The sequence below is a fragment of the Camellia sinensis genome, chromosome 9 (assembly GCF_055761805.1).
Source record: "Camellia sinensis isolate YWXY chromosome 9, ASM5576180v1, whole genome shotgun sequence".
Lineage (NCBI taxonomy): Eukaryota > Viridiplantae > Streptophyta > Magnoliopsida > Ericales > Theaceae > Camellia > Camellia sinensis.
The window spans coordinates 188,066,287-188,134,464 of NC_138969.1; the positions used below are offsets into that span (position 1 = coordinate 188,066,287).

General features: G+C 32.4%; 2 protein-coding genes and 1 long non-coding RNA gene across 16 annotated transcripts; 2 read left to right on the top strand and 1 right to left on the bottom strand.

Moving 5' to 3' along the window:
- The first annotated feature begins 10,523 nt into the window (after positions 1 to 10,523).
- LOC114320174 (heat shock protein 70 (Hsp 70) family protein) lies at positions 10,524 to 30,557 on the top strand. Of its 2 annotated transcripts, XM_028267303.2 has the most exons (11): positions 10,524 to 10,739; positions 10,859 to 12,122; positions 23,792 to 24,004; positions 26,969 to 27,064; positions 27,167 to 27,268; positions 28,269 to 28,472; positions 29,161 to 29,307; positions 29,373 to 29,501; positions 29,621 to 29,751; positions 29,936 to 30,054; positions 30,388 to 30,557. In XM_028267303.2, exons 2-10 carry the CDS (start codon positions 10,953 to 10,955, stop codon positions 30,036 to 30,038), a joined length of 2,295 nt encoding a protein of 764 aa, XP_028123104.2. In that variant the 5' UTR covers positions 10,524 to 10,739; positions 10,859 to 10,952; the 3' UTR covers positions 30,039 to 30,054; positions 30,388 to 30,557. The 2 variants fall into 2 exon arrangements, with proteins under 2 accessions (XP_028123104.2, XP_028123099.2); XM_028267298.2 differs by having other exon boundaries at positions 29,936 to 30,557.
- A 1,368-nt stretch (positions 30,558 to 31,925) lies between these two features.
- On the bottom strand, positions 31,926 to 44,297 carry LOC114320154 (protein DETOXIFICATION 40). Of its 2 annotated transcripts, XM_028267280.2 has the most exons (8): positions 43,654 to 44,297; positions 39,570 to 39,945; positions 37,363 to 37,618; positions 34,471 to 34,527; positions 34,132 to 34,370; positions 33,512 to 33,630; positions 32,601 to 32,687; positions 31,926 to 32,493 (listed from the first exon to the last, which is right to left on the bottom strand). In XM_028267280.2, exons 1-8 carry the CDS (start codon positions 44,026 to 44,028, stop codon positions 32,389 to 32,391), a joined length of 1,614 nt encoding a protein of 537 aa, XP_028123081.2. In that variant the 5' UTR covers positions 44,029 to 44,297; the 3' UTR covers positions 31,926 to 32,388. The 2 variants fall into 2 exon arrangements, with proteins under 2 accessions (XP_028123081.2, XP_028123087.2); XM_028267286.2 differs by lacking the exons at positions 31,926 to 32,493; positions 32,601 to 32,687; positions 33,512 to 33,630 and adding an exon at positions 33,718 to 33,789.
- Positions 44,298 to 45,759: 1,462 nt separating this feature from the next.
- Positions 45,760 to 48,992, top strand: LOC145789249 (uncharacterized). Of its 12 annotated transcripts, none has more exons than XR_014340754.1 (6): positions 45,762 to 46,753; positions 47,176 to 47,266; positions 47,508 to 47,607; positions 48,191 to 48,232; positions 48,338 to 48,423; positions 48,822 to 48,992. It is a non-coding gene; the product is annotated as an uncharacterized LOC145789249 (long non-coding RNA). The 12 variants fall into 12 exon arrangements; XR_014340752.1 differs by having other exon boundaries at positions 45,762 to 46,201; positions 46,452 to 46,497; positions 46,686 to 46,753; positions 47,176 to 48,232; XR_014340753.1 differs by having other exon boundaries at positions 45,760 to 46,753; positions 47,176 to 47,607; positions 48,165 to 48,232.
- Positions 48,993 to 68,178: the final 19,186 nt, after the last annotated feature.

The window sequence follows — 68,178 nt, forward strand, 5'->3', positions numbered from 1 at the left end:
TCTAATAAGCGAGACGAACCCATTGTGGTACTAACCACTTCTCGCGTACCCAAAGTATTCGAACCCGGTACGCTCTGATACCAAGTTGTAACGCCCTCAAAGTAAACCCATAATATCATACATTCACGATAAAGAAAAAAGATTTCATATTACAATCATCAGAGTATTCTTACAAAAAGTATTACATGTTGACAACAAAAGTAAATGCCCTAAAGGCTTACAACTTTCCAAGTCAACACTTGGTTACAAAAAGAGAGTACTGGCTCTACACAAAATAAGTCATTGGCTTGATATACATGTAATACAACAAAAATAACAAAAAGAGTCTAACAACCTCAGGCCTCCCAAGCTACGTCCTTGGAGGTGGCTTAACACCTGTACCTGAAAATGATGTCCCATATAGGGTGAGCCAACGCCCAGTAGAGATATGCTAAACATAATATGAGTAATAACTAAAACATTAGCATTTGATAAATGTTTAACTTACATAAATCAATTCACAATTCATTTCAATTACATGACACATATCTCCATGTTTCATTTTTCTTTCCTTTACTTAACCGATTTTCAATTCATAACCGTGGCTCAGAACCTGGCCAAACTATTTAAGTGAGATTACATCTCATAACAACAATACTTTCATACATCACAATAGATACACATATTCGCTGTATTAATATTACACAAAACACTACCATACTTCACAATAGATACACATATTCGCTGTATCAATGGAGTACATCCCCTATCTCCTCCCAAACAATATCTGGTTTAGGAGTCCATCCCCTATCTTCCCCTAAACCGTGAAGTACATCCCCTATCTCCTCCCACACAACACAATGTATATAAGCATCTATCATATATATGTTCAATCAATACACAAATTTGATGTATTATTCCATTCATCATAATCAATGACATACAACCGATTACTTTAATTCGCCTAATCATCATGCAATGTTTACAACAATCAAGACTATCCTCCACCGATAGCCCAAAGCAATTATTTCTAAACAGATAATAATTATATCAACAGATAATTTATCAACGTTTTTAAAGGTGAGTGATTAATGAATCCAACCCCACCATTCTACCTTTATAATGAGCCAATTTCATTATTTCCACTCAATTTCATATTCCGATAATAAATGTTATTAATTACACTAATGACCCAAATATACCCAAACATGGCATTTTCTCCCTTTTCTCAACATTGACCCAAAGGTCTAAATATTATCAACAACATCAATAACCTCCTTTTTAGACCCAAAACACATATGTTTGAATCAAAAGAACAAAACCCCTCTTTCCAATAAAACACATCATAAACCCTAACTTTCCAAATCAAACCATTTATACAAAAAGCTCAACATCTATGTTAAAACTCATAAAAATGAGTACTTATCCTTACTTCAAAGTCGGAGTTCAAAGGAGAAGGTGAAGAAAATCGAAAGTGCTCCAAATCCCTAGCTTTCGGATTGATAGGTAGCCCAAGACAAGCTCCACACTTTTTACAAAGGCCCAAGGGTAAAAGATCACTCCTACTAGATCAAACCCTAGAGAGAGGTTGGAGTTTTAGAGTGGGGTGCTCTCCAATGGAGGTTTTGAAAAGTAAGAGAGAGAAAGAAAGTGCAAAAAGTGATTTAAAATCACCCAGCTGCCATCTGATATACGACTAGTCCGTTCGAGCAGAGAATAGGAAGCTCGAGCGTCAAGCACAAAAACTGGACACGCTCGAGTGCAAGAATACCCGCTTGAGCGCCAAGACACAACTGCAAAACACACTTGCTCGAGCGCAAAGGGAAACCCGCTCGAGCGTAGATTACCCTCTTCCAGTATTTTTACAGACACAGAACACCCGCTCGAGCGTAAGGGTAGCCGCTCGAGTGCGACCCGCTCGAGCGTAAGGAAATCCGCTCGAGTGTGAAAAACACATCTGCAATACTTTTGCAGACGGACAAATTACTGAAGGTGCGCAAACTCTGCTCGAGCGCGAATGGATCCGCTCAAGCGGACCACCAAAAATCTAATCAACAAGAAATGAGACTAAAGCTCAGCCAACCTGTTCGAAACATGCCCAAGACATTTCTAAACTCCAATCCAAAGCATTAAAGGACGAAAATGAAATATAGACAACCACAACTATCAACGGAACCGAGTCCGGAATACAGTAAATAAAGAAGGAAAAACCGGGATCGCTATAGTTTAGTGAAAAGTCATTTTGTTTGTTTTGAAGAATAATTTGTTTCTAATTTTACCTTTTAATTTATTTATTGACTTTTTTTTATCTGTTTATTTTCATTGACTATCTGTTCAATTTTTTTCTTATCTATTTAATTTTTTTCCCTATTTGTTCAAAATTTCGCTATATGTTCAATTTTTTAACCTATCTATTCAATTTTTTCTCTATCTGTTCAATTTTTTTTTTGATTATTTGTTCAAATTTATATCTCTTTGTCGATTTTTTTCTTATCTGTTCAATTTTCTTTATTTTTTCAAATTCTGTAGGTTTCTCTCTCTACCTGTTTAAATTCTGTATGTTTCTCTTGTTTTATCTGTTTAAGTACTATCTGTTAACAATATGTGTCAGAACTTTTTTTTGTTTATTTGTTGCAATCATCTTTATCAACAATAACTATTCTACTATCTATTGAAACAATTATTCAACAGATTGAGATTTAAAAACAAAACAAAAACTACAAAAACTCTAAAATCCTGTTATACAATCTAATACTTTAAAACCCTGGTATACAAATCAGAATTTGTCACAAAAAAAAAGAAATTCATGAGATGAAACAATGATTAAATTAGGTACTCTTCAACAAGCATATGACAGTGATTGCAAAACACATAGAGTTTATTAATCATGAGAGAAAACAAGAAATTATAGACACATACCAGATCTTAACATCGATCTCTATAAAAAAAAAAAAAAGAGTAGCAGATCTATAGATCTGGAGAGTAGATCTGAGTCGATTGTGTGGATTTGAGTCGGTTGTGGTTAGTTGAGACTTATCCGTCGTCGCCGACTGGAGAGTCAAAGCTCAATTGGCTCCGCCAACTATCTCATTCCCTCTGGTTCCCTCTTCTACTACTTCGTCGACGACAATGACTCGTTTCGGAATCAATGGTTAAAAATCATTAATCGGATTGTTCAGGGATTGTAAGGTTGCACGGGTCACCAGGTCATCGCCGCCGTCGCTTTGGCCTCTTTCATTTCTCCTCCGTCAATATCATCAAAGTAACGGTCGTCGGCGCCGGAATGTGAGAGAGAAAGAGAGATCTGAGTACATCGGCAAGATCGTCAGTGCAACAGATGCCGAGGGCCCGACTAGCGGTAGACGGTGGAGAAGTTGCCGCTGTGCTAGGCTTGAGTTAGTATATATTTCACAATGAAAACCCCCGCAGTGCTAGGCTTGAGTTAGTATATATTTCACAATGAAAACCCTACAAATAAACAATGGAGAGAGAGAGAGAGAGAGAGAGAGAGAGAGAGAGAGAGAGAGAGAGCAAGAGAGAGAGAGAGAGATGGGTAGGGTTTGATTTGAGACCCCGTGTGTGAGTGATTTTGAACAGATCAAGGCAACAAATAAAAAGGCATGTCGATTTCTTTACGAGTTGTTTGATCATTTTGTTTAAGGTTGTCCTTTTGATAAAGTATTTTAACGCCTGCATTTTTGATCAAATAAAATTAAAATTTTGACCTTTCACTTGAACACCCTTCATTTTTTATTTTTTTTTCCGTCTTAAAGCAATTAATTATTTCTTTATCTTATTATTGTTATGTTATGAACATTAAAATGTTTGTAGTTATTTTATGAACTTTAAAAAGTCTCATTTGGAACAAATTATTTTAGTAATTTTTTAATTTTTTACGAAAAGATGTACAGAAAAGTAGAAAAAATGATATGACAATTTATAGTAACTTTTTTACGAAAATATATAGTTAACAAACGAGAGCTTATTGTAGTGACAAAAATTATGAACTATTCAAAAGAGTATTAAATTGTTTGTGATTTTGTTACGAATCATTATAGCATATAGTGGCCCTATTTGATGGAGCTTTTTTTAAGTTAAAAGTTGACAATCAAAAAGCAGAAACTAAAAACACCTTTACTCTAACTTTCAAATAATTAGTTTTTTTCTAACTTATTTAAACTATTTCTACCTAATAAGTTATAAGTAGAAACTGCATTAAACAGTTTGACATAGACTTCCAAATCAAAATAAACTATAATCACTCGCAAAAAACGGTAACAAATAGTCTCAGTATGTACCTTTTACATAGTATGAGATAGTGTGATGTGTAAATTTATTACTATTCATGTACCATGTGAATTATGTGATATTATTTTTTGATTATATATTTTTCTAGTGATGCATCATTGAAATTTTAAGTTACTACAACACATTTAGAGTGTTCTAATTATTTATTAATTTATTTTTATTATTGATTTATAAAATAATTATTTAAATTGTTCAAACTTGTCCTGATCTCGCTTCTTGAAGTTTGTCTAATGTCTTAATTTTGGCCCTTGGACAAAGAAATCCCGACTCTACACACCTATAACCCATGAAAGTAAAAGGGTAAGAGAATGAGCCATCGTATTCTATTGATAATTAGGTACAATCGTATTCTATTGATAATTAGGTACAAACTAAAGTGAACTCTAAGGTCTCGTTTGGGATCCATCTTTTTTAGTTAAAAAGTCAAAAAGTTACTAAATTAGTCAAAAAGCCAACAACCCATACCAAAAAGTCAAAGATTCTCTTTTCTCTCTACTTTTTGCACATCTCTTCGTAAAAAGTCAAAAAGTCATCCCAAACATTCTAGTTTTTTTTAACTCATATTTTAGCCAAATAGCCAAAAAGTTACTAAATTAGCCTGTTCCCAAACGAGGCCTAAGCATTGTCTTTATATTTTAGAGTCCATCACTCATTTGGAGAATGAGCCATCGTATTCTATTGAAAGTAAAAGGGTAAGAGAATGAGCCATCGTATTCTATTGATAATTAGGTACAAAATAAAGAAGCATAAACAATGAAAATTTTGAAACACCATCATGTGTGTTTGGTTTGAATTTTTTAGATTAAATTTTTTGAAAATTGAGATTTTTGTTTTTCGTATTTTTTTTATTTTTAGTAAATATTTTTAAAATTTTAAGCATTTTTTTTTTACTTTTTAGATGCACTTTACTTAGATGTATCTAAAAAGTAAAAAAATTGTAAAAAAATATTTTAAAAAATTAATAAATACATAAAAATACAAAAAATATACTGAATTCTCGTTTTTTTTTTAATTTTATATTTTTGGTATTTAGCCTCAGTTTGACATTCCTTTTGGGACTAAATAACTACAAAAAGACAAAATTGACTATAAAAGCTAATAAGACAAAATACTACTTTTTACCCATAATCATTATACTTTTTCTCTCACAAAAGTCAAAAATGTCCCAAAATAAAAACCAAACAAGGCTGAAAAAGCCCAAACACAAAAAAGTTTGCTATATTAGTCAATGTCAAACGACGTCTTAGCGAATTTTTGCAAGATTTTTTTCACAATTTTTTTTTTTTTTGTATTTATGTTAGGTGTGTCTAAAAATTAAAAAAAAATGTTTAAAATATTTAAAAAATTAGTAAAAACAAAAAAACACAAAAAACAAAAAAGTAAAATTTTCTGAAAAGTATTTTTGGAAAACCAAAAACAAGCAAAAGTGCTTCATATAGCTTTTGTTTTTGTGTGATAACAGTTTAAAAAATTAAAAAAAACTTTTTCACATTTTCAAAACAATTTTCATAAATCATTCAACAAAAAATACCGAGAAAAAAATAAAAAATAAAAATGATACCAAGCCGGCCAATGCTGGTGAAAATAAAGCATGCACCTAAATGATATATTGCCTCAAAAGTTAAAAAAATGGAAACAAATAAAAAAGTTAGATGGGTCAAGGAATGATGATTGATTCAAATAAAAAAGGATTTTTTATTTTTTATTTTTTATTTTTTATTTTTAAATTAATGTAAGGATATATAAAAGGGGGATTTTTTTTAAGGTCCCTGATATTAAAATTTTATAGCATAAAGGATATCAAATATTTTCAGTCCCAGAGAAATTCTCTTCAGAGAAATTCTTTGGGTTCAAACCAGAGAAAATTGAAATTTCTTTGAGTACCAAAGAAATCCAGAGAAAATTGTGGAGAGAAAATTTGTGTGGCTATCCAAGAAATTTGTAATGCCCTGAAATTTTCCCACAAGAATATACTTAAACAAATACAATAATATATCCAAAAAGTCCACATTCTCATTAAACTAAGAGATAAGAGGTTACAATTCACCATATACATTCCCATAATGTTTAGAATTCGTATTCCAGTTCAATGAACTAGGTAGCCTTACAAAATATAAGCCTCTAGGGTGTACAATTACAACAAAATAAATTAATAGTCTTATTACAAAAATTTCAATTCAAAATAACAAAATACTCATGGATCAACTTTTCCAAAAGGGAGCTATTGCTTGGTCAACCCTTCAGGGAGATGGAACTCCATCATTTCTTGAAAAAGATAAGATAGGGTTGAGCTATATGCCCAGTAGGAACACATTTAACCAAGTATTTAATCCTTTGAATAAGATTATAGTATCTTTGCGACCAAACATTTCATGAAAATTTATCTTTACATGTAATCCTTAACAAACATACAGATCCATGACAACCAAATAATTACAGTGACTATTCATGTCATCAAGCACAACAATCAAACATTCACAACCATAGAATGCAAACCATGAGTCCACCTATAAGAGTCCAATTAAAAACACCCTTTACTTTTATTTTTAAAACCACCCCTACATTTGTCGGCTATTATACGGCAGGGAGTGGACACTCCAAAGAAAACCATCCATTTTTTCACTTTTCCGGTTATCATACGGCAAGACTGTGTGGATACCCAAAAATATTTTTCCCACATTCGTCTAGCTATAAGCCTAGACAGGGCATTTGGGCACCTTTTTAAACTCCCCGCGCGGGTACCAACACAGCGCCACACTTGGAAAACCGACTCTTACCCGGACTCATGCACGATTAACAATTCATTCATATTTTATTCCATTAACAACCATCCAACATTACTCAAGAGTTGAATACAACACAAGATTTAAGGAAAACAAATAACATCCAAGCCATTATTCTTTTATTATTTCAACATCCACATCCTTCATATATTTATTTTTCACAATATTTCATGAATCAAGGAAATTCCCCATTCAATGTGGTGTTCTTAACTCAAATAGAGAATCTAGGGTTTTTACCAAATTTGGGGGTTTTTCTCCTTTATTATATATATGGCTTGTAATAACATTTATATACGTGTTTTGAAAAGATGGAGTAAAGAAATATCAAGCAAGAGTCAAGTAAAATGGTTTATTTATGTAAAACATGAGATTGATCCAACAATACTCTCCAATTAACTCATAAATCACAATCATACCATGAAATCCCTTCAAAACAAAGAAATACTAAGGTAAAAGTGTCCCTACCTCAAGTTGTGAGGAAGAAAACCCGAAATACTCAAGGTTGACGAAGCCACGAACTTCTCGGACCAATAGAAAGCCCTTGAGAAGATCTTCAAGTTATCTCAAAGGATCAAGGTGAGAAGACACCTCTAAGAGTGTAGATCTAAGGATTGAAGTGAAAAAAGTGGGTTTTTGAGAGAAAGAGAGAGAGACTCTTGGTTTTGAGAGCAAAAAGATGAGAAAAATTATGAGAGATGTGGGGTTTGGGTCTATTTATAGTATTAGATAATAGCCCTAAGGTCAATGACAAAGATAAGTCTAAAAATCCCCAAAAATAGGGCCCATTCGAAGCCCAAAATTCTGAAAAGAACTCCCAAGGGTTGACCCTTCGGGCAAGGGGGTCGACCCTTTAGGTAGAAAGACAATCTAGCAACAAGCAAGGGAGTTGACCCTTAGACAGTAGGGGGTCGACTCTATTTTCCAGCAACTAACAGAGAAATTCTGCAACATAAGAGGGTTGACCATCCCCAGACTGGTGTCTACCCTATTTTCCAGCAACACCTCTAGAAACTTCACTAACAGGTAAGAGTCGACCCTTAGGAAGGCTGGTGTCGACCCCAAGGCAAAATTTCTAAGTTTCCAAGGAACTTTTGACAAGAACAAACACGAACGAACAAACCCAACGAGTTTAAATCGGATTGTACTCCTTCAAAACCAATAGACAACAACTCCAAAGACTCCCAAGATAAAAATAAGGATATTAAACATACATTCCAAAATATTAAAACACCTAAGTGTTACAAAATTTCTTTGGCTTTACAAATTTCTTAGGCTCTATTCACAAAGAATTTCTCCGACTTTGTGTAATATGTAAGCTAACAATACAATCTTTACTAACAAATCCACAAATTTCTCCGGTCCAAAACCAAAGAAATTCTCTCCAAACCAAACAGATCAGAGAAATTCTCAGGATTGAAACCAGAGAAATTCTCTCTATTTGTAGCAGAGTTGTAATTTTATGAACAAACCTTGGTGATTGTACATTGATCTAGGAAATTTCTCTAACTTCACAAATTTCTCTAACTCTATTCACAAAAGATTTCTCCGACTTTGTGTAATATGTAAGCCAACAATATAATCTTTACTAACAAACTCACAAATTTCTCTAGTCCAAAACCAAAGAAATTCTCTCCAAACCAGATAGATCAGAGAAATTCTCTTTATTTGCAGCAGAGTTATATTTTTATGAACAGACCTTGGTGATTGTACATTGATCCAAGACATTTCTCTAACTTCCCAAATTTCTCTGGCTCTATTCACAAAGAATTTCTTTGACTTTGTGTAATATGTAAGCCAACAATATAATTTTTACTAACAAACCCACAAATTTCTCTACTCCAAAACTAGATAAATTATCTCCAAACCAGACAGATCAGAGAAATTCTCTAGATTGAAACAAGAGAAATTCTCTCTATTTGCAACAGAGTTGTATTTTTATGAACAGACCTGGGTGATTATACATTGATCCAGGAAATTTTTTTGACTTCACAAATTTCTCTTGCACTATTCACAAAGAATTTCTCTGACTTTGTGTAATATGTTAGCCAACAATACAATCTTTACTAACAAACTCACAAATTTCTTTACTTACCATGAACATCAATCCAAGCAATATACATATATCTAGACAATTCTCTGGACTTTTTAGAGAATTTCTCTCCATTTGGGAAGGCCAGGAGAAATTCTTTGTATTCCAGTCTAGAGATTTTCTCTAAATTTTCTCTGGATGTCAAGTGAACCATAAAGCATAAAGTTTGTTTGGTTGCCAAGAAAAGTAGATAAAAAATAAGATGTTCAATAAAAAACACATAAAAGTACAACATAAAAATGCAGAGAAATTTGTAATAATTATAATTTTCTTTGAATTGTAATAACAAGCTCTGTTTTTCAACATATATATATATATATATATATGGATCTATAAATTTCACTGATGACCAAGTGCAGGTGTTAAAAAAGCCTTATTTTTCTGTGCAACTGAAATCAATGGAGTTTGTTTGGGCGTAATTATTAATATTATTATTTTTTTTTCTAGTTTCCGTTTTTCTTGAGAGTCGTGACACAAGATTCTCACCACCGACCAACCCACACACTCTCTCTCTCTCGCCTTTCGCTCTAGTGAAGGGATCATCAAACTTAAACTCTCTTGAAAGAGATAGTGTTACGAGTACCGGAATTTTCAATTCCAAATGCAGCAGTAGAGGATACCAGTTGAAAAATCGAGAGATTGGTTCGGTGGAGATGAAGAGAAGAGCAGATAGAGAGAGAGAGAGAGAGAGAGAGAGAGAGAGAGATTTCTTAATATCAATTTTTTTTGTGATTGATGGGTGTGGGTTGAGGGACCTTAGACATCAAAAAGTAATATTGTGGATCTCTTCCATTACTAAAAATGAGAAAAGGGTCTTAGACTAATTTTTCTTATATAAAATGTTTAAAATATTTGTTTCTATTAAATTAATGACAAAAATATATTTTTATAAAAATAAATTAAAAGATTAAGGTTTAAATTGATAAAATAAAAGTTCAGTATTTATTTCGTTATAAGAGTCAAACTCTGTAATTTTTTGTTTTTGTATTTATTCTTCATTATTGTTAAGAAAAAATATATATATAAAAAAATAGGATTTGAGTTTTGTAATAAAATAAATTTTGAAGTTTAAATTTTACTAATTTAAATCCTAATCTATTGATTTGTTTCAATGTAAATCATTTGTTTGTTTATTTATTTATTTTTTTGATTTGTAATTTCCCTTTATTTTTAACTTGTGGAACTTACCAAAAAAAAAAAAAAAAAAAAACCTATTTTTATAGACACTCCAAACATAACCTTGAATTTTTGTTTTTATTTATCAACAACGCTTGATAACCTGGATTTGTGAGACTCGAATTAGCCAAATATTTTAAAACGGCGTCATTTTAAATATAAAACGTATCATTTCAACATATTTACACAAATTCAACCCCAAACATCTTTTTATAATTATTTTGTTGCAAGTATTTTTGTCTACCAAACCGCTATAATAGCCTTTTGTCATTTTTACTCGCACCTTCCGGAGGTTGTCCGTTCTCAAATTTCAATTCGGAGAGACATTCTCTCTCATTCACCCTCTCTCTCTCCCTCCATTTCTAGGGTTTCTCTCTCTCTCTCTCTCTCTCTCTCTCTACCAGGTATGCTTCATTTTCTCTCTTTCTCTCCTCTTGTAATCTCTTGTTGATTTTGCTTTAATTGGTGAAATCTATGCACTTTTTTATTCTATTCTGATTCAATTTTTGATAAAATGTTTTAGGTATCAGCGAAACGGTTCAAATTTAGGTTTTTTCTTTGTTGATTCGCGTAATTTCTTTGATAATCAGAGGTTTAGTTAGAAAATAAAAATAAAAATGAGTGTAGTGGGGTTTGATATTGGGAACGAAAATTGTGTCATTGCGGTGGTAAAGCAACGAGGGATTGATGTTGTGTTGAATGATGAATCGAAGCGTGAAACTCCGTCTGTTGTGTCGTTTGGTGAGAAGCAGAGGTTCCTGGGCGCGGCCGGGGCAGCTTCTGCGACCATGAACCCAAAATCGACAATCTCTCAGGTGAAGAGATTGCTTGGTAGAAAATTTAGGGAACCTTGTGTTCAGGATGACCTTAGGTTGTTTCCCTTTAAGACATCTGAGGCTCCAGATGGTGGAATTTTGATTTATTTGCAGTATTTGGGTCAAACAGACACTTTTACCCCAATTCAGATTTTGGCAATGTTGTTGGCGCATTTAAAGCAGATCACTGAGAAGGATATCGAGGTACCTGTTTCGGATTGTGTGATAGGGATACCGTCTTACTTCACAGATTTGCAAAGGCATGCATATTTGCACGCTGCAGGGATTGCAGGACTGAAGCCATTGAGATTGATGCATGACTGTACTGCTACTGCATTGGGTTATGGTATTTACAAGACTGATTTCCCCAATTCAGGGCCGTGTCATGTTGTGTTTGTCGACATTGGTCATTGTGATACCCAAGTCGCTGTTGCATTGTTTGAACCCGGAAGTATGAAGATACTGTCTCATGCTTTTGATTGTAACTTGGGTGGGAGAGACTTCGATGAGGTTTTGTTCAGATATTTTGCAGCACAGTTCAAGGAACAGTACAATATCGATGTTTATTCTAACACCAGGGCTTCTGTAAGGCTCAGGGCAGCATGTGAGAAATTGAAGAAAGTCTTGAGCGCAAATCCAGAGGCGCCGCTTAACATTGAGTGCTTGATGGATGAGAAAGATGTTAAAGGTTATATTAAGCGGGAGGATTTTGAGAAACTATCATCAGATTTGTTAGAGAGGTTAAGCATTCCTTGTCGTAAGGCTTTGGCCGACTCTGGTCTGACCATGGAGAAGATTCATACTGTTGAGCTAATTGGGTCTGGGTCTCGAATACCTGCTATTACACGGATTTTGGCATCTGTTTTCGGGAAAGAACCTAGACGGACATTAAATGCAAGCGAGTGTGTGGCTCGTGGTTGTGCTCTTCAATGCGCAATGCTTAGCCCAATATTTCGCGTTAGAGAGTATGAGGTTTGTGTCTTTGTACAACTGTTGACTCTTTGGCATTTTCTATTGACAACTGCACATGGTTTTTTGCTGTTATTAGTTTCTATAAGGAATGATGAGTTAAGTGCTGATTCTATATTCCAAAGTATAGTTGCTTTATGTTTCTTCTCTGTGTTCTTTATGCTTCCATTTTAGAAATGGTTCTTGGGGGCACGTTCTTCTTCATACATAATCTAATGTTAATTGGTCATGCCTAATAGATAGAAATTTTGATTTTAGTTTGTCTTCCTTGACTGATTTCTTCCAAATTATTAATTTTGTGGGTCATTGTCAAACATCCCATATCATTAAGTAGCCATTATTAGTGGCTGTTACAATGTCATCCTTGCGTTTGTTTCATGTATTTAAGTTTCTTATTGTATATCTATTATTTTATGGTAGATAATTTTTTGGTATCCATTATTGAATGCATCTCTGAGTTTGATTGATGGGCATGTGCTTCCTAATTAGTGTTTCAATGCAAGCAAGTGAACTAGGTGTATGAGAGGGTTCAAGAATGTGGTCTAAAAATTCGAAGATCTTTGAAGAAAACTCGAATTCTCTAGAAATAATGAGAGGCTTAGATTCTTCAACAGTCGCAACTAGAAATACAATAGCAAAGAGATGATGGAGATAAGAGATTGGGTGAAAGCAAAGTAGTTAGAGAGAGGATAATGCAAGGCTCTCCTATGGATCTCTCACTTTCACTCTTAAGGTAGATAACGGAAAAGAGAAATTAGTTCTTTCCTAAAAAATGTCTCTCTAAAATTCAACCCTTGTAAAGCTATGGGTGGGTGTTATTTATAGGCATCTCATGATGTAGGATGAAGCCCATGTGCAAGGCACATGGGGAATATTCCCTCTAACTACCTTGTCAAAGGAGGTGGCCTCTCTGAGGATGAGAAAAATCCCGAAGAGGAGAACAACCTCTTGGTGAACCCTTCTTCTTAGCTGTACGTAGCTAATGATCCCTAATCATCCCCAAGGGTCAGGAGTAGTCCCAAAGGACGCTTTGCCGCAGAAGGGTTAGGGGTAGTTCAAGAAAACGTCTTGCTATAAATATTGCCGAATCTCAAGGACTCCCTAGATTGTGCCACCTCGACCCGGGAATAGGCTAGTTTAACCAAAGAGTGAATTTATCTCTACTCATTGTCCTCGAGATCGGGTCCTTTGTTCGGACTCCGTTACGTCCATGGTTCTGGTGCATAGATCCCGGAAAGCTCCGAGTCGCAAGTATCCTGGGGACTCATTAACGGAGCGACTTCTACATTGCGTTTGAATTCTTTCAAAGTCAAGTGCTTCGGATCTCTAGGTTCGTGGATTTGAACCCCTTTGAGTCCGAGCTCAAATAGGTTTCTAGGTTTGCGGTTCCAAACCCTTTCAACACTAAGTCAATACCTCGGAGAATAGATCTCCTCCGAGGGTTTCATCTTTTTTGAAAGCAATGGTTAACCTCTTCGAACGCTCGTATGATTTGGGTCTCCTCGGATGGGCTTGTTGGACTCACTTTAGAGATATCTGCTTGATGGGTCTTCCTCGTCCTAATTTGTTGGCTTTCTTATGGGCCTGTTTAATAGAATTCACTTGAGTCCATTTGGCAATAATCTCTCCAAGCTCACCAATTTTTTGGGCTTTTCGATTGGGTTTCGATTGGGCCCAATTAATTTAATGGGTTCAAGTTAATCCCTCTTACATTTTGCTCCTTGCATGTATGGGAAATTTTGAATTTCTCAGACATGCATATTCTCACTTCTTCGACCATGCTTCGCTTTATTCTCTCGGGCATGTCTGGTCTCATTCCTTCGGACATATTTTGTCTCCATGTGACTTGGTTGGTTGCACTTTCGGGGGCCTCACTGAAAATGCTCGGAAAAATTTGGAGCAAAAATGCAATTTTCAGAAAAATCTGGGCCCTCCTACAATTTCCAGAAACATCAGAGAATATTCCATTGCTCCTGGGACTATTCTATTCGCTAACATCACTATTGCATCATGCTGCCATCATCATTGCGTTAGCCTCCACCAAAAAAAAAAAAAAAAATTGCTCAAGGGTTTTGAAGAACCTTATCCACTATGCCAAAATCACACCTTGTGCTACATTTCTCTCAAATAAATATTTAAACACTTTGACTTTAGTGAATGTGTAGGTGCTATGCCGTAGATGCATTAAATGATTCCTTGTGTGGGAAATGTTTTCGTTCTCAGCTACTTCTTTCTTCAAAATAAACAAAAATATCTTTTGCTTTGCTTTCTTTTTATTCTGCAAAAGCCAACCTCAATGACCCACTTATATATATACACATTTCTTTTAGAATATCTGAGGCCCACCAAGCAAACACAAAGATCTCGTCCTTATCCTTTTTTAGTTTTTTATTTTTATAAATATCCACCTCCAAGGATTCACTTTTCATTTTCTCTTTCTAGAACATTTAGAAAACCCATCCTTTTGTTCCAAGACAAAGAAGACCGAGAAACCCATTTTTTTTTAATATATAAACACCAAACTAGGGCTTTGCTTCTGAACTGACATCGTAGGACTCATGCCCTCAGTCCACCGCGCCGCCGACCCACACTTCACTCCGACGTCATTAGCTTCCGATCTCGCTAGAACAGCGCCACTGTCGGCCTATCCCAGCTCACCAATTAGTGTTGTCTTGCCATTGTGTTGTTTCAATGCGCGCTTCTCGTGCCGCCTTCAGGCCGTGGCCTTGCTTGCACCGTTGTCCTAACTTATGGATTTTGCTATTTGCTGCTTCCTGCTCCTTTTAGCTTCACGCCTTATCCATTGTTTGTTACGTCAGATCTGTTGATAAGCTCTTGTGAAACCTCCATATGTGACTATTTCTAATGAATTTTGGCCTTTTTAATTTAATTTTATTTTTAAAGCTTTGACTCCGCTGGTGCTTGCTTTAATGTCCATTCGTGTTGATTTAGCCCATCTCCAAGACAGCTTCAACTTTTCCACTTCTTTAGATCCGTAGGTGAGTGTTTGCCCAAAACCATTTTTGGCCTTCTTATTTGAATATGAAATTAGTTCTTGATGGATCTTGTTTTTATGAAATCCATGCTACAAACTTGTTGATTGTTAATTGACTTGAGATAGATATAATTTCTTTATTGTACAACCCATAAATCTTTGCTGTTGATCACTTTTGTGAAACCAATTTGAATTGCTGATCTCATATAAGCTGAGTCACTGATGCTTGAATGTTGTTTGAACATTATAACCTTGAGGACACTTGTACTTGATTTTTTAGAGAAGATGAGATACTCGTTGAATTTTTCTAATTCCATTGAAGAAACTTGGGTTTTTTTGATCTTGGGACGCTCGGGATATAAATAGTTGATGTCAAAATTTTGTGTGATCATTGTAGCTTTACGTTGGCATGAGAGGAATCGGCCTGGAGAGACCAAACCTCGATTGTTGCATTTTCATAAACTTGCTGAGAGGAGTAGAATTGTTGTAGCTTAAGTAGATCATTATTATTTGTTGATGTTGCCCCATTTCAATAATGCCTGAATCATGATTTGAAATTGATATTGCTCATCTCATTTGTCGGCTTTACTATTTCAGGCAAATGAATTCTTGCGCGAAACCCAAGACCCTGGGGCCTTCAGAACCCACACTAATGAGAGTAAGGGATGTACCTCGAAAGTCTGAACGGAAGCAAGGCTGTCCCTTAGGAGTTCGAAAATAGCACACACCCTACTTCGGCAAGAAAGATCCCTTCTGGCAGGCAATCGAGTCTCAAGGGCTGTTCTTCGAAAGTCTGAGTGGGAGAACACACTTTACTTCAGTAAGAAAGATCCTCGAAACTCTCACTGATGGGAGCGAGGTCTATTCTCCGAAAGTCTGAGTGGGAGCACACACTCTACTTCAACAAGAAAGATCTTCGAAGCTCGCACTGATGGAAACAAGGGTTGTCCCTTGGTAGTCCAAATGGAAGCAAGGGCTGTCCCTTGGAAGTTCGGGTGGAAGCACACTCCTTTCTTTGACAAGAAAGATCTTTTCTGGTTGGCAACCGAGTCTACTACTCCTTCTTCGAGGGGCGACAAAAATTGAAAACTGTCTCAAGCAACATAACACAATGAAGATACACAATATAGAGAAAATAAACTTCTAATGGAGATATACAATATGGAGGAAATAAATTTCTTCATAACATAAGAAAGATAGAACTTCTTGGACAATGCCGTAAATACAAATTGTAAATGTCATAGATAGACTTCTTCTACGGAATGTCGACCTTTGCCCCTAGAGTTGGGAGGTCATTTGAAACTGCTCGAGTTGTGGCCGTCATATGCCATCATAGCCCGACTTCTAAGATATTATAGGGCCCTTGTTCTTTGAATTCTAGCTCATCTGTTTCGACTTTTTTTCTAAAGATCTTAAAAACACAATAATTAAGGCTCTCGCGGTCTTTCTTTAGCAAAAGCTCTTCAATACGAAGCAACTTCAGTTCCCTATCTGCCACCCATTCTTTAACTAAGGCCTTCACCTCCTCGGCACTACATGGAAAAGGAGTGTCATCTTCGTAGTTTTTCCTTTTCAACCCTCTGAATCCCTTTCCTTGCGACTTTCGGGTAGAAGACACGGAAACCGCAGTGATAGAAGGTCCTTGGGATGACTTGAAATTGGTTTTATAACTTGTTTCGAACCTGATTTCTTGACACTTAGGTATGTTGATGTTCCTTGATGCTTCAATTAGTGCTGAGAATGTGGGTAGCTTGTGATTAATAAGAAACATCTTGCACCTGTTCAATGTCCCTTTAACACAGATTTGGACCAAGTAGCTTTCCTCTACAGCCTCGTGATAGTCCACGGTTTTGTCTTAGAACCTCTTCACTTATTCGAGAATGTTTTCATCCTCCTGCTGCTTTTCCTTGCACAGGGTGAGTGTGGTCACTTTCTCGACCACCTGAAGAATTTGGTGTGAAATTTGTTGACTATCTCCTCCCAACTTCGGATAGAGTTTGGGGCCAAGTTAACATACCAATTATATGCTCGGTCGGTGAGGGACTTGGAGAATTCTCTCAATCGGAGGACATGATTTGAACCATGAATCCCCCTCAATGAATCGAACATGTTCTTGAGCATTTCCTCGATTGCCATCGAATTTGATGAACTTTGGCACCTTGTACCCCTCCGGGTATGGATAACTCAACATCTTGATAGGGTATGGTGGCTTGATATCCGGATCGAAGAAGGTAAAGTCTTTTTGCCCCGTTCGAGATCGAACATGGCTTGCACATCGGCAAGAGTGAGAAATTGTTAAGGGAGAGAACTTGATGGTGGTATTCCCGGAATTTGGCTTGTAGACCTGAAGACTGAGTCTAGAGGGACTTGGCTATTTGGGTGTTGAGAATTCACCATCGGTGTAGGAACGTGGTGATATTGACCATTGGCATCTATAGATATGACATTTGGTGATAGAGCGTTGAATTGAGTTCCATAAACTCCGTTACACACCATGGGTATGTCGGGTTGGGCTTGGAAAGCCGTTGTCGGAGCCAAAGGAGACCCGCTCAGTACATGAGTAGAATTTACAATCGGTGGAACAAAATTAGGTATGGATGGAGCACTATTTTGTAGAGAAATTTCTGTGGGGTTTTCTTGAACTTCCACAGCCGCTAAACACCATTCATCACACCGGAAACTCCTCCAACCACTGATGGACCATGGCTCGATCCTCCAGGTGCGTGATTTTGCACACCATTTTGAGCAACTTCAGGGAGAATTGAGGGTGGGTCTTGATGGTTTTGACCATTCTCAACATCACCATGAAGTTGTTGATGCTTGCCGGTGCTGACTTGACCTTCATTTGTTGCTAGTGGTGCGAAATTTGAACCCATCACCAACATGGTGTGGATGAGATTTTGAAGGGTCGTGAGAATCTCTTATTGAGTGTGTTGGAGTCCTTGAATGGCTTCAAGGATAAGAGGTGGGTCTTAAACTTGAGTCCTTTTATCACCATTGGAAGAGCCTTGTTGATAAACTTCTTCTCCCGCCATCTTCACCGAAGTTGTGTAGATTCTAGATCTTGTTGAGACCATTAACCAATCTGCCTCCCTAGCGGAGTCACCAAATGTGTGAGAGGGTTCAAGAATGTGGTCTAAAAATTCGAAGATCTTTGAAGAAAACTTGAATTCTCTGGAAATGATGAGAGGCTTAGATTCTTCAACGGCCGCAACTAGAAACACAATAACAAAGAGATGATGGAGATAAGAGATTGGGTGAAAAAGAAGACAAAGTAGTTAGAAAAAGAATAATGGCTAAGCTCTCCAATAGATCTCCCATTTTCACTCTCAAGGTAGATAATGGAGAAAGAAAATTAGTTCTTTCCCAAAAAATGTTTTTCCAAAATTCAACCCTTGTAAAGCTATGGGTGGGTGCTATTTATAGGCACCTCATTGCACATGGGGAATATTCCCTCTAACTACCTTGTCCAAGGATGAAGATAACCCCGAAAAGGAGATCAACCTCTCGGCGAACCCTTCTTCTTAGCCATACCTAACCAATGATCCCTAATCATGCCAAAGGGTCAGGGGTAGTCCCAGAGGACTATGAAGCATGGACACTCCAAAAATGGTGCCGTGGCAGTGTCCGACACGCGGACATGGGGACATGCCAGGGACACGTACGGGACACGCCAGATGGCGTGTCCCTTTAGTTTAATGATTTTTTTGGAAGGGGACACGGCAGGGACACGGCGGGGACATGTGTGTCCATATCTGGACACGCCATGGGACACGACGGGGCTCTTTTTCGAATTTTTTATATTTATTTGGGGTCAAAGTATAATATTTAAGAAGTTTTAAAAAAAAAAAAAAAAAAACACACCAACGGGCAAAGCCCTAATCGAACAACTAGGGATTAAATGAGTAAAATCAGACCTGCGAAGCCCTCCTCTCTCTCTGTCGAAGCCTTCTGAAGTCGATCGAAGCTCTCTCTCAGTCGCAGCCCTCCATTGTCGATCGAAGCCCTCCGAAGTCGATCGTAGACCTCTGATCTAGTCGTCTCTGTCTCTGTTTCAATCGATCCAGTCGTCTTCGACCCTCGATCCACTCGTCTTCGAAGGTAACCGTCTTTCGCCTCTGCCTCTCTCTTTCGCTCTCTCTCTCTCTCTCTCTCTCTTTGCTCTGCTTTTGTTCGACTGAGACAGACTGATTTATAGTTTTTTTTTTAATTTTTTTTATACGTTTATATTTAATGGTATGTAAGACTTTTTTTTATTTTTATTTTTATTTGTTTATATGTTTATATATATATATATATATAAGACTTTTTTCTTTTCTTTTTTTTTATAATTATATGTTTATATATATGTATATATATAAAACTGTATATAAAAAAAATAATTATAGGTTTATATATATATATAGTATGTAAACTCTGTTTTTTATTTTTTATTTTTTGTAACTAAAACATTTTTATATAACTAAAAAAAACATACATTTAGAATTTAATATAACTAAATGAAAAATCTTACTGATTTTGTATCATTTAGCACTAAGAACTTTCAAATGCTGAATTTTCAAAATTCAAAAGCCAAGGAGAAATTTTTATATATGTTTATATATATGTATATATATAAAACTGTATATAAAAAAAATAATTATAGGTTTATATATATATATATGTAAACTCTATTTTTTATTTTTTATCCTTCTAATGTTAATGTTAATTTATAGGAAAAATGTCTAGTTCAAATTCTGCCAATAACACACAATCTAACTTTGATGTAATACGAATCTACATAACACATAAAAATATATACATATATATAAAAAAATCGCTGTGTCCCCCGCCGTGTCCGTGTCCCCATTTTTTAGAAATTCCCATGTCCTGTATCCGCGTCCGTGTCCGTGTTCGTATCCGTGTCCGTGTCCGTGCTTCATAGCCAGAGGATGCCCTGCTGCAGAAGGGTTAGGGGTAGTTCAAGAAAACGCCCTGCTGCAAATATTGTCGGGTCTCAAGGACCCCCTAGATTGTGCCACCTCGACCCGGTTATAGGCTAGTTTAATCGAAGAGTAAATTTATCTTCACTCACTGTCTTCGGGATCGGGTCTTTTGTTTGAACTCCGTTATGCCCATGGTTCTAGTGCATAGATCCTAGGAAGCTTTGAGCCCCAAGTGTTTTGGAACTTATTAATGGAGCGACTTCTAGATTGCGTTCGAATCCGGTTGAAGTCAAGTGCTTCGGATCTCTAGGTTTGTGGATCCGAACCCTTTTGAGTCCGAGCTCAAATAGGTCTCTAGGTTTGTGGTTCCAAACCCTTTCAAGACTAAGCCAATACCTCAGAGAATGGATCCCCTCCGAGGGTTTCATTTCTTCTGAAAGCAACAGTTAATCTCCTCGAATGCCTGTATGATCTGGGCCTCCTTGGATGGGCTTCTTGGACTCTCTTTAGAGATATCTGCTTGATGGGTCTTCCTTGGCCCAATTTGTTGGCTTGCTTATGGGCCCGTTTAATAGAATTGACTTGGGCCCATTTGGCCATAATCTCTCTAAGCTCACCAATTTTTTGGGCTTTTCGATTGGACTTCGATTGGGGCCCAATTAATTTAATGGGTTCAAGTTAATCCCTCTTACGCTAGGTAAGATGTGTTTTCTTCTTTCCTTTTCAGTAAGGAAAGACAAGACGCAGAGGGATTTTAACATGCCTCACATTATCAAAGAGGGAACCAAACTATAGCAAATGTTTTGACACTTAGAATCAAATTATGACATCATTATTACCTCATAAATATATTAAAAATTGTACAAGAAAATAACTATTAAAAATATTGATTTAAAATATATATACATATTTACAATAATATGTTAACCAAGTATATAAGTTTATACATATATATTATTTGTGGGAAAGTTAATTTAACTTGTATTTGAGACAAAATGAATTTAATGTAATAAATATTTTATGTTTACTATATACAAAGAAAACAGTGTGATGGCCTGGTGGCTGAAGCTGTGGCTTCCATTGATGAGTTTTCATGTTCAAAACCTTGTACCCTACCTTTTTCATTGTTGAGCACTTGGCACAGGTCACAACTACGAGCTGGGAGGGTTCAACCGGTTTTCATTTACTTGCTCCAGTTTGAACGGGTGTCCGGTTTAATCACGGTTCTTACCAGTTTCAAGAAAATAAGCCGGTTTTCAATCAAGAACGAGTTCTAGGAAGTTGAACTTGGACCAGTCAACAGGTCAGCCAGGCAAACTGGCCAGTTTGGTTCAGTTTGACAAACATTGAACAGTAGCCTTCTTTCTAAAGCCACATTGGAAGCCAGTTGGATCATTAATATTTTGAAGAAAAAGAATGGAAGAAAAATTTGAGGATCAAAAAATATTTTGGAAAGATTCCCTTGTAATGTTAATATGTCTTTTTTCAATTATTTGGACAGCTTAATTTAATTCTTTGACAAGATGTTATTATTAGCGTTGCGTAATCTGATTGCTATGATTTATTTTTAACTATTTAACTCTAAAGGGCACTACCAATGCACATGCCAAGTATACAAGACGACCAAGAAAAAGAAAACGAGAAAAACTGTAATCTATACCATAAAAAGAAAGAGAAGAAAAGGAAAGCAATGCAGGAAAAACTATCAAGTTACAGGAACGAAATAAACAAAACCCTTACCTCACTCATATAACTTATGAGCTCAGTTGAATAGTTGACATGAGAAGATTCTACCCTAGAATAATTGAAAGAGGGAAAACAAAATTGTTTGGTTGAGCATGTGAACTGGTGGCTGCTCTCCCTTAATAAACCCCCATATTCTTTTTCCCCAAATGGTTCATGGTACAAACAGCTGTCCAAATGAAAAGTCACCTCTTAGGTTGCTTTTCACTTAATTAAACTTCACCATGTAGAAGTCCCTTGATCAAGGATCCTCCTCCCTACCTCCAATATGGAAGCACCAGACAAAAAATTGTATGAGGCATCAACTCCCAAGTCTCAGTCCGTGAATCCTGTATGTAGCTGGTGTTCGAAACTGCCTCTCTCAAACCAGCTTATGCAGTCTCTTATAGTTGCCCACCATTGGACAGCATTGGGAAACTAGGAATTCTGCAATCAGGGAATGACACGGGGCATCTTCTTAAATATTTATAATAAATTCATCCATAGGACCAGATGTAATAACTAGCCACTAGGAGAAAAAGGTCAGAAGTATTGTTTCCATTGCCATAAAAAGAACCAAAACGATAGGTGTTCAGTTGTGTTCCTTAATGTGAGTGTAGTTTGATAGATATTTACTTGTTTTTCTTTTAACTAAGAATTGGAATTAGACAAATTTGACATGGAGAAACAACCTCACGCCCAAGTCCAGGTAGCGCACAATTGTAGTGGTGCACATGAAGTTGGTACTTCAGGAAAGTGGAATATTTGTCCATAGGATTCATAAAAGGTTTCAGTTAAATAATACTGCTTTTGTCATTTAAATGTGTATCTGCACTCTGAACTACCTTAATTCTTCCTTGTCTTCTTTTGGTGAAAGGCCATGATATGACTGAGTCTCTCCAACCCTTTTGGTGCTCTTAGTGGATTCTTTACTTATCACAAAAGAAAGAGGAGTGTGAGGATTTGTGAGAGGTTATGTGTTCAAGTCTCTAAAATGAAGCTGCGAACCTATTCCGGAATGAAAATGAGTCTATTACCGAGACCTACGTTGCATGAACTCTTTGTTTTGTGAGAGGGACCTGTGTCAACACGACACGACATGACAGGACATGGATACAGGTGTGGAATACGGCCGGGATACGGCTAGATACAAATGGATACGGCTGAAACTCAGAGATGGAGAGAGAGAGAGAGAGAGAGAGAGAGAGAGAGAGAGAGAGAGAGAGTCACCTTTGCGAAGCAAGATCGAAACACGAACCATAGTCACGAGCTCGACTGAATCGAAGGAGATCATCGCGAAGTCGATTCCACCCAGAAAATGATTCTAGGGCTTCGATTCCCCTTTGGTCTCGGTCTCTCTCTCTCTCTCTCTCTCTTCTTTTCGTTTTCTCTTCTCTTTGTTCTCTTTCTCTTCTTTTAAATTAGATTTATATTATATAATATAAATTATATTAATATAATAATATATAATATTATTTATATTACATAATATTATTCAGCGAAAAAAATATTGTATAATATAATATATCATAAATAATATAATTTTTATTCCTAAAATAAAAATAATTTATTTTATTATATGTAATATAATTTATTTTATGCCTAAAATAATTTTTATTTGTTATTTATATTTTATTTGTTATTTTTTTTTAACAAATCTGTTATTCCTTAGCTTTTTTTTTTTTTTAAAACTCATCTTCATATAATAAATATATTTTAAAAATAACTATTTAATGTATCCTCGTATCTGTATCCAAATTTGGATCCATATCAACGTATCCTCAATTTTTAATTTTGAAGTGTCCAACCCTTAGATACGCACCTGCACCCGAGTCTGTGTAACGTAGACCAAGACAACTGAAATTTGAATAGGATTTTGGTGACATGTTTTGAGTTATTTTTTCTTTTCCTTGGCACAGGCTGGTAAACACCATATTTTATTTGCATACATTCTTGCATGCAATTGTAGGCTTGTATCTTCATATTTGTTGCTTTGTCATATTTATGTTTGCATATCTTCTCATTTGCAGGTTCAGGATTCTTTTCCTTTCTCAATAGGATTTTCATCCAATGGAGGTCCGATCTTTACCTCGTCAAATGGCGTGCTGTTTGCAAAAGGACATCCATTTCCAAGTGTTAAGATACTTACATTGCATAGAAGTAACACATTTCATTTGGAAGCCTTTTACGCTGATCCGAATGAATTGCCCCCTGGCACATCACCTAAAATCAGCAAATTTATGGTAACAGTTGTCATTTGTTTGAGCTTCTTATTGCTAAATGTATGTAACCCTATAGATGTGGATCTGGATTATAAGTATATTACTTTAAAAATATGTGAGCTGGGGATATGTTTAATTGATTAGATCATTTTTGGGTGGCTGGTAAATGAGAAAAGTACTCTTTGCATCATGTGTTTCAATGATAGTATAGCCAACTTTTGATGGTAATCTTGTATTACTTAGGCTTTCCAACAACCATTTGTTCTCCTTTAGTACCTGTAGAATTCTATGATTACAATTATGTTGGATGAACCAGGACTATAGATTCTATCGCAGGATTAGGAACTTTGAAGTAGAGATTGCACTTAAGAAGGTGAAATCAAATAAGGCTTAGGACCTGAGGATATCCCTATTGAAGCTTGGAAGTGTTTGGGTAAAAAGGGAGTTGCTTGGTTGACTAGGTTGTTTAGCAAAATTTTGTTGACTAGGAACATGCCAGATGAGTGGAGGAAGAGTATTTTAGTACCAATTTATAAGAATAAAGGTGATGTCCAGAATTGTAACAACTATAGAGGAATTAAGCTAATGTGTCATATAATGAAAGTGTGGGAGAGGGTGATGGAACACCGATTGCGAGACATAACAGAGGTGTCAGAGAATCAATTTGGGTTTATGCTTGGTAGGTCAACAACGGAAGCGATCTATCTGTTGAGGAGAGTTATAGAAAAGTATAAAGAAAAGAAAAGAGACATTCATATGGTGTTTATCGACCTTGAGAAAGCATATGACAGAGTGCCCCGAGATATAATATGGTGGGCGTTAGAGAAGAAAAGGGTGACAAAAGGCTACATTGACGTGATTAGAGACATGTATGAAGGGGTGGTGACCACTATTAGATCGCCAGCTGGAGAAACAAATGAATTTCCTATCACTGTAGGGTTACACCAAGGATCTACCTTAAGTCCTTATCTTTTTGCTTTAGTTATGGACGAGTTGACGATAAATATTCAGGATGACGTGCCATGGTGTATGCTGTTTGCAGACGATATTGTGTTAGTGGATGAGACTAGAGAAGGAGTTAACACAAAGTTGGAGATTTGGAGAAAAACTCTTGAATCTAAAGGATTTCGGATAAGCAGAACTAAGACAGAGTACATGGAGTGTAAATTTAGTAACAGTAACAATGAAAGCAGAGGAGAAGTGAAGATTGAGAACCAAGAACTGCCTAAGAGTGAACATTTTCGTTATTTAGGGTCGATTATCACAACAGCGGGAGAGATTGATGCAGATGTGGCCCATAGGATTAAGGCAGGATGGTGTAAGTGGAGAAGTGTGTCTGGGATATTGTGCGATAAACGAATACCCACTAGACTAAAAGGTAAGTTCTATAGAACGGCTATTAGACCAGCTATGTTGTATGGGACGGAGTGTTGGGCAACCAAGAAACAACATATAGATAAGATGAGTGTGGCTGAGATGAGAATGCTAAGGTGAATGTGCGGTAAGACTAGACATGACAGGATTAGGAATGAGTGTATTCGGGAATGGGTAGGAGTAGCACCGATAGAAGATAAGTTGAGAGAGAATCGTTTGAGATGGTTTGGTCATATTCAACGGAGACCAACAGAGGCAGTAGTGAAGAGATGTGATACTGTAATGATAGATGGAAGTGTTAGGGGACGGGGTAGGCCTAGATTAACGTTGACTAGCGTTATAAATAGAAATATGAATCTACTTAATTTGACTAATGAAATGGCCTTTGATAGGGCCGCGTGGAGAAGAAGGATTCATGTAGCCGACCCCATTTGATGGGACTTAAGGCTTGGTTTGGTTTGGTTTGGTTTTCTGTACTTGGAAGCAATTCAGGGTCTCCTTTGGGCATTATGCATGATAATGAATTGTTGGATCAAACTCGTAACTTGCTTAATGTTTGGTAATTAAGTCAGTGAACTCCAAGAGATGTTAGCAATCAAGGGTCTCCTCGTTGAAAGTGGTTTTCCTTCATCAATATGACAGTTTATGACTCTGATGTTTATTTTATTGGCAGAAAGTGCAAGCCTCAAAGAGATATTGTTAAAATATGTAGTTTAAGAAAGTGCAAACCTTGAAGAGATAATATTAAAATATGTAGTTTAAGTACCTTCTGATGAAATATATTTTAACTGAAGTGTTGTTAAGCTTAGAGATGATATAGATGGTCAACAGTTTTGATCTTAAAATGTGTATAGTTTTGTGAAAAATGTAACTATAGGTCCCACTTTTCCATGGATTTTGTTTAGGGAATACAGGGAAAAATGTGATGCTTAGTTGGATGTCAAATAAGATTTGAACAGTTATCCATTGAACATTTTCAAGTGCAATTAACAAATTGTTTAATGATATGATGTCTTGCTGCAAGCATGACTTAGCTGGTGGTAAATACCTAAGCTTTTGGAGCTAGCAAGTATGAATTTTCTGGATCATTTAAAAGTTTATCCTGGCCCTTTCTGTTTGATTCCTAATTATTAGCCATTAGGAGATTGTCTCCTGGCTCCATCGAAATTAATTAATTTAATACTAAAGAATGTCTACTCTTCATAGTTTTCAAGATATTTGTGGCTGACAATTTCTAAAGATTGGAGTTCTTCAGCCTCATTACATTGTCGGGATAAACATCACTTTGGAAGGGAGTTTGTGCAACTCATTTTTCCTTCTTTTAGTCTTATTTATCTAAATAAATATAAAAAAAACTCATTTTCGTTCTTTCATGCTATTTCCTGTTCATTTTCTAATAATTCTGACGCAATTGACCCAGTGTTTACATGTAAGTTTGTTTGTTTCTCATAATGTGTAATATTTCCAGTTCAGCTTGAGGTTCTTATTTTACAACTTATTTTAGAATGTTCCTTTCTACCGAATATCGTTCAAGTATTTATGGACATTTTCTGCTGGTGTTCTGATTTTTTTCCTAGTAAAACTTGAGGAGATTATTATTTGTTTTTCTAGATTGGTCCATTCCAAGTATCTGACCGAGAAAAAGTGAAGGTTAAAGTTAGAGTTCAGCTAAACCTCCATGGAATTGTTACCGTAGAGTCAGCCTTGGTAAGTATGGTTTCTTATTGTGTGATTCTGTCAACATATTGAGCTTGAGTGCTATTTTGGGGACTGATGCTAATTTGTGATAAATTTCTATAATTGCATCAGTTAATAGAAGATCACAGGGACGATTCAAGGGGTAATGCTCGTGGAACTTCAGAGAATATGGAGACTGACAATGATACGTCTTCTGATGTGGCAGAAGAGACTGTAAGTTCAGTAGGAATTTTCTGTTCGTGTGTGTGCTTCTACATTCTAGTTTGCATTTACATTTGCATTAGTCTGTCTCTCCCACTCTCTCTCTCTCAATCTTTTTTCTTTTCCTTTTTTTTTTAAATTTTTTATTATTAATAAAAAAAAACTGTGGAATTAGAAATGTTTGCTTGTTATGATAATGTACACAGAGACATTACACATGCTAGATGGGCTTGCCTACAAGGCAATTTCCTTATGGCTTGGCCATGACGATGCATGTTATCACCTCTTTGGTTGACTCTTCTTAATTACTTTAGAAAAGACCATACCTGCTACCTGTACAATTTGCAGTTGAAGCCTTATTATTGTTTTTTAAAACCACCTTTGCTCTATGTAATAAAGAAAGCTATCTATTTCATGCTGCTCCTGTGTCAGACAAAAATGGCGGAGTAGTCATCATGCTGGAAGCGCCCTCTCCAATTCTAATTCTTGTTCAATTTTTTTTGACACAACCACCTACATTGAATTAGGTAGATCCTTAGCACTTCATGCTATTGCTAGGTGATTGGTTTTTAGTGAATTGGACAAGAAGTACAAATAAAGAGGAGCCCTACTACAATCATCATTACTGTTGTATTATTATTATTATACATCTGACATGTGTTGATGAATATCCAAGTAGTGGGTAAGTGATTTAGTCGAATGTGTTCTACATGGATGTGGATCCCTTGTAGAAGTTTCCAAATTATGCAGTGAACTAGCTTTTAGCTTTTAATTCAAATATATGATGCCTGGACTTCCATTGATATCTTGTAAAAGCTGGAATTTCTTGGCTGTTGTTCGTACTTAGAGTTATTTCAGTGTGTTATGGGCAGCTACATCATTATCTATTGGTGTTGATGGTGGTGTGAATTTATTCAAATTCAAGCTATATATAGTTCCAGGGTAATAATGTAACGAACATTGTTTGATAGGTGTAATAATGTCAGTAATATGATCCAATTTCAATGTGCAGGCTGCTGATGGAATGAAAAAGGGCAAGGCCATGAGGAGACAGGATCTACCAGTTAGCGAGAATGTGTATGGTGGAATGACCGAGGCTGAGCTCTCACAAGCTCTTGAGAAAGAACTTCAGTTGGCCCAACAAGACATAAAGATTGAACAAACTAAAGATAGGAAAAACATGCTAGAATCTTATGTCTATGAGACACGCAGTAAGGTACAGCTTCAATTTAGATTTGATGGCGCCTATAATGTCAACCAACCACAAAACAAACTTATCGTAAACTTTGAACATGCTTTTACATGGATAATTCTAATGTAACAAACTTCAAAAATAATTTGAAAACTTCTGCCTTTTGAATAGAAGCTGCGCACACTCACACACATGTATGTATATAATTATTTTGGATAAGTAATATGGTTAAAAGGCACATGTTTCTGTGTAATTGTTAAATATGATAAAAAAGTAGCTCAATACATTTCAACTACGTCATGTACATAAGCCCATGCTTTCGTGTTGCATTTGAGAGTAATGGTGTATCATGTTTCGATGGGCATATCTTGTACAGGAACAAGAACATTCCATGCCCAGTTAACATTGGGATGCTGTCTTCTAACATAAATACTCAGAATCCTTTAGTAGTGTGGAAGTACAGTATTTTACTTATTGCCTTTCTTCTATATTTTAATTTCAATTATTTGCTTACTATTTCCTGAATATATGGTTGTTGTGCCATCATTTTGTCTTGTATTTTTGGTGCCTCTGCCCATTTCCATCATCGTGTTTTGCCTGTGTATTCATGCATGAGCAGCTTCATCTCTAATTCACTTGCCTTTTATTCTTTTTCAATCATTTGCTTTGATTTATCTGTTGGATGTGAGAATAATATAAAATATATGAACAGCTTTTGAATACATACCGGAGCTTTGCCACCGAGTTAGAGAAGGAAGGGATTTCTAGGAATCTACAACAGACAGAGGATTGGCTCTATGACGATGGAGTTGATGAATCTGAAAACATATATTCTGAGAAACTTGATGATCTGAAAAAGGTGCTTATTATTTGCTTAGTTTCACCTGTTGATCTTCCCTATGTAATTTCTGCTTTTTTTGTTAGTTGGTGGATCCTGTTGAAAATCGATATAAAGATGAAGATGCCCGAGCACAAGCAACAAGGGGTCTATTAAATTGCATTGTGGATTATCGGATGGCTGTAGGTTCACTTCCACCCAGTGAGAGAGATGCGGTACACTCCTGTAGTGAATGAAACTAATATAGGATTAATGTAATGACACTGATGATATGATGGTGAGTGAGTTTTCAGACCAGCTGACCGGTCAATTATTTTGACTTTTTTATTTGCAGGTTGTTAATGAATGCAACAAAGCAGAACAGTGGTTGCAGGAGAAAACCCAACGGCAGGATTCATTGCCCAAGAATGCTGATCCAATACTGTGGTCAAGTGAAATCAAGAGAAAGGCGGATGCCCTTGATGCGTATGGTTCTTATATTTTCTGTTTTTACAAAATAATTTTAAACTTATATTTTTTAAACCTTTGTAAAGATGTATTGTGTGGTGCTCTTGTCATTACTCATTCAGTTTTCTTATTTTTCCTCTTTCTCCATGAACTCGACAGGCTCTTTTAATTTTAATTTTAATTTATTTACTTAATTTTTCAGGATGTGCAAACATATAATGAGATCCAAGGCTTCAGGCACAAGACTAGAGGACACCATGGAGGCGGAGCAAAGAAACAAACAGGATGACATGCGAGTGGATTGATGTGTATTTAACACAGGTTTGTGATTACCATGGAACCAGATGTGAGAAACAACCAACCAGATCAAATGCAATTAGTTTGATGTGGATTTTGCACAGATTAGTTATTCCTTCAAATTTTGCTTGCATATCGAAATTCTAAAAATCTCACCATTCTTTCCGTGAAATAGCATCCACCAAATTTTGCATGTTACCTTACTATGATGCTTCTATCTGCAGTGTTGTTATTCTCTACAATGCCTGTAATTTTAGCAATGTCCATGCTGTTTTAATTTCTGTAACATCCAAATATAGAGTTGGTTTAGATTATTTTCATTGAACTTTTTTTTTTGGGTCTGTTTATTTTGTTCAGATTCTCTTGTTAGATATAGGAGCAGAGAGCAGAGGAGGAGAAAAAAAGGAAGAAAAAACTCTTTTTAATGTAATTAGTTTATAATTTTCCAAATTTTCAATACATTGGATTGCTTTGTAAAAGTTACACGTGATCTTGTCCTTCCAAATAAAGTCTGTTGTGGTTGAGAATTGTTGGGTTTCCACGTAAATTGTGTGCCTTGCTCTTTTACCTGATTTATGTGGTTGATTGATTGATTGATTGATATATATTTTTCTTCTGCTTTAAATTCTTGATTTGGTCATCGTTGTTGTGTGTTTGACATATTCACCCTCCTAGGTCTGTGTCAATACTTTAGGTTATACTGCTGGGATCTCTCTTCTGAAGTCAGGTCATGAGGTTGGGTGCCCTTTGCTATGGTCAGGTTGGGTGCCCTTTGCTATGGTCAGGTTGGGCTGGCCCAAGCTCAAAACCCTTAGATCCAAGTACTGCCCAATGGCCTTGGCGGGCTTTGCCCCTACCTAAGCCCAACAGGCCAAGATTTGGGCCTACTTTTGAATTTCGTTGATTTTATTTATTTTGTAATTGCTCTAATTTTTTTTTAGTTGTGTTGAGCAAGCGGTCTGGACTAACGAGCTTCCTCTCGGGGCAATGGGCTGGGCTGAGCTTTAACACCTAGGTGCAGTTCCAGTCCAAGCCTCATTTGGGCAAGCCCAGCCTGCTTGGGGTATGGGCTTGCACAGGGTAAGAGCAAGGTTTTGAAAATTGGGCTGGACCGGCAAGTAGAACCGTCGACTGGTTGGGGTTTCGGTCCGGACATACCCTCTGAACCGGCCAAAATTGAAAATCGGGGTATTTAATGAGAACTGGCGAACCGGCTCGCTAGTTCGCCGGGTTGTCCGGCTCGTTTTTTTTTTTGTTTTCAATTTTTTTGTTTCTTTCTTTTCTTTCTTTCTTCCTTATTTTATATATATATAAAATATAAGAATATAAGAAAATTTTAATTTGAAACTCTTTTTCAAGGGTCTCTTCTTGTGAGGAATCCCATTAAGAGCTTGATGAAATTATTGTGAATGTCTTCACTTAATTTATAAGAAAAAAATTCTTTTAAAAAGACTCAATAAATTTTTGTGGGATTTAATCAAATGTATTGGAGGGAATATTAAAATATTTATATCCCTTTAAAATTTTTGCTTTCTTTTCAATCAAATTATTTGAATTAAAATCATATGGAGGGAATATTAAATATTTGATTTCATCTTCCAAAATTGAAATTGATAATATTTTAAAATATATTATTATATTTTTTAGTAAAAAAAATAGTAGGATAAATATTTAAGATAATTTAATATTTTTAATTTATAATTTTATTATTTATATTTTTATTTAAATATAATTTTAATATATTTATTACATTACGGTTTGATTTCGGTTCAATTTGACGGTTGAATCGGTGATCTGTCCACCCAATTCTTTTTCCAGTTTGTTCACCGGTCCGATTTTGAAAACATTGGGTGAAAGCTTGGCATGCCAGGCGAGTTTGGACTTGGTCATGGGCATTTGAGCCGAAAGATGATTCTTATTTTCACATGGTTGAGCCTCGGCAGGCTTGCCTAGTTGAAATACACGCACTATATTCACTTTGATACATCAGTATTCTGACTTGGAAGAAAGTCCTTAAACATCTCTTTTAGTTTTTGAGGTTGATAAATCATAAACCTAAGCTTACAAGAATTGTTTATGAAGTTCGAATTTTCTTTTGAAATTACTACTATCTGTAAGATCTGTCCGAAACATCCTTGTTATGAACCTGTCCCTCCATTGTAGAATGAAATCAAAAACCTTCATGCGAAGCCTTGAAAACATTCTATTCAAAAAATTGAAGAATACATAGGCGAGTGAATGTCAGAATCAGAAAAATAGGTCGGAAACTAGGCTTTGACCCCGTGTTTTTGTGTTCTGTTAATTGGCTGCTTTATAGTTGAATTCTGCTATAGCCTGTTTTAGCAGGAGACATGGTAGCTATTGAGAAGCGTTGTTGAAAGTTTCTTCGGCTGCTATGGAGTCTTTCAGTAGTGGCTGATTTATGTCTTCCCATTTCTCTAGACGGTTTCGAGCTTTCTCCGCCTGAAAAATTCATTGGCCCCAACATTTCATCAACTGTGAATTTCTGCAGATATATGATGATGTTTCACGAGACGTGTGAACTCAAAACTGTGGAATAGAGAAGGTACCTCCTTGTTCCAATCTGTGCGAGAAGTCGTCCAGATTAAGATGATGGTCTGCATCATTGTTCCTCCTATCATTCCAGTCCATATTCCCTAACACACACACACAATTAGTTGCCCGCTTAATATAGCCGTTTGGTAATGTTTTATATTTACAGTTTTTTTGTTTGTTTATATTTAAAATAATTTAAAATTTTGTATAGTAAAAATTTATTTTGTGTTTGTTTTCCTTTTCAAAGCATTGTAAACTGTTTACAGAATTTATTAATTTCCGTAACCAAAAAAAATTGATTTCATTTGTTTTGAAAATAAGTTTTCATTCATTATTCTCTCCCTCTCTCCTCAAGCCACACCACCAACCATCCATCACCATTATGGATCACAGCATGTGGCCACCTCCAGCTCCAGCTACTGCCACCGGTGACGTCATTTGGGCATTGCCACTGCTCACCTCCTATAGTCACCGCTGTTGGTGACCTCCGACCATTGTCATGACCACCTCTAGCCACTGTCATTGGCGACCTCTTTTGACCACTGCTACCGTTAACCTTCTCTAGCCACCTCCTCCCGACAGCGATCACCTCTCGCAACCACCTTCGACATTGTCAACCACTTTGCATTAGGAACCACCTCGAGACTTTTGTAATCATCTCTGGCAACTCCATCTCACTTATTTTCAAAACAAGTTTTGGAAATACTATGTACTAATATGTTTTTTTGTTTTTGTTTTTGTGAATCAAAAACAAAAAACTGTAAAAGTTACTAAATGGTAACATGTTACCATGCTAGGTTTTCTTTTCTTTTCTTTTTTCTTTTATCCGGGTAGCAAAATCTTAGTTGAAAGCTAATAAGCATTTAGAAATGTGATGCTAGAAATAATAATTAGAGAGGAAGAAGTGATGAGATGAGAGATGCACCTTGACACCGAAGTCGAACTTGAAGCCAAGAAGACAACCCAATGGAATTCCTACAAAGTAATAACATCCCACATTCACATATGCTACAAATGCTTGCCATCCACACCCAACTGCCACACCTTCATTTATCAAAAATAGTTTCAATTTTAGTACAATTTTAGGAAGAAAAAAAAAATGAAGTAAATTTAAAACATGAAATACACACCAATCATTGGTTGGGGACAAGTGATTAGGAGTTGAAATTGACAACTAAGATGAATTAGGCCGATGGATGAATACTGCGAATTGTGTTACGAACACAGATTCAATCATTGAACAAACATAAAATGGTTCGTATTTATAGATGTGCATCCATTGTTCAATATATTTTTTTTATTAGGGGCACATATTTTTGCTAAGCCCAAAAGGTGTAGGAGGGGATGATCTGCAGATAGAAACCCTACCTAGTTAAATAAAAATAACCACACCAGCGAGTAGGTCTTGCTCATTATTAAAAGAAATAAACTAAAGTGATAGTTAAATAAAAATGAGAATGACTCACATGTTGATGTGGCTATTTTATTGAATTTCGGAATAACTTTTCATCTAGAAACGATGAAAGTGTACTGAGAATTCCTTACCAGACAAAACCGGTTGGATCCCGTTGAGAATGAGAGTGACTGCCAAGAAAGGGCAGAGATCGGCGACTGCATCGGCAACAGTTTCACCACTAGTGAAGACGTAGCTGATGACGTGGCGGAGCGCCATCACCACGATGGCTTCAACTACAGCGACGCAAAAAGAGACTACATTCACCACCACAACAGCGAAGGCTGCTGATTTGGGATTCCCAGCTCCAAGCTCATTCCCAACCCTAACACTGTTTTCAAATGTTTTGTTACACAACAATATTTTTGCTAGAACACGAAAGTTAGTTTGGTAGGTTGAATCATTGGTTTGAAAATGAAAAAAGAACTGACCTAGCAGCTGCATTGAATCCAACAGAAACCATGAACAAAAGCCCATTTATTGCCATGCTGCATTAGAGACAACAAAACACTATTAAATGGTTTCAACAAGTCATTTATATTTAGCACGGTAAGACAAACTGAGTTAAAACTACTCGACTTGTGTGTTCATATCATTAAAAATCATTCAAGATTGGTTAGTTAGATAAAAAACACCAAACTTAAAAATATTTCAATACTTGTTAGGTTTTTTAGTTAAGTTTGAATAACCTATTACTCTGCTCGATAGACTTATATGTATTATAAAAATTCAAACTATTCAAAAACTTGGTTTACTAGTGTCTAGTGAAAAAAGGTACATAACACATATAAACTCGTTCTCTATCTTCATTCACTTTAGTAGTTTGAGTTGAGCATTATAGATGCTATAACCAACACTGCAGCGTCTAGTCTCATCGCTTTTACAAACAATTTATCTCGCTCACTACCAAGCCAAATAACCGATCCACCAATGCACAAAATAGATCAAAGATAGGAATTTCATTACACACAACATATAATATATAGTATAAAAAGGAAGAATATTGTTTTCTTGTTTGTGGAATGAAGTATATCATCTTAAGACCTTTTAACATGAGATTTGTTTATAATTAAAACATTAGTATTTCATTTTCACATTATTCTTAAACAAAGCATAAGATTCTTAAAGAAAGCATAATAAGGTTAGTTGGCCCAAGTTGTATTAACCACTTAGATTTAAAACACTACGGTTTGTACATTCAATTAGGAAAGGAATGTGTGTTAAACAATCTTCACTGTATTTAAAAAAAAAATTAAATTCTATTGTGTACAAAACAACAACTAGAATATTAAGAAATAAAGAAAATGAGAAAATATGTTTGATTATAAAAATCAAACTCGAAATAAAAATAAATAAATAAAAACAGATTTTATTTTGTTACAAAAAATAAAATTAAAATCTGATTTAAATAAATAATAAAACAGAATAATAAATTAAACAACTTACTTGATTAATTTCTTTGAATAATTATCTGATCAAGTCCAGTGTTTGACACTGTGTCCTTAAGACAGATTCGTCTTCTCCACGGTGCTTTCAGAATTTAGACGTCTATCTCCCAGGATAAAATGATTTACTACAAACAATATCAGCACCACAAATTGTTTGCCTAACGAACACACTAAGTGTTTATACTCTCTCTGACAAGAAAATAATGCAGCAAAATGAAGAGGATGTTTGCAGAATTATGAAGGACGAAAATTAGAGTACCAAAATCCAAATGAGGGTTGCCCTATTTATAGATGTAATGGTGGCTGTAGGTTTTGAATTGAATAGGTATGAAACCTGTTGGTTTTGAATTCAAACAGATTTGAATCTGTTGGATTACAATTCAAATAGATAACAAAAATGAGAAGGGCCTTGTTTGGGTGTACAGTAAACCCGGATCAGATTATTTCTGGTTTAATACGGGAAGGGCCCTGTTTGGATGTACAGAAAAACCAAACCAGTTTAATTTTGAATTTTGAATTTTTATTTTATCAAAAATAAAATTAAATTCAAATATTTTTGGCCCAAAAAGATTAATATTTGTTCGGCCCAACCCAACCCGACCGGACGGGCGGCTGTGCGTGCGCGTGGTGATTTTTGAGTCCAATGGGTCTAGCCCATAACCTCTCCCTCTAAAATACTTGGGTACCCTTTGGGGCACACCCCAAGTACCAAACCCAAGCCTTATAAACCCATTCAAACCTCCCACCAAATCAATGTGGGACAAACCATTTTACAACCATAAGGAATTTTCACCAAAACCCCATTTCCATGGAGCACACTTTGGCTTCAATTTCCCATTCACTCGGTAATGGTTTTGAGCAATCAAATATACCACGTGAATCACAACGCAGCATAGAATGCGTTACCACTTTGACCCGTGAAAACCGACGCACGGGACCCACCTAAAAAATAGACCAAACTTAAGAAAAAATTTTAATTTTATCCAGAATTTTATAACCATTTCTAACAATGTGAACGCTAAACATAGATACGTATAAGATATACCAATATAAAAACATGCATACGAGGCAGTTTGGGTCTGCAATTTAACGAATTATGCTTAATGATGAGAAGGCATCCATCGGTTCAAAAGCTTAATCATCTATTGATTAACAAATTAATATGTGAATTGACATATATAGCTAGCATAGAATAATTAATCATTCTACATTTTGGAAGAAAAGTGTGCTAATGCTAAAGGATTTGTTTAATTGGTGAACTTGATTGAAAGACATGAGAATAAGAAAAAGGTTTGTGGATTAATTTGGATATAAATAGTTTTTTAACATTTGATTTGTTGTCGAATGTTTCCCATTTCTACTATTGATGTTTGTATTAGTTTTGGTGCGCACATTACTTTAAAAGGGAAATATTAAAACGGTACGAATTTGAATTAAAGATGGGACGATATGTTTTTAATCATGTGAAATAATGTTCCTAGAATACGAAATAAATTTTTTAGGGTCATTGTCGGTGGTAAACTACAAATTTTCATTTATTAATATTGAAGTTAAATAGAACCTAAACACAAACTTTATTAGAACAAAAAAAAGTGTGACCATGACTCCGTTGCTTTAAACCTTAAATCCTTTCTAATAATAAACAACAAGGGAAATTACAATATATATATATATATATATAAACTCAACGTCTGACTGTTGTAATAAAATAAATTATTAATTATTATTAATTTAAATTATAATATTTTAATTTATTTTCAATTTAAATGAGTCGACGTGAAATTCACTCATTGTCTTATATCGGGGTCACACTATGTATCTCATTCTGTAAAACTGAAAGCAAAAGCAAAGGAAAATAAAATTGATTTTACATACCAGACAGCAAGAGCATTTAGGGCAAGTTCAGGGTCATCCAACAAGCCAGCAATCAACACCAAAATCTGCATATACCATGTTTCCAAACACAGCATAACAGCTGATCCAGATGACAATTTTAGAAACTCCCAAAGCCCAGAAAAGGCCTCCATTCGAAACCCAGTCCACGTGGCCTTACACTTGTCACTCACTACAATGTACACAAATTGGGCCACCACCATGATCCACCATGATAGGCTCAACACCAGAGATGCACCTATAGTAGTAACGGTTCTAGAAATTTTTATCAGTAATATCGATAAGAAAATTAAACTTTGTAAATTTTATAAAAAAAATTCAAATTTAAAAAGGTCAGCTTGCTTGGTTGTGTTTTTTTAAAAACACTTTTCAGAAAATTCTACTTTCTTGTTTTTCGTGTTTTTTTTTTGTTTTTACTAAATTTTTTTAATATTTTAAGCAATTTTTTTTTTTTTTAACTTTTTTGGTATATTTATGTCTAAAAAGTAAAAAATTTGTGAAAAAAACCTTTTAGAAATTCATTAAATACCAAAAAAATAAAAAAATACGAGAATTCAGTATATTTTTTGTATTTTTATGTATTTATTAAAATTTTAAAATATTTTTTCACAAATTTTTTACTTTTTAGATATATCTAAGTAAGGTGTATCTAAAAAAGTAAAAAAAAATGTTTAAAATTTTAAAAATATTCACTAAAAACAAAAAAATACAAAAATCAAAAAACTGAGTTTTCAAAAAACTTAATTCAAAAAACTTAAACCAAACACACTGATTGGTTTTGTTTTTGATTTTTGTCTTTATTTTTTGGAAACACGAAATAAACTAAACAATTGTTTTGAATTTTTTCAAGACAAATTACACCTGTAGTTCCTGTAATTTGTATTTTATTTTAATTTGATCATTATAGTTCTAATTGCATCAATTTTCTTTAAAGTGACAATTTAATTCAGTTGATAATTTTTTTTTTTAAAAATAAACTAAAATTAAGAGCAAAATAATCCATTTACTCTCCTTGAAGTGATTGAGAGATTGTCGTTCAATTTGAAATGGTTTACTCATTTTGAAATTGATCATTTTTATTTTAATTTCCATCCAATTTCTTAATGAATATTATTAATTGGTCAAAATTAGTAAATTGAAAGTATAAGAACCAAATTGACACAATAATCAAATACTAAATATTTCAACTATAATTTACCCCACCCCCCCTAAAAAAAAAGGAACAATCCACTCTTGAAAAAAAGACAAATGATATTTTCTGATTTTTAGAAACTATTTTTTTAATGAAATTTGAAAAAATATAGTAAATCTCATAGTTGAGCATACTTATGTCAATCTCCTTTTTATAAGGCCAAATAGTCTAAAAATAATACAGATACTATGAAAACACAATGATAAACAAGAATATATATATATATATATATTTCAATATAAAAGTTATGACAAATTCATTTTTCTATTTATATGACAAATAAATTATTGCTAAAAGAGGTCTAATTCTTATGTGAATTAAAAATTTAGAGAAATCTAATATAATTATGTTAAAATTATGATTTACTATAATTTTTCCGAACTTCAAGGGAGGTTGGTGTAATTTACCCAACTATAACGTTCTATGTGTTTCACTAAAAATGAGATATAATAGTCATTTCATTACATTGGTGTATGATGATTATATTCGTAATATATTTTTTATTATTTTTTTTAGCTAACCAAACATATAAATGAATATTTTAATAAAATGATAATTCCATTTCAATGAATCAAACACTATGGGAAAGTTATTAAAAAAAAAAAAATTCAAGATTTGACTATTGTAACAAAATGAATCTTGAATTTTTAATTTTATCAATTTAAATTTCAAACTTTTGATTTGTTTTCAATATAAACCGTTTCCTATTTTTGTTAAGTAAAATTGATAAAAAAAAAAGAAGATATTTTAGTCATTAAACTCAATGAAAAAGAGTATTTTAGACATTTTATTTATATCTACATTGTTTAATAATTAAAATATTCTTTTTCTATTGATTTTACTTAAAAAAAAATAGACTAATAATTTAAATTAGAAACGAATCAAAAAATTAGAATTTAAATTTAAAAAATAAAAAAATTTATTTTATTAGAAGACTAAATTTTATTTTATTTTTATTTTAATTGTTCCTATTCTATAACTTCTCATTGACTTTTACCTATCAAGCCCCAGTCGAACTTGTACACCACGACCCAGGATAATAGCAAGTGGACCACCAACGTGGCAGCTGATATGTACATGCTGGGGGCCACAATACTCTGCGATTGCAAGAATTTTTGGATTGGGAAGTTGATGGCGTAGGCAAAGATCTGTGGAATGAGGCCGTAGACGAACATAGCCGCAGCTGAAGAGAGTGCCGTTGATTCTCCTATCAAGATCAAGATCTGTTTTGATAGGATGTAGATTACTGTTAATGGGAGGCCTGTTAGAGTCAGGACAACCGTTGATCTTTGTAGGTAGACCCCAAGCATTTCGTACCTGTGGGCCCCATAAGCTTGACCACATAAAGTCTCCACTGCACTGCCCATTCCTAGCTGCACATCATCACATTGGAATATCATTTTTGTCATTCGGATCTCCACCACAACTCAATTAAAAAATAAAAATAAAAAAATACAAATTTTTTGATTTTATTTTTGTTTTATAAATTACACTCATCTCTTTTGAAATTTGAGAAAAATTCAATTAATACCACACTTTTAATATAATTACATTAATTTTTCTTGAAATTTTTATTTACATAACAGTTTGGTAAATTTTTATTAATAATTTGTTAATGAGATGAATGAAAAATAAAATTGAAATATCTTTTCTTAAAATATATATTTATCTTTATTTATTTCAATGTCTACTTACCATACGTGTCCTCTAGTTTTATTAAAACAAAAATTAGTATAATTATGTCGAAAATATGTGATTGATTATATTTTCTTTAAACCTTTGCAAAAAAGAGTGTAGTTTGCCCATTTAAAAAAAAAATAAACTTAGAAATTATTGTGGCATACAATAACAAATTATTGTGTGTGTTTGGTTTTAGTTTTTTGGATTAAATTTTTTGAAAACAGAGTTTTTTATTTTTTGTATTTTTTTTGTTTTTAGTGAATATTTTTAAAATTTTAAACATTTTTTTTTTACTTTCTTAGATACACCTTAATTAGATGTATCTAAAAAGTAAAAAAAAATTGTGAAAAAATATTTTTAAAAATAAATAAATATATAAAAATATGAAAAATATACTGAATTCTCATATATATATATTTTTTATTTTTGGTATTTTGTGAATTTTTAAAAGATTTTTTTCACAAAAATTATACTTTTTATGTGTATTTATGTTAGGTGTGTTTAAAAATTAAAAAAAAAATTGCTTAAATATTTAAAAAAAATTCAATAAAAACAAAAAAAAATACGAAAAATAAGAAAGTAGAATTTTCTGAAAAGTGTTTTTGAAAAACCAAAAACAAGCAAGCTTAGAATTTTAAGAATAGAATTTTTTTGTTATCTTTTTCTTTTCGACAACTATTATTTGAAAAGGCTTAATTATCTTTTTTAGTCTTTAAAATATGTAACTTGTACAATTTTAATTCTCAGTATTTAAATTGTAACAATATATAAAAAGTGTTTTAATTTGATTCTCAATCTAATTTTATCAATAGATATCGTCAGAGATAAAATTGAAATTACTTTTAAAAAATTTTATAAAGAGACCAGGATGACCTATCAAAATAAACAAAATTAAATCCATGGTCAATCCTACAAGCTTAATTGTTCCAATCCACTTCCAAACTAGAGGGAGGCCTCTCCTTCATTTTATTTTTTTGTGTGTACATTTTTATGAATTTTAAATAATAGGGAAATCATGAAAATTAGGGACCACTGAGAAATTACTAAATAAGAAGAAGGAAAATGATTGGTGGCCCTAAAAACTTTGCCCCTAATGCCCCTAATTTCTAATTTTGGAAACTGTTTTCTTTTTTTCTTTCTTTTTTCCTTTTTTTTTTTTTTTTTTTTACCTAAAGTGGAATTTCGGGGCATTCGAGCCCCGAAATTTAGGGCCCTCAATCACTTCCGTAAGAAGAATCAATGTGTGTGGACATAAACATTTATGACTCAGACACACACATAAGTGACAGAATTGAGTTTGCGGAGGAGATTAGGTTTTGTCCACCTCTGTAACTGTTTTTCTTCATAGCTTTGTTTATATATACAGATACTAGAAGACGAGTACACCCATACCTACTCTGCAATTATAGGTATCCATAGATATATTTTGAATTGGGATTTGGTTTGTCTTGGAATGTGAGAACACTACGAGTTCTATTTTATTTATTTTGTAAAGCATTACGTATATATTACCTTTAAAGAAAATTATGTTTATTTAATAATAGTAACGTTTTTATTATATAGTGTTTGCCTTTAAAATAATAGATAATTTATTTTCTAAAGAACAATGCTCAACATAATCACATTTCTTATCTCAATTTCTCACTCCTAAATATAAAACAATAGAATCCATATTAATAAATACACATGGAATCCACTTTAGGAGTGGGTATCGATCTGTTGGCCCGCCTAACCTGATCTTATTTTTTTTAGAGTTTGAGAAGGTTATTCTAACTCATAGGGTTGGGTCAAGCCAACATATTCAGTTTGATATATTAATGAACTGGACTTGAGATTTATACTTTCAACCTACCTCGCCCAGCTCGCTATTAAATTAATTAATTAATTATAATATATTAAAATATATATTTTGTGTTGAGATTTAGATTTATGTTTATTGATTTTATTGAAACTTACATTTGTGGTGATATTTGATTGAATTTATTTAACAAATTCTTCAATTTATACACAAAATTGTTTAATTTAAATGATGTCCGTATATTTATTTAAGAAATATAATGTGTGATTTAATTTAATTATAGAATATTTTTTTTAAAAAAATTAACATATAGCTCAATGGGTGTATTTGGAATTTATAATTATTTTTTGGGCTAGCCTTGCTCAGATGTAGAGGCTTGATGTTATGGCCAGGCTAGGCTTAGCCAGACATAAAATCCCTTATTATGTAGTGCTGGCCTAAAGCGACAATGTCCATGCCTAATCCACTCATTTGTATCTAGGAGTAAGAAATGAGATAAGAAATAAAATTATATGTAACATTTTTTTAAAAAATAAACACATTTGTTATTTATTTTTTAAAAAAACAAACGTGATAAAATAGAGATGGTACGACTATCAAACCAATCCAACTTTTGGGTTAGTTATACGTTTTACCTTATAGTTCAACTCAAATTTTATTTTGATCTTTTTGATTTTAAATTGAACAGTTTAGTCCTAACACTTTAAGGCCCCGTTTGTTTGGGGTTATAGGGAGAGGATTGGGTTTGATAGTGAGGAGGGGATTGAGAATGAGGTGTTTGTTTTGAGAGATAGGGAGGGGACTAGTAATTCCTTGGGACTAGTAAGGAGGAGGAAGGGAGATTGGTAAGGAGGAGGTAGAGATGATATTAGAAAAATAGTGAGGGGATTAGAAATTTTTTTATTTTTTTTATTTTTTATATATTGAGAATTTTTTTTAAATATTAATGTTTAATTTTTATATTTTTATTTGTTTTAATATTTTATATAAAAATAATTTAACAATTCTTCACTATTAATCCCCTCACTATCAATCACCTCCCTTCGATCTTCCAAAACAAACGGGTCTAAATGTAGTTTCAGTTTAATTTTTACATTCAAGTTAAAAGTTATAATTAACCATCTTAGAACGCTTGCCAGTTTTAGAAATAGCAAAAGTTAATAAAAATAAAATTCAACTCACCCTGTTTATTTATTTTTACAATAAATAAAAGGGTAAATTACAAATACACTTCTTAAAGTTTGTTTAAAATATAAATTTTTTCTTGTGAGATTTGAAAAATTACAAATACCTCTCTGTTAGAATTTTTTATTTAACAAAATTAATTGAAAAAGTGAAATTTCTAGCTATTTACCTATACAATAATAAAATTATCTAAACTATTAATTGAAATAAAATTTTAACATTATTAAAAACTGTTAATTACTTGATGATTTATTTATAAAATGATCTATTTATTATGAAATTGAAAATTTTAAGGGATATATTATAATTTTTAGAATTATAAGAAATAATTTATAATTTGAGTAAATCTCATAAATGTATTAGTAATTTATTCCAAGTAAAAAGATGAACAGATTAGAGAGCAGAGTAAGATAAGTACCATGAGGCCATAGGCAAAGAGTTGGATGCCACTGTTGCCGAGGGAGGCAGCGGCGAGCTCAAGGTTGCCAAGGTGGCCGGAGAAGATGCGGGTCGACATCGACATGGCGTTGTTGATCAAATACACCATCACCGCCGGTCCGGCGAGTCGAAAAAGGATCTTCAATTCAATCCAACTGGCCAGCCTCATCCTCTTGAAGAATGGTAGTTGGATATCTGACAGTACTTTTTCGAGCTTTAACCTCGATTCATAGGCGGCGGCGGCAGTGGTGGACGGTGGTTCTGGTGGTTCCAGTGGCGGCAGCGGTGGTGGTTGGATGGACTGTGTGATGGGTTGATGGAGTTCAGTGGCTTGGGACTCCACGCTTGTCACCATCTCTATAGAAGTTGAATTGTGAGAGAGGAGAGTGGTTCATGTGTGTATGTGTGTTTTATTTATTTATTTATAGGAAGTGAAAGAGAGATTGTATTGATATAGCTTTTGGTTATGAGTGTTTTGTTAGCAATATAGTTTATGGAAATGGAGATGAATTAAACTTTGCCTTTGATGCAACTGGTGTTTTAGAAAAATTGAAATTTTCTGAAGTTATTATATGAAAAATGTTATAGCATTAGAATTTTTATACATAATTTTTCTTTTAAAATAATGTGACAGTGATATACTGGTAGATTATGTTCAAATGAAAAGAATACAATAAATCATATCTTTAAGTGTAACAACTTTATACAATATTTTTATTTGACAATTTGCTATTTTTATATAAAAAAATATTTTCACCAGAATGATCGAATTTTGTGATTCAAAGTCATCTTGATGAAATTTTTGTAATTTTTATACAATGGTTTAGTATTTTATATTTTAAAAAATGTTCTTGCTTCAATATTAAAAACAAATTCATGTTAAAAAAAATAGAATTTAAATAAATAGTGCAAATTTAAACTTGTGTGAATACTCATGATTGATTTCTTATTTGAAAATAATAATTAAAAAACAATGAAAATAAATAATATATTATTATGTATCTAGTATTATAAAACGATGAAGAAAAATATGTGACATATAACCGTCCTCTGACTAACTAACCTGCTTTTCCACTCTAATTAGCATTTGTGGTCAACAAGGTTTTTTAAAATTTTTTTGGGGGTAATTTCAGATCTTGTCTGAAATATGAAAAAAATAAAAAAAATAATAAAATCCCACCTTACCAAGAGGTCAAATGTTTAAGTTTTCTCATAAAAAGAAAAAATAAAATAAAATAGAACAACAAAAAAAAAATCCCACCGGTAGCATTGTTTGTTAACGTTTTCTGTTTTTAATTTACAAAAGATAGAGAACATGTTTTCGTTTATTTTTGTGAAAAAAAAAAAACCATATTTAGTGTACAAAACTATTTTGAAAATAAATAAAAATAAAAATATATATATATATATATATTTGATGAGTTACTAGAATTAGTGATCAGAGATGGAGGGTGGACGGATGTGGTGACCAATAGTGATAGGTGGCCGGAGGTGTTCGTTGGAGTTAGTAGTCAGATGTTGTTGGAGATTACGAGGTGGTCGGAAGGACGCCAAAAGGTGACCGAAAATCACAAGAGTAATTGTCCACCAAATGGAGAGTCACCAAAGATTGGCCGGAGCTTGCCATCCACTGACAGTGGGTAGTGGTGGTTGCGAAGGCGGTAGATGGTGGCCAAAGGTGATGGATGAGAGGAAAACGTGAAAACTTGTTTTAAAAATAAGTGAAAACGCTTTTTTTGTATTTTAAAAAATTTTAATTTTTTTTATTTTTTTTGAAGATGAAATTAATATACCAAATAAATTTTTGTTTTCAGTTTAGAAAAATGAAAACAACAATGAAAATAAAAATAGAAAACAAGAAACAAAAACATTAACAAATGACCTCACCTCAGGTCAAAGGTTTTTATTTATTTATTTTTATATATCAATAATAAGAGATCAAAGGTTTAAATCTTGCTACACATAAAACATCCTCCACTATTAGAAAATTGATTTTTTGCGACTGCTATTTAACCGTCGCAAAAAAAAAATATTTGCAACCGGAAATAAGTGGACGCAAAAAATAAATGAATGGAAATAGTTCAAAACTACATCATTTTACATTGCTCAATTTATTATTCCTATTTCTTTTATTTATTTTATATGCCAATGCCCTAGTCCCTTTCCCTCTCACGACATTCACAAACTGTCTCTCTCGCTCTCTTGCTCGCCATTGTCGCAGCTCCAGTGGTATGAATCTCTGTCTCTCGGTCTCTCACTTTCTTCATCATGCTCTGTTTCTCTGATCTTCAATTTCATTTTCTGACTCGAAATTCAATTTTCTAAGTTGAATTTTCTTGAGAAAGATGCAGCCTCTACGAGATTTGATCGACGATGAAACATAAATTGTTGAGTGAAATTAGGTTAATTGTTTGATCGAGCAAAGAGAAAAAAACAGAGAGATAAGAAGCACGAACAACAACGCTCTAGATACGATAAGCGCTGCTGCGACTACAATCGAGTCAGCTGGGACTCAAGCTTCGGTTCAGGTAAACAATTTGATTCGAATTTTAACAATAATTTACGTTGCTTGTTGTGTTTGATGATTTGATTATCTCAATTAGATACATGAATCTCTCGAGTTTCGATTTCTAATTCTAACCTCTGTATAATCTGAACATTTAGGTCCAAGTTCTGCTGATTGTATATATGTTACGTTGATCATTTCACTTTTTTTGATGTAGTTTTTGGAAATTATATTTATTTAATGCTTTTTTTATTTTTTTTTGTTGTTGTAAGTCATCCTCATCATCTTGAAATAGAGAAGGCAAAGAAGATGCTGAAAGTAATAACTGAGATGTATCCTACAATATATATATATATATATATATATATCACTTTGTTAAGGTTATTGTTTGGCACTAAGTGTTTGAATGAACAAGCACTAATTAGCAATACAAATGGTAAATTATTATTTACGATAGCCTTTGACAGATTTGGTTATGATAAATTTTATTTTTTTCTGTTTTGGAGGAAATAACCATTGACATTGACAACCTGAAGCTCATCTTGTCATAATAGCTTGTGGCTTTGCTTTGGAGGTAATTTATACTGTTGTTATCTCTTTTGATAATGTTAATGTTGGCCTAAGTTAAAAGTTAATGTATTCTCTGAAGCTCCGTCATCGTTACTCCCAAAACGAAGCACTCCTCGATTGCCAGAGTTTCAAGTGCGTGCTCAAAATATACATGTGAAACAAACTCTCTGTTAGTTTGGATGGAATTTTTTTTTCCCCTTCTTCTTACAATGCTAAATATGTATTATTTGAATTGTTTAAATGGTTAAGCTTCTGTGCCTAGAAATTCTTTGCAGGAAGTTGCTAAACCAATGCACATGTATAACATCTTCACATAATTTTAAAATATATACAGTACTTTTACGTTATTCTACATGCTTGGTTGTAGTCCTTTCACCTAAGAATGCTTGCTGACATGATCTTCTCCTTTATTTTCTATGTATGAAGTTTCTTAGGAAAATTCTCATCTTAGTCGAAATGACAAAATTCAAGCTGTGCTTGAGGCAGGTGTCTGTCCACGGCTTGTGGAGCTTCTGCTGTATGTTCCTATTTGCTTCATACTTCTTCATTATGACATTGATTTTAAATTTGGTATGTCTTTTAGTTTTCTAGAATTAGTTCTTCAGAAAAAATTCTCCTTTTTTGCAAATTAGTGGAATTTTTTTTTTCTCTGGGTTAAATTTCATTATGTGTTATTCTCTTTATTGTGGTCAGATTTGTAAAAGTAGTACTAACTAACTAACTAAATTTTGTTTTCACAAATCATCCATCGCCTACAGTTCTTATACTCGCACTTAGGACAGTGGGAAACATTGGTAATGGTGATGATGCCCAAACTCAATGGGAAACATTGGTAATGGTGATGATGCCCAAACTCAAGTATTAATGCTCTCTACTTCTGTACTATTAGTTCTTACCATAATATTAGTTTGATGCAATATTTTCAATTCTTCATATTCATTCACTGCATTTCTGTACTAATACCAACATCGAAGATGATATTCTTGTAATCAATACAATTACCATATTTGTTAATATATTCTTCTATGGTAATTGATTATATTTCCATCATGAAACTAGCTCAGCTGCACATAAGTTGATAGTTTGCATAATGCTTTCTGGTTGATTATTTAATTCAATCCTCAGTTCCAATTAATTTGATAAAGCTAGGGTTTCTGAGGTTAATTTGATGAAGATAGGGTTGGGTGGATGTTAATAGGGAAGGTGCATTGATATTTACACATATATGGCTTTAGTTTTGGAATTTGAACAAGACTTTTTGACTGGAAAAAAAAAATGAAAAAAAAAAAATGAATCTATGACTTTGTCGTCATTTGGGGGTTGCTCTAACAGTTGAAGCCAGTCTGGATTTGCCAAGATTTATAAAATTTTATATAATCTTTAGTGTTTTGACAACTTTGAAATGGTTGCATCAGATTTGCCTTTCTCTTGCCTCTTTCAGATTCAAATCTGTCTTTCTATTGGAGCTCTCTTGATCTCAAAGGTGCCTTCTTTTCTCTTCTTTTTTCAGTTCTCTTTAATGGGTATTTGATAGTTTTTGTGCTTGTGTTTTGAGTACTTCGAATGTGTTGTTCCCTATATTTTCCAGTTCTTTAGTATTCAAACCCTACATTCTTTTGGCTCTCTCATTTCAAATCTGAGTCTCTCTTTATTGGAACTCCCATGATCTCAAAGGTACACTCTTTTCTCTTATTTCTTCAACTTTGGATATTGTCTCTGTTCTGGTTTTCTACTGGATTTACTCTTGCAGACTAGCATCTTATAGATTGTGGATCACCCTGCAAAAATTATACTTTTAAAGACAAAATGAAGGAATTTAAAAAATATATATTTAATTATGTTATTACATTTTTTTGACAAGTCTATTTGGTTTCAAAAGATTTAGTAACTTTTTATTTTCAGTTGGCCCCCGATAAACTCAACTCATATATTATTTTATTTTCAGCATTTCAATAGTTGGGATTTCACTCTTCGAAGAATGGCTCTGTCTCTCTGAATTTATATTGTATTTAACTACAGAGCATTTTATAGTATGAAGGCTCCTGGTTGAGTTTGATATATGTTTTTTGCAGATTTTGTTGAGGGAATAGTTGATATGATCGAGCGAGTGATGTTGGAAGCCAAAGATTATGTTGTCTTTTTTTTTCTTTTTTCTTTTTTTTTGAAGACTTGAATTTTTTAGTACAGTGTATTTAAGGATGGTTAATGGATAATGTCTATTATAAATTTAATTAATTTGTTAATTTTGTTATTTTAACAAAAAATTGTTTGGTGCTTGTAATTGATTTTTTTGTTGTAGCAAACCCGTATATGATTTTTTTTTTAGAAATAATTATTTGCGACAGTAAAACAATGGTCACTAAAAGTGTTTTTTATTTTTTAATTTTTTTTTTGCGATGGCAAAATAGCTGTCGCAAAAAGTAGTTTAGGTGGTCGCAAATAATTTGCGACTGTTGCTTTGCCGTCGCAAAAAGTATTTGCCACCCCCACATTTGCGTCCCCCATCTGCGGTCGCATAGGCCGTTGCAAAAAGTCTTTTGCGACTGTACTTTTATTATTTGCGACGGCTTGTGGCGGTCGCAAAAAGTGTTTTTTTTAGTAGTGCTCAGATGTACCAAAGAAAACTTAAAAAAAAAAAAAAAAGTATTTTCATAAGAAAATGAAGGAAGAAAAGATATCTTATATTGTGGTTAGATATTAGCGACAATATTACAATGTTTCCAAGCTAATTTTCAGTATTGTTCATGCTTTTCCCAAGGTCATGTTTGGCTTTGCTCACATGAAGTGCAAGGACACTTTTTTCAGACATCACTGAAAGTAGGACAAATCACAAAACAGCATTTCATGCTTTTTCACTACAAATGTTCTTTCTTTATGTGTGTGTTTTTTTTGTTTTCGTACTTTCTGAATTTGTGTGGTCCTCCTTGGAGAAATCTCTGTAGCAATTTTTTTATTTTTTTATTTCATGAACTAAGAAATCAAAAGTTTGTTGTCCTCCATTGTTTTTAGAAATGTTGTTTTATTTTGATGTACTGTATTATTAATTGTAATTTTTTTTATATAAAATTCTAACTAAGTTCAAAAATTGAATGGTGATGATAAGAGATGCCGATGTATCAAAGAGATGGTCCAAGATTTAGGCCTCGTTTGGTAGAGCTGTGAGAAAGTGATTATAGCTTATAACTATGAATATAAGTTAATTTTTGACTTATAAATTAAGTTTCTCCTCCTCCACTCAAAGAATAAATTGATTTTTGACTTACAAAAAGTTATAAACTGTATTGTTAAGTTGAACCAAACACATCAAAATAGCTTAAATTAAGTTAAAAACTAAAATAAGTCTTACCAAATAGGGCCTTAGTGGTCTCATGAGCCTATCGCCCTTGTCAAGTTGTTTAAGGGCTATTACAACCTTGCCAAAAGAGTCTCCTATTAAAAAAAAATTAAAAAGGCTTTGTGTAGCAATTATCTTTTTGGCTGATAAAACACAAAAAAAAAAAAATTAAATTAAATAAGTCAATAAAACTAAAAAAATATCATATTAAAATTATAATCATTTTACTTTTTTTCTCATAAAAGTCAAACCAAATAAACTTTTGTCACACGATGACAAAATAAAAAGTTAACTAAAAAAACATATTGCCAAACGACGACAAAATAAAAACCCCTATAAACCATAATCCAAACCTAAAAATTTGCCCACAAAGTTGATGAATGGTCTAGATTTAGTCCTCGAATAGTGGGACATGTACGGGAAGCAAATATTCTTCATTTCTGTACTTCTTTCCTCCAAGCTTTGCGTTACTCCAAGTGGTGTCGTACAACCTTAAAGCACATCGACGGTGAGCTACTCAGCTTTGCGTTACTCCAAGTGGTGTCGTACAACCTTAAAGCACATCGACGGTGAGCTACTCGGCGGGTGTGTTGTCGAAAAATCCCTCCAATAGTCAAGTCAACACCCCTATAGAGAGAAAGAAGACAAAGTAAGGATAGCTCTATGTAAGGGAAAATTGCAGACCTTTTGCATGAAAGTGCCGCAGAGCTTATATAGTTTGTGTGCACACTACCTCTACCGTCCTTTTCTGGACATGTCGCAGTACTGTCTTCTCTCTTCTTTACACGTGTACGCGTCAATGCTGCCAAACAACGTTAGCCAAATTGCCAAACGGTATTGACGTGTACTTCAGGCGGATTCCGCGCCATACTCCATTGGGCCCGTGGAATGTCCTTGCTCGAGCAATCACTTGTGAAATCCTTAAGTATGCTCGCTCCACAAGTCCATATGTCGAGCTAATTCAAGTTGGTCTAATTCAGCCATCTTCAAGACCGACTTAACTCTGGCCAGACCATCGCAAGGGGCTTCCTTAGCCTAGTTCACTCTGTGATCCCATAGTTCAGTCAAACTTCATGCAATCCTGCACAATTTAGTCTGGTCTATCACTGAGGCGTCGACCTAGCTCGGCTACGATCCTTGCCCCGATCAAGGATAGCGTTCTCCTTCCACATAATCCAGCCCACGACTCAGGCCCATCATCTAGCTTGGTCCCAACATCTGAGATATATGTAGCCCGATAGCTAGGTCAAGAGCAAGGCTCACATTAGATTTTGCTTGGCCCATTCGTTTGGCACAAATCTCCCTCTTAGGACACATATCTAAAATTAATCTCAACTGCATGTTGGATTTTTTGGGTAAGTTTTTCCATACAAAATTGAGTGTATAAAACTTAGGACAATTCATACAACCACCTAGCCCGACAACCCCGTCCGACCCGGCCCAAACCGAGATGGTCGATTTTGAACTTCAACTCGGTCAGACACACAGATTAGAGCGCCAATTTTCATGGTCGGATTGCGGGTTTAGTGATAAATATTTTCTTTTGGCAAGTAACTTTTTAGTTACTTACCCAAAAAAAACTTTTTAGTGGCTTTTCACCTAAAATATGAGTAGAAAAAAAATCAAAGTATTTGAAAATAATTTTTTAATCTTTTATTAAAAAAAAAAAAGATTTACAAAGTTGAGAAATATGAGTTAATTTTTTTTGGGCAAATTACATATACACCCCTCGAGGTTTGGCTAAATTACAGATGCCCCCCTGAGGTTTGAGAAATTACGAATTCCCCCCTGAATGCTATATTTGCATAAGAAATTAGGGGGTAAATTGTTATGAAATATAAACCTCAGGGGGCAAATTGTTATGAAAATACAAACCTCAGGGGGCGGGATGTAATTTCTGAAACCTCAGGGAGGTATCTGTAATTTAGCCAAACCTCGAGGGGTGTATATGTAATTTGCCCTTTTTTTTTGTGACTTTTTAAAGTGTGACCACATTTATTTTTTGAATATTTTTCTAGATACTTAGTATTAGACAGTCCAGTCCTAAGTAGAGGTATTTACACCCCAGTGGTAGTCAGGAAAATAAATTACATATTCATTAAAAAATTTATACTTTTAATCATTAATATTTATAAAGTTTATGACTGATTTCTAATTATTTTTTTTCAAATCCCACTGATGTGATATTTCCTCTAATTTGTAAGCACAATATTACCAGTTTTAATCATCCAATCATATCATATAGCGTATTGATCGTTCATAAAAAATAAAAATAAATAAATAAATTTATGTCAATAATTATAACGACTTAATTTTATTATATTTATTTTATAAAAAATAAAATGGTATACTATTACAATAATACTTACTATTCATTTTTTGAAAAACAAATAGGCCTATATTGGGTAAGTAACATTTTAGTAAAAATTAAAAATGTCACTACAAAAAATTAATTATTTTTTTATACTATTTTGCACCTTTTTTTTATTATAAACAAAATTAGAAATATAATAAAAAAAATTCAATTCTCAAAACAATCATGTTTGTCAATAAGCTATTTTTAACAAAAATTCACTACAAGTTATCACATTATTTATTTATTTTTTTTAAAAAAAATCTAAAAAACTAATTAAAAGTCAATTCCAAAGTATGTGACAACAATTATATGAGGGAAAAATTAGTAAAACATTCTTATCCAACTTTGGGTCGGAAGAGAGATCCAACATATAGGGGTGCAACTCGGGCGGGTTCGGTCGAGTTGGGGGTCTGCCCAAGCCCGACCCGAATTGTATTTGGCAGTGCCCAAGCCCGACCATGAACCCGAGCATTGTTGCCCAAGCCCGGCCCGAGCTTTGTATTTTGAGCTCGGGTTAGCCCGAATTACCCGAATTGCCCGAATTGCCCGAGTCCAGAAACCTGTAGGTAGATCTAAGGGTAGACATAAAAGATGCTAATCTAATGGTAGAAGAGTAACAAAAAATAAATAAAAAATAAAAATTAAGACTAACTCTTTTACTTAATAGAAGACTAACCAAAAAAAAAATAAAAAATAAAAATTAAGACTAACTCTTTTACTTAATTTATATATATTATATAATTTATTAAATTATATATATATTATATATTATATAATTTATATAATATATTAAATTCAATTCGGGTTCGGGTTGCTCGGGTTGGCCATTGGTTCTGCCCAAGCCCGGCCCGAATTGCAATTCGAGCATCAAAATTTTGCCCAAGCCCGTCCAGATTGCAAGATATAGTTGCCCAAGCCCTAAAAAAACTCGGGCTGGGCTCGGGTTGCTCGGGTTGAGCCCGCCCGAGTTGCACCCCTACCAACATATATATATTTTTATTATCTAAGGTCCCTCGATGAAATTTCTTTATGATCATATCAGAGAAATTTCTTTGTGTCAAATTTTCTTTGTGAAAATATTGAGGGGCTCCAACTGCTATGAAAATATTATATATCCTTTATCTTATAAAATTTTAATATTAGAGACCTAAAAAAAAAATTCCTTAGAGCATTTGTATCAGTCTCAGCAAATTTTGGGTCAAATTATAATAGAAAAGCTACTTTTGTTATTTTAGGTAACATTTTTTTATATACACATTTCATGAGGCTCTCTATTCTAAAATTTAATTTTATAAAATATTCATTTGTATTATCAAAAAGCAGTCAGAAGATGCTAATTTTGTATTGTTAATATACATATATATATGCAGTTTCATATTCTCTAAAAAAAAATAAAAATAAAATGTGCCCAGATTGTTCGCCAGACATTCAAACCTCCTATATTGTTATTATATATATGTAATTTCATATTTAAAAAAAAAAAAAAAATTGTGCTCAGCAGCGGTTGTCCAGCCGGACATTCAAAGTGTGTGAGGAATATCCATGTAGTTCCATATTCCTTCTAAAAAAAAAAAATTATGCAACAGTCGGTTGTCCAACAACATGTCCAACTCGATGACCAGTAAGATATCCAATCACTCTTAAAAATAAATGATTAAATATTGTATAATTTGTGAACAATGTATCGTCACATATAGTGATGTACTATAGCAAAATTAATTAAAAGTTAGTTTAGAAATAATTTATTAAGACTATAGAGTAAAAATTTTATGATTTATTAATTATATTTAATCAAAATATACATTTGTGAGACTAATGTAATATTCTTATATGACATATCTAAGTTTTTAAATAAATAATCAACACATATAAGTAATCAATAATCAAATCATATCATCAAAATTAATAACAAAAAGACAGCAAATCAAATCCCAAACAATCCCAATTTTTGACGACTTTAATGCCCCATAACTGGACCATATCATAATGTTAATTGTCTTGACAGCTAATGATCAAAACTATGTTACAACTAGTGTTTGTTTGTGATGAAAAAATAGTCTTAACAAATGTTTTATAGATGCTAATTAATTATCAATATTTAAAATAGTTATACAATTTTTTATGACTTATTTTTCATAATAAATTTACAATAATTTTAAGCATTGAGTCACACATTAACATATTCAAAATAATAATATTAAAAATACTAGTTAGGCCTCGTTTGACAAATAGTGATATTAGTTAAAAAGTTAAAAAAATTAAAAAATCATTTCAAGCATACTACTTTTTTTTATCTCATATTTTAACTAAAATGTCAAAAAATTACTAAAATAACATGTTCTCAGACAAGAAATATGTGAGTGAGTTGACCGGCAAGTAGTGGATTTGTATGTATGTCCTGTGTCTTAATTGATATATTTATTAGTATATTAAGGTTTCGTTTATCAATTATATATCTTAGTTAAAAAGTCATTATCATATCACTTTCTCTACTTTTCTGTATATATTTTTATAAAAAATTAAAAAATTACTAAAATACATATTTCCAAATGAGGCCTAATTAATATTTTTAGCATTATTGAATTTAAGATGGTTTAGATTGTCATAGCGGAACAAGTAGTGATTACCACAAACCCGTAACACCCAGGGTCGGCCCGAGTAAGGCCGCCATTTTGGCTCCCAAATTCTTTGTAAAAAATAGGATTTCAAAACAATTTTGATCTTCAGTTATGTTTGGTTAATTAATTCGGTCTTTAGTTATGTTTGGTTTATTAAAATAAAGTTGAATAGAATAATCATTCCATCATAATATCTATTTTCAAGTTCGATTTACTTTGTTTTGAGAAGTTTGTTAAAAATTGACTTTTTGGCTTTTTGTGGGTTTTTAAAAAAAAAATATAAAAAAAATAGTTAGGTAATATGACTGAAAATAGGTTAAAAGTCAAAACATGGCTTTTTATTATCTTTCCAAAAGAGGCCTAAAAACGATTACAAACAAAGTTATCATTTATCATTGTGAGAAAATAGTAATTGTATAAAAAAGATTAACCATTCCATTCAATTCAATTTCATTTTAGTGAATCAAATATAACACTATAGCGTTAGTAGTTTAAAAACAAAGATTTAAACAAACAATTGATTGGTCAGTTATTTAAAAATAATGCATGGTTGTTTGCCAAATATATGAATTATTTATAAAATATTGTTTGACTATATGAGTTACAATTACTTCTGGAGGAAAAAAAAAAATTAAGTTGAAGTTAATCAAATTCCACAATTTAATTTTCTACGTTAGGAAAAAGTGCGAACAAGTTAATAGTGTTACCAAAATATTCAAAATTTATCTCAATAATTATGATTTACGTCAATAATTATGTGTATCACATTTAACAAATTTATAAAAGGTACTAGCAAAAAAATAAAAATAAATTAAAGATTATTATTATTTTATTAATATATATACTGTATTAAAATATGTATGCGAGTCAGAGTTCTACCTTTTGAGTTTGTCTTAGACCCTAAAAAACGTCACGGCCGACCTTGCTAACACCACCCCTCTAGTCCAACAATGGACCGAAGAGAATCCCCTCTAGAAATAATAGTAGCAGTAACTTTTTGTCGTCAAATATAAACAATGTTGTCAAATATAAATAATGTTACGCTTATATAAGGCTGCAAACGAATTGAGTCAAGTTGAGCTTTGCTGAGCTCGAACTCGGCTCATTTACTTATCGAGCTCGTTTATTGAGCTCGAGCTCGGCTCAGCTCGTTAACATTAATGAAGTTCGAGCTCGGCTCGGCTCTGCTCGGCTCGATAATTTTTTTTAAAAATATTATTTATATTATTTATTTTAAAATATTTAAATAAAAATTATTATTTATATTATTTAATATATAAATAATGTATTTATATTATTATTTATATATATTTATATATTAATTAATATATAAATAGTATATTTATTATATAATTTAAATAAAGAGAAACGAGCTGAGCTTGATGAGCCAAGCTGACGTGAGCTCGACCTCGGCTCATTTACTAAACAAACCAAGCCGAGTCGAGCCCTTAACGAGCCAAGCTGAGTTGGTTCATGAACATGTCGGTTCATTTGCAGCCCTAAACTTATATATGACATTTTTATATTATATTATACTTATCATCTTACTTATTAATACAATATTAGTGTAATGGATCTTACCGGTCATGTATATTTCCAATGTAATATTACTAGACTAACACATCAAATAATAAGATAAAATGATAAAAATAAATAATTATTGCAACATTACTCAATATTTTTTATACTATATATAAAGTAAACACCAAAGTTGGTGTTTATGCCACAATATTTTTTTCTTCAAAAATACCCACAAAAGCCCTTATACCAATAGTTTTGTTCCAAATTTAGGGTTTTTATTATTATTATTATTTATTATTATTTAATTTTTGGATCTTTTCAGATTTTAAATTTAAGCATATATGTCATAATTTTATTTTGCTGAAGGCCATCTTATGCACACACATGCCGTGTGCCACTCACCATATATGTATGAAGAATGTTAGATAGGCATGCTTTGAAAATTTCACTTGCCATGCATGCTCTGGCAAACTAGTCCGCTGAAGGACACTGGCTTTATTGCAGTCATTTTGTACCGTCAGTAGTTATTTTTCTTTATTAGATTTTGTTTTTTAATGAGTAAAAGTCAATTATTGTTAAATTAGCACCTATAAAAATTAGTCTCTCTACCTTAATTAAATTTTGTTCATCAAAAAAAAAAAAAGAAAGAAATTGTTAATGATATTGAAGGGTAAATCCCAAACATCTCCAGAAACATTTTTTTTTTCTTTTTCTTGTGTGGATAATTCATGGTATTTGGATCAGTTTACACGCATCTCGACTAATTCTTAGAGTACCAATCCTGCTGTCCAATAACAGGGGCCTCAATTTAAGTCAGAGCAGAGTTCCATATGAACTGGACCAATATAAGGATTGATAACACATCAATTTGATGATATTGAAAGGTATAGCCCATAGATGTCAAAAAACATTAATATAGTTTAAGTAATGATATACAAATAATTTTTTTTTTATACAAAATGATATGAATCAATAAGATTTTTCATTTTAAAATAAAATACTCCTAAAATAAATTTATTTACAAAAATTGAATTGATACATTATTTTTATAAATTTTATGTATGAATGGTTTGAATAATCTAGGCCCAAAGAAATCAACAGTACATCTCCAGCTAAATCACCAACTGGAGAGAAATTACCTTCCAATTACAAAGGTAACAGTAATTTTCATATAGAATAATATGATTTTTTGTGCTATGACTTAAAAATTAATTTATTGATTACAAAAATTCATTTGGGGAAACTTTTATTCATTTGGCAAACTCATTTCTAGCTATAAAAAATTTAAAGAAAAAAAAAACTCATTTTGACAATTCTAAAAAGGCATTTGAAAAGTCCTAAGTTAATTTTTGTTTTAATTAACTCATATTTGAGGCATTAATTTATTAAATTTCATTTATTATTTAATGTGGTATATTTATAACAATTTACTATAAATAACGAGTCTTAATGCGTGTTCATTAAAGATCAAGTAACATAAAAAAATAAAAAAATATTTAATATACACTTTATGTATTTTCTTACATTTTCATATATTTTTATGCACTTTATACAATTTATCATAGCATTTTTCAAAAATATTCATGTAAAATTTATTGTATTAAACAATTACGGCTGTGTCATATCAAATAAAAATAAATTTGATAAGTACGGTAAATTATTGTTTCTTTTTTAGAAGAATAATATTATTATTTTTTCAGGTAAGTAGTATTATTGTTTCATTCCTATTAAAAAAACAGGGTAAATTATAAATATATTTTCGAAATTTGCTTAAAATATAAATTATTTCCTATAGTTTTAGAAATTATATCCCACCCTTGAAATTTTTAATTTCTAACAAATGGGGTATTTTATCAATAAAACATTAAGTCAATTAATAATTTTTAATGATGTCAGAAATATATTTTAATTAATAATTTAAGTAATTTTATTATTATATAGAAGAACAGTTAGAAATTTAATTTTTTAGTTAATTCTGTTAAATAAAAAATCTTACAAGAGAATATTCGTGCTGAAAAATGCTTCATACCACTAATTTAGCACCACTAATGCACCACTAATGATGTGGCATCATGTGGACCCCACCACTGATGTGATAGCAACAATGATTCATCCCACTAATTTGGGAGCACTAATTGACCACTAATGATGTGAAAATTCAAAAAAAAAAAAAAAACCAAACAATAAAACAAAACAAAGGCCAAACTATCACATGGAAAAATGTTTAAGATCACTAATTTAAGAGCACTAGGAGAGCACTATTTGGTGGGTCCCACTTATTGATGTGATGTTTTGGTCTTAAGTTTTTTTTTACAAAAATGCTAGAGGCTCCAAAAATTTTACCAAAAGTTTTACCAAATGTCTCACATGGGTGTGGGACCCACATGGGACCCACATTGTGTGGGACCCACATTGTGTGGGTCCCACACCCATGTGAGACATTTGGTAAAACTTTTGGTAGAATATTTGGGGTCTCTAGCACTCTATTTGTGCTATTCAAACCCAAAAAAGTTAAACTTACTTTCTAAATCTAGTTGTGTCAAGAAGATGATTAGTTAATAATTAAATATTTTGTAATTATCAACCAATTATTATTTTGACACATTACTAATCTAAAAAATGAGTTTAAAAAGTAAACTTTTATGTTATTTTTCTTTAAGTATTCCTCAATAATTATAATTTATCTTAAACAAATATTATTATTTCATGACTATTGTACGGAGTCTAACATTACAAAGGCCCGATAAGTGAAACGTTTTTTTTTTCAAAGGGAGATTTCTTTTTAGGCCTCGTTTGGCAAGAGGCTATTTTAGTCAATTAGTCAAAAAGTTATTAAATTAGTCAAAAAGTCAACAACCCATACAAAAAAGTCAAAGATTCTCTTTTCTCTCTACTTTTTGCACATCTTTTCGTAATTAGCCAAAAAATCATCCCAAACATACAAGTTTTTTTTACCTACCTTTTTAGCCAAATAGCCAAAAAGTTACTAAATTAGCCTGTTCCCAAACGAGGCCTTAGTCTATTGCGTGAATTGGAGAACACTATTGGGCTTGTGAGATTTATCATGAGATTTATTTTGATAATTTAAATTGTTTAATTTGTAAAATTTGTCAAGTTCTTCACACTTGTAAAAAATAACATTGATCGAATATCGATAATCATTCGATCGGAACACATTTTTGTTAACAATTTATTTTTAAAATCATATTTATTATTGAAAAAAAATATTCCGATCAAGAAATTATCGATATCTGTTCAACATAATCTTTTACAAGTATAGAATAATCGACCAGCTCTATGTATTGAATAATTCAAATTATCGAAACAGAACTTATAATAAACCCCACGTAACTAACAATACGCTACAGTTGTGAACTAATGGGAAATCCCCCCTTTTTGAGAAAAAAAAATTATCACCACATCGCGTATCTATAATCATTGGAATAACAATCACCTCCCATTATTTCACAAAATTCTTCACTCTCAAATTTTATGTGTGTTTGGTTTAAGTTTTTTGAATTAAATTTTTTAAAAATTGAATTTTTTTTTCATATTTTTTATTTTTAGTGAATATTTTTAAAATTTTAAGTAATTTTTAAACTTTTTTAGATGCACCTTACTTAGACCTATCTAAAAAATAAAAAATTTGTGAAAAAATATTTTAAAAAATTAATAAATACATAAAATATGAAAAATATACTGGACTCTTGTATTTATTTTTTATATTTTTTTATTTATTGGTATTTAGTGAATTTTAAAGATTTTTTTTACAAAAATTATACTTTTTATGTGTATTGATGTTAAATGTGTCTAAAAATTAAAAAATTGCTTAAAATATTAAAAAATTCAGTAAAAAAAAAACAAAGAAAACAAGAAAGTATAATTTTTTGAAAAGTGTTTTTGGAAAACCAAAAACAAGCAAAGTATTATTCTGAATTGATTGATGTAATCCTACTTTTTATTATTTAAAAAAAATTGAGTAAATTAAGATTTGAAAAAAATATAACAAATTTTTATAAATTTAACATAATTACATTAATCTCATTTTTAGTAAAGTTAAAAAGACTAAAACTAATGCAAATGGTATGAAGGCCCAAAGACATCCAACATAAGATATACATTTTAATATAAAAGAGATGACAACATAATTTCTTTTATTCATACAACTAATGATTTTTTTTAAAAAAAATTAAGATCAAGCGTTATATAAAATAAATTCTTAAGGTAGTCTAGTATAACTATGCCAAATTTGTGGAGTTTATTTTACTTTTTCTAAACCTCAATGGAAAAGTTAGTGTTACCCTACAAAATTTATATAATAAAAAAAGATTTTGGATCCCCTTTGGTTCACTAATGAAATCCGTGATTCAATTTGTCCTGTGAGATTTATCACTAGTTACATTTTAATGGTCTATTTTATTTGCATAAATCATTAAAAAATATTTGAAAAAATCATACTTAATATTATTTATTTTTAAATAATGTGACAAAACAATATAACTATCGTTATCAAATCGATTTGAAATATATATATATATATATATATTTGTTTTTAGGTTGTCTATTGACATAAGCTTACAAAATAAACAAAATATACCGTCAAAGTGGGATATTTTACGGGAGCTAGCCACAAGTTGGACAGGAGAGAATTTAACTCAATCTAATAATTAAAAGGCAAATGTTAATAAGAGTTTCTTAGATATATTTAATATCAAAATGGGACTGTCAAATTCTTTTAAATTTAATTTTTTTTTAAAAAAAGAAAAGCTTAACCTTTAAAAAAATACTTGTTAATTGTAATGAGAGACACGTACTAATAACACCCTAATCCTCTTAAAAATGTATTGACATAAGGTAGAGTTTAACGATCTATTTGTTTGGATGAAAAATATTTTTTTATATTTTTTAATGTTTAATATAATAAAAAATAAAGGTTAATAGAAAATATTTTATATTATTAATAGAAAATAAGTCCATTTGAGCGAAAAATATTTTTTATTTTTTCAAAGTAAAATTTTACCAATACCATCACCTCTACCATCACCAACCAGTGTTGTTGTTACCACCATCACTAATACAATGCAATCATTAGTGAATTAGTTGAAAGAAGGTAACTAAATATATGAAAATATTTATTAAGAAAAAAAATTAAAAAATGTTTTCATCCGAAACAAAAAAAAAAAAACATAAGAAAAAAATAAATCTTGTTTACGTGGCCATGTTATACATCATCCAAAATTTGAAGTACACAAATGCCTGCCATGCACGCCACACCCAACGGCGACCCATATTCAACCGTTTTAGAAAGTGAAAACACATATCACCTTCTCTCATAATCATTAGCCAATTTTATGAGAGAGAGAGAGAGAGAGAGAGAGAGAGAGAGAGCGAGCTGGAGAGAGAGTGACGTAGAACAATGAGTCCATGCATGCATGTCAAACAGTGAGGACTGGTAAGTAATCCTTGCATGTGTCAAGCTGTCATAAGTTCAATCTTCGTCTGCCTATATGAGAGAGGCCACTCCCTACTGGCAGCCAAAAACACTTGAGCTTTTCCCAAAAAAATTATTTTATAGCAATTTCTTTACGTTTTCAACTTCAGACTTTTTAGTTGAATTCTGTTTAAGTTTTTCTATTAAGATGGTGTTTGGCAAGTGGGTTGGGGCTAAAATAGTCACAAAAGACAAAACAGGTTATTTTAGTCACAACAAACAAAACATCACATCCAACCCATAATCATTACACTCTTCTCTCACAAAAAAAAGCCAAAAAGCCAAAAAGCCAAAAAGCCCTTCCCAAACCAAGCTTTTTAGCCCAGGCTAAAATAGCCAAAAAAGTCAAAAAGCCAAAAAGCCAACCCACTTCCCAAACGGAGAGTAAGTATTTCTTTTTATTTGTTTAGTTTCTAATAAATTTGTTTACATTGTCTTTTAAGAAATTTGATTTTGTATAATTTTTATTTTTTGAGTTTTAGTCAATTCGAATTATTTAAGTATGAAACGATATATTTTTATACTTCTTTAGCAAGTTATTTATGATTAAATTATACTAACTTTATTTTTTTTAGAATTGTAGATCTTACTAACTTTTTATACAGAGCTGATCTACTATATATATATATATATTTTTTATTTTGTTTATTTTATACTCAATTTATATTTAGTTGTGTACGAGTAAGAAACTAAATGCCACCATATTTCGAGAAACTACTTCTTTTTCTTAGTGTAGGTGGAACTACTTGTCTTGTCCTGTAACAAGAATTAAATATACTTTTGTTTGCGTCTAATGGACACGTAAGTGTTAAATCTTGTACTCATACCGGATTCTATCCCGTTGGTAAATTCAACTTGAGGGTCTGTTGAGCTCGTCATAGGACTCACTCTAATAATTTAAACTATTTTTTTGTAAAGTTTTTTTAAGTTGATCATTCATGTAAAAAATTAAATTAATTGAACAACTGCTACTATATGATCTAATCACATTTATGTTAAAAAAATAAACTATACATATAATTTTGTGAATAATCTGTCTATTTTTTTAGAGAAAAATATAATCTAATCATGTAATTATAGTTGTTTGATCAATCTATCTTTTGCATATATGATTTTTTTTTAAAAAATTTTACAAAATAAATAATTTAAATGAAAGATTTAAGCAATCAAAATAAGATCACATAATGGGCTCCCAAAAGTCCAACAAGGCTGTTTAATTAGTTGGCTAATCTTTATAAATAATAATGCAATGAGAGGCGCAAAAAGATTATTCATAATTAAAATTTAGGAAAAAAATACAATTCAATGTAGATTTTAAAAAAAATTATACGTAAATAGTAAATTTTATAAATATTAATAATTAATATTTTAAACCTTAATATATATCTGTAAATATATATTTCTTCAAAAATTGACTAAATTTTAATTTTCTCAAATATTTACGTGGTTGGCCCATAATCACCGATATGGAAGGAATCAAAGTTATTTTTCGGGAGAGACTTCTCTCCAGTTCACTGTGTGGATTAGAGAATACTTTTGAGCCTGTGGGACTTACCTCAAGTCTCATTTCGATGATTCAAATTGTTCAATATGTAGAACTCATCGAGTACTTCATGCTTGCAAAAATTCATATTAATCAGATATCGGTAGTTCATTGATCGGAACACATAGTTGTTAATAATTTATTTTTAAAATCATATTTATTATTGACAAAAATGTGTTTCAATCAAGGGGCTAACGATATCCGATCAATATGATTTTTTGCAAGCATGAAGTACTCGACGAGCTCTACACACTAAACGGTTGGGATCATCGAAACTGGACCGGTGGTAATCCCTATAGGCCCAACAATATGCTCCAGTCTACCTCTCCCTATTTTTCACTCATTCAAATGATTACAAAATATAAAAATATTTAGGCTTAATTTGGTTAAATAAATAATACAGGTAAGTGAAAGAAAGAAAAATAAAATAAAATATCTATGTGTTTGTTTAGATAGAGAATAGAAAGTAATGAAAACTAAGGCTGTGTTTGGAATGGTTTTAGAACTTTAGTTCCACCCTTTGATTTGCCTAGGGTGTTTGTTTGCAGTTTTCAAAAATTAATTCCACATTCATTTCTAAAAACTCGGTCGAAGACGGAAAAATTTGGACTAACCGGTCGTTCCACCGGTCATCCGCCCGGTTGACCGGAACAGTGATTTTTTTTTGACACATGTTAATTTTTATATATTCAACAAAAAATATTTTTTAAATTTTTAAATTTTTTTTATGAGCCTTAATAGAATTTTGTGCTGTGTATTTGGTTATGAGTTGTAACTTTTTGTATCAAATATTATATGTCACATCAAAAATTTCCCACCAAATTCAAAACCCTTTTCAAAACTCATTCACCAAATAAATTTTCCACATTCAAATCATAATTTCAAAACTCACAAACTCAAAATACAATTCCTATTCTCAAATCATAATTAGAAACCTCTACGTAGAGTATACCAAACGCTATCTAAAATTTCTTATACAATTCAAATTAGCTTATTAGTTAGACTAAAAATTTTTTACAAAATATACAGAAAAATTTGTTTTTTCTCACTAATCTTTATAAGATTTATTTTATTTTTATTTTTTTGCTCATATTCCTCTTCACAACTCCCATTTGATGCAGTGATTATATTTTCTTCCTATCATTTTCTTACAAATTTTTTAATCTATTCAAATAGATACAAGAAATTAAATTCTCATTTTTTTCTTTCTTTCTTTCTTTCTTTCACTTTATTTTATACCATTTTTATTTTCTTTCATCAGTTTCTTATCACTTAGTTTATTTTAATATCTTAATCTTCAAATATAAGACAAATATTATACCTATCACAAACAAAAGACAAGAACAAAATATAATAAAAAACTACATAAAGCACCGAGATCTTCATGCTAATCATTATAGTCATTACTTCCATTTTTGGAGCTAATAAGTGAAATTATTATTTAATCAAAATGGTTAGACAAACAAGAGTATAATTAGGGAATATCATGATTGAGACGTTTCATGCATATGAACGCTAATTTTTAATATATATATATATATATATATAAATATTAAATTGTTAACTATTTAAATCATCTAAAATTTAAATTTTAAAGTGATTAATAATTATATTATTTATATTTTTAATACCTCTACTCCTGTGTAACTAAACCCTTTATACTTCGATAACGTATTAAATTCTTTACCACCAATTCATTAAAAAAAAGGTAACAGTTTAATTTGTATAGAATTCAATTATAAAATAAGACACAATGCTTTTACATTGAGTGAGACTTACACATTTCATATGAGAGTGTTGTGTCTGATTAACTAATTTTGCGCACTTAGTTTTTTTTTTTTTTTTTTTTTTTGAATTTAAATTATTAGAGAAAGAAATAATTTTATTATTTATATTTTTAATATTTATATAATAAAGGAGGAGAGTTTTTGAAAATATGTCAAAATGTTTTAGACATACATTTTGTTTCAAGAGTTGAGATTAATTCCTAAATTCATTAAGGGTTAAGATTTCTTTAATTCTCACTCACTCACCTTCTATTCTCCAATTTTTTTTTTTTCAATCATGCGATCTTTCTTCCTCTCCTGTCCACCTTCCTTCCTCCTTCCTTTTTATATTTTTATTTTTTTATTTTTCCTCCTTTTTATTTTCTTTCCCACTTTATTTTTTTTTACAGTTCCCCTTTTTACTCACTAGTATATATAAATTGGATAACGATTCAAATGGATAGGGATGAACATAAGATAATGGAATTGATCACGTGAGACCAAATGAAACAAAGCAAAAACTATTCCATGACAAAAAGAAGATGCATGAACATAGATCCAACAATATGGAGTGATTATTGACTAATTTCATCATCATCATAATAAGGATAAATTAAAAATACGCCACCAATATTTATTTAAAATATAAATTATCTCTTGTATTTTTGAAATTACATCTTATTCTTTCAAGTTTCTAATTACATACCAAATGACCATTTTTATTAATAAATCATCAAGTCAATTAACTATTTTTAAAGATGTGAAAAATATTTTTTAATTAACAATTCAAGTAATTTTATTTTTGTATAGGAGAGTGGTTAAAAAATTTTATTTTTTTCTATTAATTTTGTTAAATAAAAAATTCTAACAATGATATATTTGTAATTTTTAAAATCATATAGGACAATCCATATTTTAAATAAATTTCAGAAGTGTATTTATAATAATAATAATAATAATAATAATAATAATAATAATAATAATAATAAAAGTTAAGAATGTAATTAAAAAAAGGTTTTAGTGTCTGCCAGCCATCCCAATTCAACTTGAGCCCTTTGTCACTCTTGTCTAATAAGTCATTATTTCCTGCAAGCAAAATCCAACTTGATCATTCTTTCTTTGAATAAATTTTTTTTTTACCGGACATTTGGGTCAGTTTACGCGCAATCCGACTAGTTTCGAGATTCTAAAATTAACGATCTAACAAACCTCCAATGACCTTAAAATTTGGAATGTTTGGCTTGCGTATGATTTGAACCTGCGACCTCTTCGATAGTAAGTTTTTTGGTTACTTTCTCCCCCACCAAGCCAGACTTCTTAAGGTCTTTCTTTCAATAATTGATGATATATAAACAAAAATATGATAATACATTGAATAATATGACAAATTCATATTCATTTACTTTTATTATTTTAAAAATATTATTATCACATTATTATGATAAAACTTTTTGTATAAAATTTACATTTACAAATTACTTTTTTTCTTTTAAGACAACTGTCCATCAACTTAGGTGGTGTTTGATAAAACTGAAAATTGAAAACTGAAGACTGAAAATTAAGTATTGAAAACTGAGCCTCCGTTTGGCAAGGGCTTTTTCAGGCTTTTTTGGCTATTTTAGCCACAAAAAACAAAATAGGCTATTTTAGCCATAACAAACAAAACATCACATCCAACCCATAATCATTACATTCTTCTCTCACAAAAAAGTCAAAAAAGCCAAAAAGCCAAAAAGCCCTTCCCAAACCAAACTTTTTAGCCCAGGCTAAAATAGCCAAAAAAGTTAAAAAGCCAAAAAGCCAACCCACTTCCCAAACGGAGGCTGAATGCTGAATATTTTAATCTAAAAAGCTGTTTGATAAAAATTTAACGATTAAACTAAAAATAAATTATTTAATATATATAAGATCAAATTTGAAATTTATTATTTTCAAATTGTATATATTTTAATTTTTATATTGGGATGTATAGTAGCGATAATGGTGGTGGTGATGGTGGTAACGATAGTGTTGATGGTGGTTGTGGTGGTGGTAGCGGTAGCGGTAGTAAAATGATGATAATGCTTATGGTAATAATAACAATGGTGATGAAGGTGGTAGTGGTGGTGGTGGTGGTGGTGGTGGTGGTGGCAAGGTAATGGTGGCAATAGCGGTAGTGATGGTTGTGGTGGTAACGGTAGCAGCGGCATATATGATCGTGGTAGCGGTGGTGGCAATGGCGTGGTGGTTGTGATGGTAGCGGTAACGATGGTGACGGCAGTGGTGGCATGATGACGGTAGTGGTGGTAGTGAGTTTATAATAATATATATTGATACTTACGTTTAATAATTATAAATTCAGTTAGAATTAAATAAGTTTATATGACTTAAAAATTTTCTTAAGTTTTAACTTATATTTTAAGAGACACTTAAATTCTTAACTGATATAAATTATGGTTATCAAACGGATTTAATTAATTATCATTTAATACATTTAATTTTAAGTGTTGAATCAGATTATCAAACAACCCCTTATATGTGTTCTTGATTGAGGCAATACAATTTTGTCCTGAGTGATTGTAACAATAAGGTTATGTTTGGATGATAGGAATTTTGAGAGAGAATGAAAATATGATTATATTAGTAGTAAGATTACTAGTAATAAAAATTTCATGTCAATGTTATTCATGCGTTTGGTTTGGTTTCATTACGATTCTTCTATAAGGAAATGATAAAATTTTAAATATTGTGAGCCTTAGTTAACATCCTTCCACTTATACGAGATTCTTATGAAAAATGGAGTCAGATTCCTATATTAGTT

What these genes read in the sequence shown, in the direction of transcription:
- LOC114320154 (XM_028267280.2), bottom strand. Translation starts at nt 44,028, where the DNA reads ATGGTGACAAGCGTGGAGTCCCAAGCCACTGAACTCCATCAACCCATC. An exon ending in TCTTTGCCTATGGCCTCATG is followed by an intron (nt 39,946 to 43,653) that starts GTACTTATCTTA and finishes GATGATGTGCAG; the next exon opens with CTAGGAATGGGCAGTGCAGT. An exon ending in GTTCGACTGGGGCTTGATAG is followed by an intron (nt 37,619 to 39,569) that starts GTAAAAGTCAAT and finishes TTACTACTATAG; the next exon opens with GTGCATCTCTGGTGTTGAGC.
- LOC114320174 (XM_028267298.2), top strand. Translation starts at nt 10,953, where the DNA reads ATGAGTGTAGTGGGGTTTGATATTGGGAACGAAAATTGTGTCATTGCG. An exon ending in TCTATGAGACACGCAGTAAG is followed by an intron (nt 28,473 to 29,160) that starts GTACAGCTTCAA and finishes ATATATGAACAG; the next exon opens with CTTTTGAATACATACCGGAG. An exon ending in AAGGCGGATGCCCTTGATGC is followed by an intron (nt 29,752 to 29,935) that starts GTATGGTTCTTA and finishes TTAATTTTTCAG; the next exon opens with GATGTGCAAACATATAATGA.